Source organism: Echinops telfairi, unplaced genomic scaffold (assembly GCF_000313985.2).
Source record: "Echinops telfairi isolate 266 unplaced genomic scaffold, ASM31398v2 ScPeMD7_70;HRSCAF=299, whole genome shotgun sequence".
Classification (NCBI taxonomy): domain Eukaryota; kingdom Metazoa; phylum Chordata; class Mammalia; order Afrosoricida; family Tenrecidae; genus Echinops; species Echinops telfairi.
Window position 1 is genome coordinate 32157051 of NW_022103968.1, and position 61924 is coordinate 32218974.

Genomic DNA, 61924 nt, shown 5'->3' on the forward strand with positions numbered 1-61924 from the left:
GTGGCTTTTTATGTTTTATACTGCTATAAATAGAGAAAACTTTAAAAACAAATAAAAAACATTGGAGGTATAGAAAGACGTGAGAATACTTTGTAAACTGAAAACATAAATACCAATTTGAATGAAGTTTTGTTGACAGGCACAGTACATTTTTATGCCAAGAATTTAAAGTATTTATGAAAAGGTTTTTGTTCAATGTCAAAAGAATGTGGTATATATGGGATGGCTCCTGGACAAAAGTAATTTTGAATCCATGACATTTCATTTCATTTGTCTCTGGAAGGTCATGTAATTCCCTACCTCCCTTTCTGCCACACCCCCCTGACCCCCCCATCCCCCGCCCCGGATGTGTGAATAGTCAGTGGAGGGGGAGGGGCCAGACTTGCCAAGGGGCAGTTGCTGATTTAGCGTGTTTAATAAATACTGTGGAACTGGATTATTAATTAAAGGGGAGTTTTCCAAAGTTAAGGTTTGTCATTTGTATTAACTTTCTGTGAGAACTGTTTCCAGGTAAAATGAACATGAACCAGAATTGACTAGATGGCAGCTGTAATAACAGTTCTTGTAGCATTTATAGAAGCACTGGTGGCATAATGGGTTATATGTATAACCACGAGGTTAGCAGTTCCAAACCACCAGCCGCTCTGTGGGGGAACGATGAAGCCTTCTACTCTAATAAAGAGTTAAAGCCTCAGAAACCCACAGGGCCAGCTCTACCCTGTCCTCGGGTAGCTGTGAGTCAGAATGCGCTCAATACCATTGAGCTGGGTTTTGGTTTTGGGGGTTGCTGTGAGCTGGGATGGACTCAGTGGCCCCTAACAACAGCAGTCATATCTCCTTATATCTTAAACAATGTATAAATAACTGTTAGGTGGGTGGAATGAGGAAAATAAGGCTTTTCCTGGGGCCACCAATCAGGAGCTGTAGAGGTGGGATTTAAGTCCTGGGCTCAGCTAATGCTCTGTGTAACCCTCTATCCCAGAAGTAGGTTAAATGGAATGGTTCTCCATCTTTTTTAAAAAATCATTTTATTGGGGCTCATAAATTCATCACAATCCATACATCCATCCATTGTGTAAAGCACACTTACACATTTGTTGCCCTCACCATTCTCAAAATTCACTTTCCTTTTGGGTTCCTGGAATCAGCTCCTCACTTTCCTTTTTCCCCTCCCCCCCTCCCCGCTCCACCCTCCCTCATGAACCCTTAATAATTTGTAAATTATTATTATATCTTATCTTACACTGCCCGGCGTCTCCCTTCACCCATCCCTCCGTTGCCCATTCTTGATACCATTTTGAGTGCTTCAAGAGTGGTCTGTTCCTGGGGAGATGTGGGGTTTGCATTAAGGCTGGGTGGGGTCGCCTTCCTGACATGCCACCTTGGCAGTCACACCGCAGCCTGCTCTCAGAAGGAAGGGCCCTGTGCTTGGTTTGCTGCTCAGCTGCCACTGTCTTGACATTCTTAACCTTACGCCCCCGCCCCCTTGGGTCTTCTTTATTCATTGGCCAACTTTCACATGCATATCAAAGTGGACATACAGTAGGTTTTTAAAAAATCATTTTATTGGGGGCTCTTACAGCTCTTACAACAATCCATCCATACATCCATTGTGTCAAGCACATTTGTACATATGTTGCCATCATCATTTTCAAAACATTTTCTATTTGAGTCCTTGGTATCAGCTCCTCGTTTCCCCCCCTCCCTTCCCCACCCTCCCTCCTTCATGAGCCCTTGATAATTTATAAATTACTATTTTTTTTATGTCTTACACCAACTACTGTCTCCCTTCACCCACTTTTCTGTTGTTTGATTTGACCCCCTGGGGGGCAGTTAAACGTCCATCATTGTGATCAGTTCCCTCTTTCTCCCCCACCTTCTCCCTACCTTCCTGCTTTCGCTGCGCTCAGTGTTGGAACTGAAGGGTTTATCTGCCCTGACTTCCCTATGTTTCCACCTCTTACCTGTACCCAGGTACATGCTCTGGTCTAGTTGGCGTCATGATAGTGGGAGGGAGAAAGCATTAAGGAACTAGAGGAAAGTTGTATATTCCGTTAGTGCTAAACTGCACCCTGACTGGCTCATCTCTTCTTGTGACCCTTCTGTGAGGGGACGTCCAGTTGTCTACAGCTGGGCTTTGGCTCTCCACCACCACCCCCATTCACATAGATATGATTGTTTGTTCTGGGTCTTTGATGTCTGATACCTGATCTCATCGACACCTCATGATCATACAGGCTGGTGTGCTGCTTCCATTTGGGCTTTGTTGCTTCTCAACTAGATGGCCACTTGTTTATCTTTAAGCCTTTAAGACCCTAGGCGCTATATCTTTTGAAGCCAGACACCATCAGCTTCCTTCATCACATTTGCTTATGCACCCACTTTGTCTTGAGCCGATCGTGTCAGGAAAGTGAGTATCACCGAATGCTAGGTTATTAGAACAAAGTGTTCTTGCGTTGAGCGAGAGCTTGAGTAGAGGCCCAATGTCCCTGTCTGCTACCATAGTACTTAGTTAACCATTGTAAACAAAGGCTCCAGTATTTTCATTTTCCAGTGGGCCCTGCAAATTATTCAGCTGGTCTTGAGAAGGGGCAGGTACTTTATGTAATTTCAAAAAACTGCCTTCTCTTACTTTACCTTGTGAGTTAGCACCCAGGTGACCCATGTGATACCATTTGTTAGTGTGTTTGTTTATCCTAAACTCTTGCGCTATTTTCAGAAGAGTGATGTGGACGGATGTGAGGTTGAATTCTTGAACATATACACATGCATTGCTATCAATTTTTGTTAACCAAACAAGCACAGATGACAGGACATCATGTTTGCAAAAAATATTAAAGGGACAAGTGCACAAAGGATGGATTCATAGTAGGTGATTGAAGGGTCATGCATAGGGCTCCTTGGTGGGAAAAGGTACTTCGGGGGTGCTGAGCATATTTGGTTTTCTGAAACTAGAAGTACCCTGAAGCATCTAGCATTACGAGTACCACCTCTCCGAGAATCCCAAACTCCCTCCCAAAGTTCACTGCCACCGAGTGAATGCTGACACACAGTGAGGGACCCCTGTGAGTTTCCGAGACGTGGACTGTTTACGGAGTCGAGAGCCGTCTTTCTCCCCAGGAGCTGCTGCTTGCGGTTGCATCTCTGGGTTGCATCTCTGCCGACCATGCGGATTGGCGCAGCCCAACAGCTAACCACTACACCACCAGCGCTCCTTAAAAACCCAAAGAACTAAATTAAAAATGGCTTCAGATTGAGCCCCCATAGTTTCAGGACTGGAAAGGATTTATGAGATCCTTTAACCAAACTCTATCATTTTCCTAATGGCCAGCAAGGGCCCAGTGGTTGGACCAAGGCCACAAGACCTTGCTTTTTCTACCCATCTTGCTTGTAGAATTTCCTCAGCACTGTACGAACATGTCAGCCTCAAAAAAAGAATGCTTCCCAGGGTACAGGAATCATATAAGCATTTCTTGGCTTACACTGTCATCTTGGATTTTTATACGTTCTGCTTCTTCCACAGGATCACAGAGTCAGTTTTTCTGTTGTTGTGCATACCCAGGCTTTATGCTCAGCACGAAGTGTTATAATCAGTGCTTGTTGAGTAACCTGGGGGATTAAGGCGATAACAGGAACAGGAGTATGCAGTAGTGGGAGATGGGAAAGCTTGAAGCATAGTGGACAGACCCAGACCATCACTAATTTAAGATGCCTCCTCTTGTGACTCAGTGCTGGGAACTTCTAACTTTGAAGGCCTGACCTGTGCCTGGCCGCCTCTCAGCCTCAGCTATGAACACTTTGTATTTCAGCATTGGTACTCCAGAAATGTTTTTTGTTTGCTTTATTTTGGCAAATGAGATCCTGTCTCTGCTGAGAATGTCACTACTGCAGAATCAATTCTGACTCATAGTGACCAAATAGGACAGATTAGAAATGCTGCTTTAGGCTTCCGAGACTGTTTACAGGAGTAGAAACCTTTGAGAGTATAAGAACTTTAAAAGCTCATCTTTTGTCGTTGAAAGTTTCCAAAGAGAATAAGCTGTTTATTATAGTTTCTAGATTCTGTCATACAGATCTGGTTTTAGGAAATAAATATGGAATTCATCGCCCTATTTTTAGCCATGCTCTATGGCAGATTACAAGTTTATTTAGGCTCCAAGTTATTTTGAGATAGGCAGTAACAAAAAGAGATTGTACCCCAAAATAGACTTCTAATTTATTTGAAGTTTAGAATTCTGGGATTTTGATATATGCGGATAAGTCCAAAAGTGTTGCAACTAGCAGACAAACCTGGAACTGTCTATTGGTTTTTTTTCTTGCTGTGTTTTTCTGGTTTGTTTTTGTTTCTCCCTAAGTTTATCTATATAAGATAGGCAGGGTGAACAATGCCAAGGAGAAAACAAGGGGACTGGTTGTTTCAGGGGGACATGAGAGGGAAAGGGGAGTGGGGAGCCAACAAACTCAGGGATAAGGGAACAACAAGAGATCTAAAATTGATGGTGAGGAGGGCTTATAATGCCTGGTGGGGGTTAATCAAGTGCAGTGTATCCAAGAGGAATTATTGAGAGTCGAATGGAGGAGGGAGGATGATAGTGGGATAGGAGGAAGGATGAAAGGAAATAGAGGAAAGAAATAGGCAGAAGCTATTTATAGAGATACAGTGAACCCTCGTTTATCGCGGTTAATCGGTTGTAGACCCTACTGTGATAAATGAAATTCCGCGAAGTAGGATTCCTTATTTGTAAATCAAATAATTTCGTAGTTAGAGCATAGAGGACATGAAAAAACACCCTTTAGTCACCATTACACTCGTATTACCCAATTTATTAAACGAAAAAGGGAAAATACACGTTACAATTATCATTTAGTATTTATTATATTATTTATGGCATCTAGTTTACAGTATTACATATTTCACATACAGTATTATTATACATAGTTCTTACAAATACTGTAATCAATAGCCTATGGAAATGACTTAAGGGATGTACTCTACAGGTGGGTCGCAGTCTTTTTCCTCTGAAGGATCGGGTGTAGGCAGTGGGTGCTGTTACGCAAAAACCGCGATAGAGTGAAGCCGCGGAAGTCGAAGCGCAAAAAGTGGCGAGGGTTCACTGTATAGCTAAAGGCATGTATATATGTAAGCATATGAATTTATAAGGAAAGGGATAGAGGCCAATGTACATATATGTTAAGTATTACGATTGCAGACGGACTTTGGGCCTCTACACAAGGGCTCCCTTAACACTTTGTTCTAATAACCTGACACAATCGCTGAAGACAAAGAGGGTGCATAAGCAAATGTGAAGAGATCATATGGTGCCCGTCTATCAAAAGATGTAGCGTCTGGGGTCTTAAAGGCTTGAAGTTAAACAAGCAGCCATCCAGCAGTGAAGCAAATAAGCCCATAGGGAAGAAGCACACTAAGCCTGTGTGATCATGAGGTATGGACAGGATCAGGTATCAGGTATCTAAAGATCCAAAACAAACAACTTTTTTGATGCAAATGAGGTGGTTTGGAGTGGAGACCCAAAGCCTATCTGTAGACTATTGGACATCCCCCCACAGAAGGGTTATAAGGAAGGGATGATTCAACCAAAGTGCAGTATAGCACTGACGAAACACACATCATTCCTCTGGTTCCTGAATGCTCCTCCCCACCCCTCCACCCCCATTACCATGACCCAGTTCTACCTTACTAATCTGGCTAGGCCTGAGAACACACAGTGGTACAGATAAGAGCTCTCAATACATGGAATTCAGGACAGATAAAACCCTCAGGAACAGTAGTGGGAGTATTGATATCATGACTGTAGGGAGATGGCCGGGGAGGGGGAAGGGGGAGAAAGAGGGAACCCATCACAAGGTTTGATATATAGCCTTACCCCCAAAGGGGATGAATAACAGAAATGTGGGTGAAGGGAGACAACAGACAATGTAAGATATGAAATAATAATAACTATGTAATTGATCAAGGATTCATGAGAGTGGGAGGGATGGAAACATATGTACAAATATGCTTGACACAGTGGATGTATGGAATGTTTTAAGAGCTGTCAGAGCCCCCAATAAAGTGATTAAAAAAGAAAAGTATCCCTACTAGGGTTCCAGTCATCGATGATGGGTTTATTCCTAACAAAAGAGGTTCAAGCACGTCTCTGGCCGGTAGGTGGCAGTAGACAGGTTCTCTCAGCAACACGTGTCTCACTCTCTTTAGGGTGCCTTCCAAACAGATCCAGTCAACACAGTGGCTTCTGAGGGAATCTCCTGGGTTACCTCAGGTTATGGTGACTGTTTGGGGGATTCTAGAGGGGCATCTTGATTGATTTTCTCAAAGACACAGGGTGATCACAGAGGGTTATTACGAAAAAGTTTTAAGAAAATTGAAAACTGCATTGGTGAGAAAATTGTACCACGGAACCCCACCCCCACCCCATCATCATAGCATTGTACCTGCCTATTCTTGGGGTAGCAAAGGCTGTCCTGCAAGAATTGTGTTGGGAAACCGTGCCCCATCCACCCTGTAGCCCTGGTCTTGTCTCTAGAGTCTGTCTGTTCCCCCAACGGAACGAACATCTTGAAACCAAGATTTGGGCCCAGACTGCCGCTTGGGCCTGTTGCACACTGACGACTGCAGTCCTGGGAAGGAGAGCTGGAAACACTTCGTCAGCAGGGTGCGGATCTGCTGAAGAACGTGTCGAGAAGCAACTGCTTAGCCTTTTGATATTTTTGTTTCATGAATTTATCGTAATGCTTTCTGACCCACCCCTGTATGTTTTAAATAATTACAAGGCTTTGCATGAGGTCTTTAGAATATCTTCAGAGCTGAGTTTTGCTCTTGGATAGGCATTTTGGGTTTTGATACGTATTTGAAAGTCTGGATTTCCTCACCCCTCCCACCCATGAAAATGAAAGATGACATTTAGGCGCTTCTTCTGAGCCCAGTCTTTTGTCTGCCTGAGGAAGTTCTGGTTTTTAATACAGATGTTAGAGGAGTAGGGTCAGTAATAACATGTCTGCTAGTGTTCTCCTGAGAAAAGTTCATTCATGGCTTTGGTCCAGGAGGGGAACTGTTCTGCCCTCCTTGTCTCGGCACCACACAGAATGTGCGCGTAATGCAGGTCTAACACAGGAGATGGGTGGAGAATGCCATTCCTCTTGTCAGTGGAGTGCCAGTAGCTTCTTAGGAAGGTTCCGATTTTCGGGCAGACTAATGACTCAGATAAAAACAGAAACGTTTTCTTTTGTTTTTGTGAGCCCTAGTGGCATTATAGGCTAATGTTGGACTGCAAACCGCAAGGTGAGCAGGTCAAACCCACCGGTGGCTCCGTGGGAGAAAGATGAGGCTTTCTCCTATGAAGATTGCTGGGAGTCAGAACCGACTTGAAGGCCATGGGTTTGGGTTCTTGTTTGGTAGAGCTGTTTTTAGATACTTCACAATTGCATTGTTCCCTATTTTCCTGATTTCATTGTTGCTCTTTACTTAATGAAGCGGACTTTGTTGTTAGCTGCCTGCTATGGAGTTGACTTCTGGCACGACAACCCTGAGCACAGTGGAATGGAATGCTGCCTGGTCCCGCTGCACTGCCCTTCTCATGGTTGGCTGTGAAGTTAACCCTTGTGACCCATAGGATTTTCGCTGGCTGATTATCAAGCACATTGCCAGGCCTTTTTTCCTTGTCTGGTCTGGAAGCTGTGTTGAAACCTAATTCAGCATCATAGCATCCTTGCCTCCCATGACATGAAGCTGATTTGGTGTTAGCAAAAGTGTAGTCCTGAATTTACAAATGCAATACTGATTAGTTACATGATCTTGGGCCACTTATTTACCAGCTCTGTTCTTTCGTCTTGTACTCAATCTGTAAAATGGGGAAGTACTAGGATCCACTTCATAAGACTTTTGAGAGGATTAAATGCTCATATAGCGAGCCGGTGATTGTGCTTGTTGAACATCAGCCAAGGAGCCCTGGTCGCATAGTAGGTTACGTACTGGGCTGCCAACTTTAAGGTGAGTAGTTTGAACCCACCAGTTAAACAATTAGAACCCGCCATTGGCTCTAGGGGATTGAGATGAGGCTTTCTGTTCCTGTAAAAATGTAGTCTTGGAAACACAGGCACATCTGTACTATGTTCTGTAGGGTTTTGACAGACTGTGGGTTTGCTCTGGGTAATGTTAATATTATAAAAGATGGTAAGATCATTTCATGTTAGGAATTGGTCTAAAGAGCACACAGAAAGGACGATTTGAGGAATTTTGAAGAGTAAGAGTTTGGGAGGAGAGAAGTGGGGCATTATAGATTGGGGGAAGGATGTAACAATAGGTGAAGCTGACAAGGACAGGAAGACTATGTTCTAAGCTGGAGTGAATGGCTCAGAAGTTGAATGTTAACAAGGAAACTGTTTTGAGAGTCGGGAGAAAGATGGGGCCAATAGATGAATACGGGGAGCCTCCATTTGTCTTCTCCTATTTGGTCACTTTCTACAAGGGGGGTTGATGTGCTGATGGAAGGAATTCCTGCCACCCTTGGGGCTCTCCTGATCCCCTGCTGTGCTTTCCTGCCTTCCCCACCTGTCTTCTTGTTAAAATGTAGCTACTTCATAAAACACTTTTCTCAGGATTTGTGATTGGCCTACGCTTCCCTAAAGAGCACATTTTAAGAGAGAACTGCTTGGTGCAAATTCCTTGGTTGCTGCTTACTAGCTGGAGAGTTTGGCTGGTGAACCAGAGGCAGGCATTTCAGGAGATAAGGCATGAGTCTGAGTCTTTTGCTTTGTTTTAGGATTTCCTGCACTGTTTTGAAAGTGAGTTAGACAGCCTTTCACCTAAGGGTTTCTAAGTACTAGTAAATTGGTGGAAGGAAGACTCTTTAAAAAAAAATCATTTTATTGGGGGCTCTTACAGCTCTTATCACAATCCATGCACCCATCCATTGTGTCAAGCACTTTTGTGCATATGTTGCCATCATAATTTTCAAAACATTTTCTTTCTGCTTGAGCCCTTGGTATCAGCTCATTTCCCCGCTCCCAAACCTTTGATAATTTATTAATTTTAAAAAAACAACATTTTATTGGGGGCTTGTACAACTCATCACAATCCATACATAATTTTTTTTCATGTCTTAACACTGACCACTGTCTCCCTCGACTCACTTTTCTGTTGTCCATCCCCCTGGTAGGGGGTTATATGTAGATCATTGTGATCAGTTTTCCCTTTGTCTCCCACTTTCCCCTTACCCTCCTGGTATCGCTACTCTCATTGTTGGTCCTGAGGTGTTTATCTGTCCTGGATTCCCTGTGTTTCCAGCTCTTGTACATGCTCTGATCTAGCTGGATTTGTAAGGTATAATTGAGCTCATGATAGTGGGTGGGGAGGAAGCATTAAAGAACTACAGGAAAGTTGTATATTTCATCGGTGCTATACTGCACCCTGACTGGCTCATCTCTTCCTGTGGCTCTTCTGTAAGGGGGTGTCCGATTGTCTGCAGATAGGCTTTGGGTCTCCACTCTGCCCTCCCCCTCATTCACATGATACGATTTTTGGTTCTGGGTCTTTGATGCCTGATACCTTATCCCATTGACACCTCATGATCACACAGGCTGGTGTGCTTCTTTCATATGGGTTTATTTGCTTCTGCTAGATGGCTACTTGTTTATCTTCAAGCTTTTAAGATCTCAGATACTATAGCTTTTGATGGCTGGGCACCATCAGCTTTCTTCACTATATTTGCTTATGCACCCATTTTGCCTTCAGTTTTCATGTCGGGAAGGTGAGCATCACAGAATGCCGGGTTATTAGAACAAAGTGTTCTTGCATTGAGGGAGTACTTGAGTGGAGGCCCAATGTCCATCTGCTACCTTAATACTTAAATAAATATATGTAAATAGATCTATTTCTTTATTATTATGTACATACCTAAATTTAGACCTCTGTAAATGTCCTTTGACTCCTAGTTCTTTCCTCTAGTTCTGAAGGAAGACTTAACTGGCACGCTCTTCCCTTAGTTTCCCAGCTCTACTCAAAGGCTTTGTCAGCATTTTTAGGGAAATAGATATATTTTTATAACACTCGCTTTAAGCCATCCTTTTTGGCCTTCTCTAATTTCAAGATAATTTAAAATATATTCTCTCTCATAAGGAAGAACTCTTGTTGACCTTGTTTGGTGGGGTGACTGTTCTCAAGGATAAGCAAAGACTCTGATGAAAAGTGAACATTTTAAGTGTTGCTCTGTTTAGGGCTCAAGCCCTTATATTTGGCCTGGTCTGCATTAGAGTGATTTAAAAGAGACACTATCATTGCTTCAGTCTTCACCCTGAACTCTGTGTGTGTGTGTGTTTCGAATGATTACTTCAGTACTATTTCAGAAGATGACCCTTGTCGTCACCGTCCCGCCCTGTTGAAGAATGCTTCAAGCTACTCACTTCAGATTGTGTGACTTAGCCCACATTGTGACCCTGAACTTTTGTCTGTTTCAGCTGCTAACTGCAAGGTCAGCATTTCACAAGCATCTGACATTCCATGGGAGAAAGACAGCTTTCTCTTCCTGTAAAAGCTGGAGTCTTGGAAACCATCATTGGCAGTTGGGCCCAGACCTATAGGTTGCTATGAGTTGACATTCACTCGATGCAATGAGATGGTTTTAGCATATACAAAAGTGTCCTATTTGAATAAGCATTCTTGTTCACATTTTGGTCTGTTTTTAAAGGGATATACCGTATATACTTCGAGTATAAGTCAAGCTTTTCCAGCCCATTTTTAATGCAGTTTTTGTGGTAAAATTAGGTGCCTCGGCTGATAGTTGGGTTGGCTTATACTTGAGTATGTGCTGTATATATTAGACTTACAAAAGATAAATTTTTGTGCTCATTTTCCTGAGTTACAAATAGAGCATTTCTGTAGCCTCTGTCAACAGGATTAATGGCAAAATCTCCATTCATAGGCCCTTTTCTTCAATGTTCCAATTTTCTCTAAATGCATTTTGTTACTTCCCTGTCTGATTTTTTGCTACTAGTATGGTTGCAGTCAGCTCACAAGCTTCAAACGTCTTTTGCTAGGTGGCCAATAAACGCCATTAGTATTTATTTGTTGTGCTGTCATTGATTAAATACCTCATAGTGAGTCAGTGCATTACATTGTACAGAGAGCCTTCTGCTTAGGAAGGAATGGTGATCAGGTTTTCCTGCTGATACCAACTCCGGACTGTTCGGAGTGGCTGGTTTAGAGGACCAAGGAGCCCTGGATGTGCTGCGGGGTAGGCATTGGACTGCTACCATGAAGGTCGGCAGTTCCAATCCACTCAAGGTGAAAGATGGGGCTTTTCTGCTCCAGTGAAGATTTACAGCCTTGGAAACCCTATTTTAGGGTCACTATGAATCGGAATTTGCTCAATGGCAGTGGGCTGAGGGTTGGGTTTAGAGCACTGGTTTGAGAATTCTGAGACTGTGCATAAATTAAGCAGAAAGGAATGCTGTGATTGATGAAGCCAGCGCTCTAACTGGCCAAGAATAGTTATAAATGGGTTTATGGGGGTAGGTCCTTCAGACCTTTGATTTATACCTTCATAGAGGAAGATTGTCTGGTTGGCTTTTCTGAATAGATACATGATGATGATGCTCTTACTTGGTTGTTCATCAAGCAGAATTCACCCTGCCTTTATTTGCCATAATAGCCCTTTATCACCTTAATAGTAAGACTTCTTTCTTAATTGTTACTCATTTACCTCTCTGCTGCCATTTCTTGTTTCTTGATGTGTTGTATTTTTTTCTGCCCCCACTTAATGAGAGGGAAGGACCGCCTTTCTACTCCCGTGAAGAGTTACAGTCTCAAAACCTTCATGCCAGTGAATAGAGTAGTCGTAGATATCCTTCACACTCAGTACTGGTTTGGTACATGGTCTCTTACATATTTGAAAAATGAGATACTTTATTAATTCCTTGTTGATCTAGATAATATCTTATATAAGGGGGCTTCAAAAAGTTTGTGAAAAAATTACATTATCCTTCATTCCATTTTTCCATGAGCCTTTTGAAGCCTCTTGTATGTATGAACATTGGGGCAGTTATTATGTTTGAAGATGAAGTGACTGGGTCTAAGTCCTAGGGTGCTGGTGACATGAATCAGTAGGCAGAGGAGGGCATGTTTTAGAGAAGGCCAGACAAGTCAGCTTTTCGTCCTCTGCAACACTGTGGTGCCTTAGGGTTTGGGTCTTAGTGCCTCCAAGAATGGTAACACTATTAGAAAAGCAAAGTTGGATGGGGAGAAACATTTGAGTGGGATTGATTTGTGGTTTGGAGTTTCAATTGTAAATGTATATTGATTAGTTGAGGATGGAAAGAAGGACGTGCGTGGTAAGATAGTTTTTTCTTTGCATTCTCCACATTACCTTATGATTATCTGTTGAATGCCCATCTTCTCATGTCTGCTCAGAGCAGATTCCTCACGACAAAACTGGTTCATAGTAGGCACTCAGTAAATTCAATTAATTAACTGACTTCTGTACTCTTACTTGACTTGAACTTATACTATGCTATTTTATTTTATATTGCTAATTAGGAAAATTAGTTTACCCAGCTACTTAGTTTTCATGGAATCATTGAAACATTAAACTTAAGGGGATTTGAGAAATGCTGGCAGATCCCCCACCTGGACGGTGGAGGGGTGAAGGCACCACCCACAGCCCCTGGGTCATGTTCCAGATCCAGTTATGTAGTAGTCACCCTTGGGTAAAAACACAATTTATTCCAAAATATGCATATGATACATGCCCTTCAGTCTGATGAGGGGAAGGTAGGAGGTTGGTTTGAATGGACTGGAGGTTTTCCTACCGGCTTTTCTCTGATTTGATTACTTCTCTCTTGTTCAATTCTTTGACCAGGGCTGTCCCAGAGATCAGAAAGGAGATGAAATTTTATCATTTTCCTTTTTGTTTGGCAATATTGGCTTACTGGATGTTTAAAATGAGTTCTGGTTAATCTATTGATTTTACTTCCTTGTTTCTTGTCCATATTAGCATGATGAATCATGTTGGGTCTAGATATACTTTATTTGATAGTGTAAACATTAAATTTTAAACATCCGCTTATGGGTGTATTGCGCGTTGTTTAAACACTAACGTCTACAAATCTTTTTTATCAGTTGGGAAAGATGAATCTTCCAGAGGCTACAGTTATGGAATATAATTTTAAAATGTACCAGGTTTCATTTTTGATATGTGAACTTTGATCACTAGATTAAAGTAAGCCTCTAATATTTTATTTCATAGCTTCCCAAACAGATAGTGTATCCACTTTTGTTTAGAGCAACTAAGGAGTGTCTTCATTTGAATTAGGCTTTTGTGTGACTTATTTTTCTAACCTATCCTTATTTACTTCTTTTGTTGCAGTATCAAGATAAAGAGGAAGTTGTCTTATGGATGAATACTGTTGGGCCCTACCATAATCGACAAGAGACATACAAGTACTTTTCGCTGCCCTTCTGTGTAGGGTCAAAAAAAAGTATTAGTCATTATCATGAAACTCTGGGAGAAGCACTTCAAGGTGTTGAATTGGAGTTTAGTGGTCTGGATATTAAATTCAAAGGTAAGTAAATCTAATAGTCCTAACAATTAAATAGATTATAGGACCTGGGTTTCTCATCTTCAACCCTACTGGCATCTGGAGCTGGGTGATGTTTGGGTGTAGGGGTTGTCTGCCCGGGCTCTTCCTATGAGAAATCAGTAGTTCCCCTCCCAAGGTGTGGCACCAAAAATGTCTTCAGACACTGCTGATGGCTCACAGTGAGAAACACTGCTCTAGATGCTACCCCCAAAAACAAACACACCTTTAAGTCATGAGTTAAGTATAGTGGGGTCAGAAATGATTATTGGCAACTATCAAATTTATATTGAGTAAATGTAAAACAATAAATAATTGTTAATATAATTATACCTCTATACCACATGTTTTTTTCTAGTAAACCCTCTGCACTTGGGTATGCATGACTCAGTACAGCCCATGTGGATTCTTAGTGAAGTGATTTCTGGAAGTGCAAGGCTATAGTGGAGCCCTGGTGGTGTAATGGTTAATCTGTTGGGCTACTACCTGCAAGATCAGCAGTTCAAAACCACCAGCCACTGTGAGGGAGAAAGATGAGGCGTTCTACCCAGCGACAGTCTCATAACCCCCAGGGGCAGTTCTGTTGTCCCCTACAGGCTCACTTTGGTTGAAATGGTTAGAGTGGCAGTGGGTTTGGGTCTTCTCAGAAGGCTGTAACGGTTGTGTGGATATTAAAAAATTTTGTATTGAACCTCAATTTCAAATTATACCATTGGCCCAGCATATGTGGTGTTTTCTTAATATACCTTCCTAATACTTGTAGCATGTTGGGGTTTCAAATTTTAAGCAAAGATGTGTTAGACTGGAGAAAAAAATTCTATTTATCTTTTTATTATGCAAGTACCTGATTTATCGGGTTCTTTGAATGTGTTTGTACTTTGCTCGCCCTCTTTGAAGTTTTCCAGGGAGAGCGTTTCCTGCACAGGCATTTTCACGGCGAGCAGAAGCGAGCAGAAGCGGGAGTAGTTTGCATTTCTGGGGGATCTCTGATTAGGTATCTTGGCTTGAATAGAGCCTAGATTTCATAATCAGGAGCTTTGAATTTTAATCTTTACTGTATTGACTTTAGTAAAATCATTTACTACATTTTTTACTTGATTGTCTCCATGAATAAGGTGACTAGTGAGTGACTCCTGGTATTTTTAGCACGTTGGGGGAGGGAGTATGACACAAGATATTTAAAAGGTAAAGTAGCTTTAACTTTGATTTAGTTCAGTGTTTTTCTTATTTTTAGAATTTTTGTTGATGAGAATAGCTGTAAACATTTGTAATCTACCCTTCTCTATATTTCTTGGAGATTAATTATAAAATTAATTTCTAAATCTAAACCACAGAGGCCTGGCCTATAATTTTATGAATCATTATAAATATGCCGGGAGGTTATATTTTATGCAATCAAGTAATTGAAATACTTGATCACAAATAAGGAAAATACTTTAGAATATGTGTTGTTTGAGAACCTCAGTACTGCTTTTGTTCACTTAATTTACTCTTCTCCTTATCTGGTACCTATTCTCAGTTTTTGAATTTTAGAGACAGAGAGAGAGAGAAGAGGCAAGGACCCAGAGTCCTTTGCTATTAGGGACCCTGCCATCAGTGTTTGAAATCCTCACTCTGATTTCCTCAACAGGTGACTCCTGCTTTCTTAACCCTTTGTTCTTCAGCAATTCTTGCAGAAGTTGGAAACACAGATGCTGCTAAATCTAATAGTCCAGAAGAAATTTAAGTGAAGTTCACGTTCTCTTCCCCCTCCACTGTAGTCCCTCTTATTCACCAGGGTCAACCATCAAACTGGTCATGCTTTGAAAAAAGTCTTTGAGGAGGTGTCCTGGTTGTTACTTATAGGAACATAGAATTTCTAAGGTTAAATTCAGCTGAGGGCCAGAGATGCAGTGAGATACCCAAGGTTTAAACAGTATAGGAATGTAATAATGAGAGTAAACGCAAGAGCATTCTGCCTCCACGTGAACTGTGGACGTTTAGAAATGTGTATATTGTTGGTCCTTCATTCCTTAAGTGTTTACTTTTGCAAGTTTTTCTGAAGGCATATTTGGCTAAGAAACATTTTAGAAATACTGTGAAATAATAAAAATAACTGTATACACTTGTACATATACTTTTTTTAATCTAGTAAATTCTGTCAGGTTAATGGGATTGTGATTGTCTTGTTACATGAGAGTCATAAGTAGACTGTTTTAGGGAACTAATGATCATCGGGTGGCACAGTGGGTTATACTGTGGGGGACTGGCAACCACAGGTCCGTGTTCAAAGCCAATAAAGATTTACAGCCTCAGAAACCCACAGGGACAGTTTCAGTCCAGCTGGTAGGGTTGCTATGGGTCAAAGTCAACTCAGTGGCAGTGAGATTGTTGTTGTTTTTTAAGAATAATCATCTGAATTTAATGTAGGATGCCTCTCACTTAACATTTTACGTACAGCTTTCTTTTTTCGCTCAAATAGCAAAATGCTAAATTGACACCATTTAGAGGAAATACATTAAAGAGGGCAGAACAACCGAAGTCCTCATCAGATGAGTAAATACATAACATAGAATAGTACTCATCCCTAAAGAGAAATGACATTCTGATAGAGGTTTCCTCTGATGTGAATGAGCCCTGACAGTATTATAGTGTGAACGTTGAAACATACAACTTTCCTCTAGTTCTTAAATGCTTCCTCCCCCCCACTATCATGATCCCAGTTCTACCTTACAAATCTGACTAGACCAGAGGATGTACACTGGTCAGATAGGAACTGGAAACATAGGGAATCCAGGACAGATGATCCCTTCAGGACCAGTGGTGAGAGGTGAATACCAGGAGGGTGGAGGGAAGGTGGGGTAGAAAGGGGGAACTGATTACAAGGATCTACATATCACTCCCTCCTCCCTGGGGGACGGACAACAGAAAAGTGGGTGGAAGGGAGATATGGCAGATGGTGTAAGACATGGCAAAAATAATAATTTATAAATTATCAAGAGTTCGTGAGGGAGGGGGCAGGGAGAGAGGGCAAAAAAATGAGCTTATACCAAGGGCTCAAGTAGAAAGCAAATGTCTTGAGAATGATAATGACTACAAATGTGCTTGACACAGTGGATGGTTGTATGGATTGTGATAAGAGTTGTACGAGCCCCCAATAAGATGATTAAAAATATAACACTGGGAAAGAAGTCAGGCACAAAAGGACAAGCAGTGTACGATGTCACTGTGTGCAGTGTCTGGACTGGGCAATGCAGGGACGAAAGTTGTCAGCAGTTCCGGGCTGAGGGAGGGACGAGGGGAGTCGCTGCTCAGAGTGCTGTATGTCTGCTTGGGGTCATGGAAACCTTTTGGAAATAGAAAGGGGCTTCGGAAAGTTTGTGGAAAACCGAATGAAAAGGCCAGCGAATCTTCCCACACATTTTGCAAAGCCCCATAGTTCGTGGTGATGTTTGTACTGCATGGGGATGTAATTCCTGTCATTGAATTGTACACGTAGAAATGGTCCACATGGTAATGTTTCTTACATGTATACTTTACCACAGTGAATTTAAAAGGAAAGGTGGGCATGGGTTGGGGTAGAGGGGAAGAACTGATACCAAAGGCTCAATAGAACGTAAATGTCTAGAAAAGAATGAAGGCAACATATGTACAGACATGCCTGATTCCATTGATGTCTGGATTGTGATAAGAGTTGTACGAGCCCCTAATAAAATGATTTAAAAACAAATAAAAGGAAAGGTCAGCAAAACAGGAGCAGATTTAAATGAAGTGCCTTTTTACCCGGCCTGAGTCACTGTCGAATAGAGGCCGTCTCCCGGAACCTTGCCCAGCCCAGCGAGAAGAGCACTGTGCTTTCGGGGCCGAGAGAATTGCTGCCCCAGCTCTGGCTTGGCCTACCTGCGTTTCGAGGGCAAATTAGTTAGCTTTTCTGAGTTTCAGTTCCCTCACCTGTGAAGTGTAGCAGATAATAGCCACGTGCCAAACTCCTCATTAGGTAAAAGGAGAACATGTACCAAATACATGGTTTTCATTCCCGAAGCCGTCATTGTTATGAATACCGGTAGCATACTGTAGGCTTGTACTTCCAACTTGATTTTGTGTTAGCAATTTGGAAATGTTAGATTAGTTTATTGAGTATAGGCTTTGGTTTATCCCCAACCTGTTATACTAGCCTGTTGGTTCTCTGGGGCGTAACTTTCTAGCTCTCGGCCTCTGGCTGTTGCAACTGTGGTGGTGGAGTGGGGCTAGCTGCTGTTAAGTTGGCCCCTGACTCAGGGCAGCCCCTCATACAGTAGCGCCAAGTGCTGTCGGTCCTGTGCCATTGTCTGATTGCTTGTAGATTGTCCTGTTGTGATCCATAGAGATGTCATCGGCTGAGATTTTAGGGCTGTATCACCAGGTCTTTCTCTTCCTGTTTTCATTTTTTTTATATTATTTTTGGCCACTTTTCAACCAGATTGTTTTAGACCAAATAATTTGAATCCTAAATTTGTCAATCTTAAATTTGCCTCACTTAAGTTTGACAGCTCTGCTTAAACCTGTTAAGCATCATAGCAATACTCAAGTTTCCAGCGACAGCCAGTGTACTGGGCGGGAATTGAACCTAGCTCTGCATGGAAGGTGGTGAGGCTTTTACCATTAAACCACCAATGCCCCAGTTAAGACATGTTGCTAGATGCCGTCAGCTTGGTTCTGACTCATACTGACCCTGGATAGAATAGAACCAAGCACGCCTGGTCCTTGCCATCCTCGTAATCTGCCCTATATTTGAACGCATCGGTGCAGCTTCTGTTATTCCATCTAGTTGAAGGGCTTCCACCTTTTTTTTACTGACCGTCTGCTTTACCCTGCAGGATGTTTTTCTCCAGGGACTGGTCCTTCCTGCTCCTATTAAACGGTCTAGCCCTCCTTGTTCTTGTGATAGTTGGTTGTCTGGGTGATCATTGTATATGATCTGGAGTAGTAATTCTCGGCCAGAGTTGGACACCACTTGCTCATTGCCTTCATTTACGAATTTCGGTGCAGTTTATTCAAGAACCCCCTGCTGGAAAGTGACAGCATGAGAATTCTAACCTAGGCAGTTGAGCTCCCGGGTTGAACCATTAGGCAAAATTTCCCTCCAGGTATGTGTCTCAGTAGTGTAGGTCCAAATGTCAAAGGGTGGGGAGGTGACACAATGCTGTTCACATCCTTGACTTTGAGCCTCTCTGGTATACGTTCTCTAGCAGAAAATACCTCTGGCCTACTGCAGGGGAGGGGTCTGAGGGTATTCATCTGGCTGTGGGATGGAATGAGGAGGTACCAGAGCACCTAACCTCCATGTACAGATTTTCATCATCCTTGAATCTACCCTCCGCCTTTCTAGGCCCTTGATGCTTTCAGTCCTCTTTGTCTTTTGGGAAATCCTTCCTCTTCCTACAGCTATTCCGCCTCTGTGTTTGCGCTGCTCTTGTACTCGTTGGCCATCGTCCATTTCTTTTCCATTTTCCAAAATTGTGTTGGAATCTTTGGTCCACTCTCTCTTTTGTCCTTGTAAGTTTACAGTCGTGTTATTCTGTACTGACATTGTAGTGGGGTTTCAGGAGATGGAAGAGGCGTGCTTGTATTGCTGATCTGCTTTGTCTAATATAGCAAGCTTGGGAACTTGATATATTTTGTCTGGCTTCCACTAAATTGTTTTAGGCAGACCAGATAATTTGAATCCTAAATTTGCCAATTGTTGGCATTAGCCATTCCTTAAACCTGTGCTAATTGCCAATAAAATTCGTTAAGCATAGGCTTTTCATGAGCCCTGTTCAAACCATTATAATGCTGTCCTCTAAATTATATATTTTCTCTCCAAATTGTATGCAAGTACTTTTTAAGTTTTAATAGTACTTAGTGTTCACTGCGTAAACTTTAATTGTACTTTTTTCCTTTACATTTTTTGAGCTTATCCTCAATATCAATTATTCTTTAAAACTACAACTATATTGTAATCTATAACTGTGTACTATAGTTTCTCTAATTTGTATACTGTAATTTCCTCTCGTTTCCTGGGGATGAAATGATCTGATTCTCTTGTCTTTTGTTTGTGCCACCAGAAAGACAGTGCATTTGACCATCCTCGCACACAAGGTGATACATTTCTGAATCTTTCATCAGGATAGATTCCAGGTGTAGGCTTATTAAATCACAGGCTATAAACATTTTAATGGCAGTTTTTGATATATGCTGTCAAATAAACATCTAAAACAACCTGTGAAGCTATATTGCCAGTCTGATTGGTCAGTTAATCAGTAACTCTGTATCTGTAATTGTTCAATTAAATGAGTGCCTGTCTTTTTTCCTAGTGTATGTTTTAATTCATTTGGCAGTGACTGAGTGCCTTCCTGTACAGCAAAGCTGTGATAGGCTCCGGTTCTACAGAATTCCACTGGAAACTCTGGATTTAGGGGTCACGAACCCTCTTGAACCAGACACTTCATTTTATGTGTATGTGCATTTTGTGGGGGAACAGAGACATCGTTCTCCTCAGACCCTTAAAGGGATACGTGGACCAAGGAGACATAAGAACACTGCATGTAGGGGCACATCTGTCCTTACGACAGCTCTGGGGAGGAGGTAGCATGGATGTTATCTCTGGTGGGCAGATGAGCTTCAATGGCTTGATTTGATTCCCCTGGCTGGCATCAGATAGAGTCAGGGCTTCTGTTTGATTCGGTGTGAATTTGCCCACGGTGATTTCATGCGAGACTTTGCCAAGGATTGCGAGTGTGAGGTGGAGTAGATTGCCGAGTCTGCTCTGCTCTGTCCGGAGAGCAGTGCTGCTGCATGCAGTCGGACACCCAGGCTCCCGGATTGTCTGTGATGTCTGTATTCCACTCTCACGCCTAGCAAAGGAAGTCCGCTAGAATGTGACCCTCCACGCCCATTTTCCAGCCTGCCAGTGATGACAGGCTTTTGCTTTGAGTATAGCAATTCTTTTCTAGATTTCCCATCACCGAATGCTAATCTTTAAGGCAGTGGTTCTCAACCTTCCTAAGGCTGCGGCCCTTTCATACAGTTCCTCATGCTGTGGTGACCACCCCCCTCCACCGTAAAGTTATTTTCATTGCTACTTCATAACTGTAATGCTACTGTTATGAATTGGGCGACCCTGAGATAGTGTCGTTCCACCCCCAAAAGGGTCACGGTCCACAGGTTGAGAACCATTGCTTTAAGGCCTCTGTCAATCCCCCAAGATTCTGTGCTTAAAAGTTTAATTTGTTTATATTGACATTTTCTCCTGTAGGTTGTGCGCGCACACAGCAAACGCAGAGCTCACACACTGATAAATAGAGGTGTGCATTTGCTAAATAACCTAGTGACTGCCACTGCTAAGTAAACCCTGCTCTTAGAAATTTGTGTTGTGCCTGCTTTGTGCAGGCATGGCTCACAGTCAAAAGGAGGCAATTAGTTAAGGACAGCTCTCAAGACCTGGGGGTCTTTTCTGAAGGACTAAAGGTAAAAGAAGGAGCCCTGGGGGTGCTGTTGGGTAATTGTTGGACTGCTAACTGCCAGGTTGGCAGTTCACACCCACCAGTGGCTCCTCTGGAGAAGGATGAAGCACTCTACTCCCACAGAATGGTTTGCAGCCTCAGAAATTCTGCATAAGAGTCAGGATTGAAGAAGCCCTGTGAGAGCATGAGGTGTATGGGGGCAGGGCCGGCTCTGTGGAGAGGAGGGAGTCTTAGGCGGAGGGGCAGAGGAGCTGTTAGGATGGACACTTCAGGTAGAGGTGACCGCCTGGGCAGAGAAGTCTCGGGAAGGCCAAGTGAATGGGAATGGCAGACGGTTGAGTTTGGCTGGAGGGTTGGGTGGTCAGAGAGAGGGTTGAAGTAAAGTCAGACTTAGAGGCATCACTAACCCTTTATAAGCTTTAAATGTCTGAATGTCTACAGCTGAACCCCATACATAAGACCGCTGAATTGTCATGGCCATTATCAGTGAATTTCAGTTTATGCTCTCCCGTAATAGTGAGAAATGCAGTGGCTGTGTGGAGGTAGCAGTGAGATCTCCCCAGCGGCCGTTTCTTGCCTGCAAGCAGCGACCTTCCTTTGGTGCCACGTCCTCTGTAGCTGTCTGCTGCCCCTCTGCTCAGACTCCTTAGGCCCACGGGGGTCTCCTGCTGCCAGTTTGCCCAACCTCTGCTGAGTTGCCACCCGTCTCATCCCTAACCACCCTCCTCCCTCCAATGCTCAGCCTCAGTTTTCACCAAAATCCTTAATGCCTTGCTGCCTTGAAGGGCCTTGGTGGAAAGAAATAGACCTGGGAGCCATTATTGGAGGCCTAGTAATTGTCTTCTTCCACTTTGTGGGGGACAGTGAGTTATTCCTTAGCCCTGTTCCTTGGAATTTCATTGTTTCCAGCCATCATTGCTAGTGTAGTTTTGGGATATTCACTCTAGGCTGAGTATTAATAAAGAGAAATCAGTTCTGTTGAGGGCAGGAGATAATCTTTTTGTAAACAGTTTTGTTGGCTTGTAATTCACATCCCATATTCACATAACAGTTCAATCTGCTGGTGATATTTTGAATTAGAACTCAGATGACCATTTCTTGTAGAAATGGTCATACAGGTACCAATAAAATTCATACTGTATGGATTCAGCTTATGAATTCAGAATTTTCACGAACATTTAAGGGGGTGAACATTAGTTTAATATAGTGCAGGAGAACTTGAAAACACACAGCTGTGCTTGCTTTTTTTGGTTGTGTTAGTTCGATGTGTTTGCAGGTTTGGCTCTGTTTGTGGTAGAAATGAATGAGCACAGGCACGTTTTGGAAACACTAAGTATGCTCGTTGGAGATCGTCTGCGCTGTCCTGTGGTAGCAGTAGTTTTGCAAGCAGTCAAGAATGGGAGTGACTCATCTCTAGGGGACTTCTGAATAATTTGTAAACACTGATCCCGCTGGGTAGAGTTACTTTTTAAGCTTACTTAATGGTGAATATTCTCTGGTCTCTTTTTAGACTCTGTGGCCTACAGAAACTGGGTTTACCAAGAATGTTAAGATGAAGCTTTGTCCCAGCAACCTTACATCTAGAGACTGTTATCTCCAGGGCAGGATATGACAAAATAAACAATTTATAAATTATCAAGGGCTCATGGAGGGGGGAGTGGGGAGGGAGGGGAAAAATGAGGACCTAATGTCAGGGGTTTAAATGGAGAGAAAATGTTTTGAGAAACGATGTACAAATACGCTTTACACAATTGATGTGTGTATGGATTGGGATAACAGTTGTATGAGCCCCTAATAAAATGGTTAAAACAAAAAAAAAAAAGAAAGAAGCTGTTATCTCCATTAGAATCACCTTTTGGTGCTTCTGTATATTTTAAATGGCAATTTTATGTGTTTTCAGTTTTCTAATTTTAGTTTAAAAATAAAATTACCTTTTAAAGGTACTTCGTAAACCTGTGTAATTTTCTGGATGTAAGAGATTTCTTCAAAGTTGATAATAAAAATGATTTAAATGATTTTATTATGAAAAACTTAAAAACCAAAACCAAAAATTAAAAAAATGTATGCTGAAGCTTTGCGTATCTCTTCCAACCCAGGTTCTACTATCACGAATAGAAATTTTAACTTCAGGAAACACTGGCTTCTTGTGTTATTTTACCTGCATTGATTTTGTAAGTGGGCTAATTTGCAGTTTTCCTTTTATGCAGATGATGTGATGCCAGCCACTTACTGTGAAATTGACTTAGATAAAGAAAAGAGAGATGCATTTGTATATGCGATAAAAAATCACTACTGGTACCAGATGTATATAGATGACTTACCAATATGGGGTAAGTATTGTGTACCACACTTGAAGTTTGGGAACATTTGAATAATAAGATTTATGTGATGACTCTGCTCAGGTTTTGGTGCACTGGGTCAGTAAATGTGTTTTACTGTGTTCCACAGAATGAGTACAATAACAATTGTATGGCCTCTGCCCTGTTTCTTAGGTCACTAAATTTCACATGAAAGTGCCCACCCCCCCAAAAAAAAACATTCCCCAATATAATGGGCATATATAATATACATAAATTTCCTGATTGAAGGGCTCTACAGTGCTTGGAATGATTTGAAACTTCCTCTCCAACATGTTTCTGTGATAGAATGTCTTTTATAAAGATAATAAATATTTGAGTGACTTGTTTTGCCTCATTCCTGTTATTTTCCAAAATTGTGTATATTTTAATTTTTTTATGTTTTAGTTCTTATCTGTTTTAAGATATAGATTAGGGTACAGTTACTACAAGTTCATACATACATAGTCCAAAAAGCATGTTGTGTTGGACTTGATTAGATTATTTTAAACGCAAAGCACCCCAGTGACAGAGTCACCCTACTTGATGACATTTTCTCATAAGCGTCCTTACCACCACCACTGTGGGGAGGTGGGGGCTGTGGACATTCCCTCGCATTATTTTATAAGAGAGCATTTATTAAAGTCTTAATTGGGATAAGAATAAGACAGACATTATCCAGTTGAGGAAGGCCATTAGTATGAGGTGATAATGGTGACCAAGAGTTTGCTGATAATACAGAGCTTTAAAAAGGCCATGAGAGTCAAGGAAAACGGTCACAAATGCACAATTGGTATTAGATCAGTACATCATAGTTAGTGGTAGAGTTGCCAGATCAAGAGTGGGACCCTGATTGGGATATGCATGTTGTGATAGACAGAGGAGCTTACAAGATCTGTCTAGGGGCCACCCCCAAGGCAGTGAGGGCATGATTCATGACTTTGCCAACCTTGTATGGTGATCTCCATCAAGGACACACCCAGGCAGCCCCGTAAGGGACACTGCCCTCCCTCAGCTGGTTAGGTGGATGAAGGTAATGGCTTTTCAGTGCACTCTGTTTAAGGGCAACACTGCTCAATCTCTGATCAATCTTCAGAGGGAATTCAGCGGAGGCTTAATCCACATGGAGACTCCGCAAATGGATTTTGGGCTTTTACTGCCATTCATAGCCTTCTGCACACCTAGTGCTCAGAATTTAAGCTCTAATACTGTTCCCTCCTACAGTCTTGGATTTTATTATTTACAGTCCTTGGATCACCCAGGCTGGTGTACTCCTTTTCTGTGTGGATTTAGGTGTCACTTCACTTAGATGGCTGCTTGTTTTAAGATACTCCTTTAAGTCCCCTGACACTGTTCTTTCTGATAGCTGGGCACCATCTAATTTCTTCACCATATGTTGCTGTAGCACCCATATCTTAAGTGATCACTTCATGAGGGCAAGTATGGAGCAGGGCCATATCATAAGAACGAATTATTCCTAGATTAAAGCTTACTATTAAGTTCAAGCTCAAAACCTGTTCATCTGTGGACAGTTTATTCATGCCCCTGGGCCACTTTAGTGGCATTATTAACAGCTTCTTGAGAGATAGTGTAAGTAGCTTTCATGGGACTTTTGGTCATTCTAGTAATAGTATCAATATAGCCAATAGTATATTTTAAAATACTATTGAGATAAAAATACATATATAGGAAAAATTTTTAGACTAAAATGTATAGAATGTTCATTTACATAGATTAAAAAACATGACTGAGCCCTGTTTAGAAAAAATCATGAGGGTTAGGCCCAAGGTATAAGTTCAATAGTGGTCATTAATTATGGCAAAACTATGAACATTTCCTCTTATATGAAATTTATATTTCTTTTAGTTTTTAAAATGGTTAGCTGATATTGTTAATGAGTTGCACATTATGAAAGACTAAACCTGTAAGATATGAGTTCAGTGTTATTCTAAGATGAAATTCACAAGAAAGTTCATTTCAAGAGATAATTGTATGCATCGCTGCTTTTGTGTGTCATGTTAATGAGGTATAAATAGTGAGCCTTTCATAGAAATGACCCCAATTAGTATTATGTTAACAGAGACATTGCTATGATCAGCTATGAGAATAGCAGGGAAATGTAGACTAAATGTTCCCTGTCGACTTCTGAGCTGTATTTCAGGAGACCCCAGTAATGTGCACTTGCTCCTTTCTAAGTAAGAAACAGGTGGAGGCCTTTGAGGAGCGAGACGTCCTCTCTCTTCTTTTCCATTGTTAAGGCATCACTGTCGCAGCAGTGCTAGGTTTTTTTTTTAAGGCATCACTGTAGCAGCAGTGCTTAACTGTGTTTCCTGTCATAAAGCAAATCTTTTCAGGCACTTGATTCTAGGACCCTGCCATCATTTGGGAGCCTTCCTGGGTATTGTCAAATGTCGGCATCACGAGGGATTTCCTGCCAGGAAAAAATTGTCTTAAGTTTTCTTGGGGTAAAGTTTTCAGATCTTAAAGGGCCCTAAAAGATAGCTTCCTATTAGATATAATAGTATCCCCATCCCCAAAGTCTGGTTTCCAGAGAGGTAGGTAAATAAACCTTAAGGAAATTATTAGAAGGATTTAATTATTCCTGTATAATCCCCAACAAGACAAACTGCTTCTTTAATTTCTGCCACTTAAAAAAATCTTTTGGTTAAAAAGCACGTATCCTTAATACGAAGTAATACATTTCCCGTAACACTTTAGTGAGATTCATTAACCCTCAAATGAAGGCCCTGCTGAGTAACTTTCAGAGCCTGTTGGGAAGCGCAGAGGCTTCAGTGAGGACATCGGGCAAAGACTGATGGTGTTGGGGGCAGAAGATGTGCGTCCTTTCCTACCACCTAATGCCCTCTCAGTTTTACTTCGGATATTTTCCTGCCAATTTCACAAATCATGATCAAATAAGAATTTAAAAAAAATCATTTTATTAGGTGCTCTTACAACTCTTATCACAATCCATACACACATCAATTGTGTAAAGTGCATTTGTACATTCATTGCCCTCATCATTCTGAAAACATTTCCTCTCCACTTAAGCCCCCGGCATTAGGTCCTCATTTTTTCCTTCCCTCCTCACTCCCCCCTCCCTCATGAGCCCTTGATAATTTATAAATTATTATTTTGTCATATCTTGCCCTGTCCGACGTCTCCCTTCACCCACTTTTCTGTTGTCCATCCCCCAGGGAGGAGGTCACATATAGTTCCTTGTAATCGGTTCCCTCTTTCCTACCCATTCTCCCTCTACCCTCCCAGTATTGGCACTCACACCACCGGTCCTATAGGGATCATCCGCCCTGGATTCCCTGTATTTCTAGTTCCTATGTGTACCAGTGTACATCCCCTGGTCTAGCCAGACCTGCAAGGTAGAATTCGTGTCATGATAGTGGGAGCGGGGAGGAAACATTTAGGAACTAGAGGAAAGTTGTATTTTTCATCATTGCTACATCGCACCCTGACTGGCTCGTCTCCTCCCCGAGACCCCTCTGCAAGGGGATCTCCAGTGGCCTACTAATGGGCTTTGGGTCTCCACTCCGCACTCCCCCCATCATTCACTATAGTAAGATTTTTTTGTTCTGATGATGCCTTATACCTGATCCCTTCGACACCTCGTGATTGCATAGGCTGGTGTGCTTCTTCCATGTGGGCTTTGTTGCTTCTTAGCTTGATGGCCGTTTGATTACCTTCAAGCCTTTAAGACCCCAGACGCTATACTTTTGGATGGACACCATCAGCTTTCTTCGCCACATTTGCTTATGCACCCATTTGCCTTCAGTGATCCGTTCGTTCGCCACCTCATGATCACACAGACTGATATGTTCTTCCATGTGGGCTTTGTTGCTTCTGAGCTAGATGGCCGCTTGTTTACCTTCAAGCTCAAAATAAGAATTAAAATTTTTTTTCTTGTTACTTTTTCTTTTCATCTCTTCTTTCATGCAGGTGACTTTCCAGGGACCGATCTAAGATTTGAGGTACAAGACGGAAGCATTTTAAGTTTTGGTAGCATTGTATATGTCTATGTGGAGTTTAGCCGCAAAGGGTATATCATAAGAGATGACTCTGGGGAGCTTGGTTTTTATTTTAGTTTGACATTATTTGCTGAGTTACCCAACTAGATGGAGATCTAGCACTTCCCCGAGACTTTAAGATATTAAAGCGTATGCACATGTAAGGTGACAACTGTTCCAATGAAGGGGATTCTGTTGCAAGAGCATAAGCTCTGAGGACCAAATTAGGGATCGAGGATGCTGAGCCTCTAATCACTTTTTCATCATGGTCTGGACGTGGTGTGTGCGCTTGCCGAGTAGTGTAGTTGGGAGCAGCACACGCCTCAGCTCATGACTTGTTCTCACCATGAAGAATAATGGTACTATTGAGCTCTTTATTTTTAAAAAAATGGAAAACTTGGAGCATCCAGGCTATTTTAAGTATTAAATGGTACTACCTTGTATGAAGTGTCATTTCTTTTATAGGTATTGTTGGTGAAGCAGATGAAAATGGAGAAGATTACTATCTTTGGACCTACAAAAAACTTGAAATAGGTTTTAATGGAAATCGAATTGTTGATGTCAATCTGACGAGTGAAGGAAAGGTGAAACTGGTTCCAAATACCAAAATCCAGATGTCATATTCAGTAAGTGACAAAGTAATTTGTAAAGGGCACCTCTGGATCTTATTATCAACACTTAAATGTGTATGTTAGATAGTAAATGAAAGTGTAGACTGAAAAGGGATCTAACAGAGTATTATTAAAACTATTTCCTCAGTATATTTAAGTGAGCCTCCTAAGATCCGGGAGATTTACTGAAGCCTGTAGTACTAGATACCAATTATATATTTGCGGAAGCTACTATTTGCTATAGCAGAATTCGTCATGAAAACTGGCCTGTTAGCTAACCAAGCCTTCTGTTGTAAGGGTCACATTTTCAGATTGTAGTATTTTCTGTGTACTTTCTACTGTGACAGGTAAAGCAGATGCTATGTCAAACCTCTCCAGGTGGGTATAGTTTACCATGTTTTGCTCTATATTTTTTTGAAATAATATATTACCGCAGTGTGAGAGTTTGTCAGAGGCCTCCGGCCCAACACCGTTAATTCTGTACCACTTGGATTAGTAGGTATAGAAAGGAAAGAGACAGCCAATGTGGGTAGCCTCTCTCGTTGTCAGCTTTCTTGAGAATTGAAATCTATTGTAGGAGTTGATTTTAATGATCTTTTAAGCTTTGTGCATTCCATACCCCATTCAAATAACATGTATAAATGAACTTACAAAAAATTGTAATAAAGTTAATACAGCCAAAAGGTAGAGATGAAAAGATTCTTCGTTGCATTGTCTTGAGTACCTGTGACATAAGCACACGTTGACTTAATTCTTATGTTTATCAGGTCAGTGTGGAAGTCAGCACTAGTTTAAACAGAAATTAAGTAAAGTCGTGTGAGGGAGCTGCTGAAGGTTCATGATAAAATGGAATGAAAATGGAATTTTCCCACTCTTTTGAAGCCCTGTTAGAAGTTTGATAAATAATAAAATTGGTTAGTTTTAAATATTTCTAAATGTTGGGGTTTTAAGAAAATGAAATATGTGAATTAAATGAAGGTCTGCAGAGCAGATCATAACTTTTAAAGATCTGTCTAAATTTTGTTGGAAGTTTGGTCATCAGATTATGAATTTGAAGCATTTTTGTTTTTCCTAGGTCAAATGGAAAAGGTCAGATGTTAAATTTGAAGATCGATTTGACAAATACCTTGATCCATCTTTTTTTCAACACAGGGTAGGTAAATAGTTTGTGTATCTTAAGATATTCAATATGTGCGCCAGTCCGTTCACCACCTGCCATATGCTAATGGACACATATTTCAAATATGTAGCTAATGGTGACTTCAGACATGCGCTCAGGGTCATAAATGTACTAGGGACATATGTAGGAGCAGTCAAACGCTCTCTCCTTCACACGTGTGGCTTAGACTAGTTAAGGGCTGATGCAAGGAGAAATACAGCACACTGGAAGCTGGAGTTCTGTTAAAACTGATGAGAAGGGTAGGAAAATGTGGCTTGCCTCTTTGGTCAAGTGGCTTCTTGAAACTGAAACTCGATAGACTTAAGCCCCTCAGACAGTGTGGGATGACTGCAGTGTCCCTACATGGACACCGTCCCTTGTACACTCGATGGTGTGGTGAACCAGAGCAGGGAGAATGCGTCCTTTGGGAAGCAGCGAGTAAAGGGAGAGAGTTTTGCTAGTGGAGCCCCTTCCACTCAGAAAGGGACATCAAGAGCAGAAAGAAGTGCTCCCGTCCTTTAACCAATAGATGGAAGAGCCGCAGCAGGGACATTGCTGCTGCTCTTAGACAGGTAACTTTGCTTCTTTGCGACAAAAAGCAAACTTTGTTTTGGTGAGTCTCCAAGAATGGAGCTCCAAAGCATGTAGGCCATAAAGGGATGTGAATATATTCTGCTGAATCTGATTCTCCTTTGCCTCTTCTATGATTCGATCCTTTTCTGCTGGATTTCTAAAGCTTGCTTAGCACATAATTTTGAGATGGCCCATACATTTTAGTGGTCTCAGATGTGTATCTTTGCTGGTGGGTTCTCCTTAGATTACATCACTACTTCTAGTCTTCCCTAGGGTCCTAGGATTGCAATAAACAACCTTCAAAATCAGTCTACTTGGGTTTCAGCCCCTAGCACTGGACCCAGAGTTCTCAAGCAGGCAGCTCTCGGATGAGCGGCACTAGGGGGTGCTGAAGTGTAGCAGACAGTAGAAGGAGTTACCCTGGGTGACATTTGGTTCTGTATCATTTTTAAGAACAGCTTCTCCTGGTATTTCAAAATCATGTAGCATTTTTGAATAAGTGAATATTGTAAAATACCAAATTATTAGTAGTTCACCATGATACTATTGATTTAAAGTTTAAATTTTGGATAGTTGTTTGTCTTTAATTAGAAAAAAAAATCATATAACTTTGAGCATTTTAGGACTGCCTTTCTCCTTCCTAATTAATACTGTATTAAATGTGCGTTCTCTCTAAAAATTTGATAAAGGACTAAACGAAGATATGAACCCACTGCTAACTAACTGATTCCAGTTCATATATAGGAAATCCCTCTGTGGGATTTTCAAGATTGTAAATCTTTATGGGCATGAACAGCTTAATTTTGCTTCTGCAGAGCTGCTGGTGGGTTTAAATCATGAAACTTGCAATTACTACCTATTTATCCCACATGCCACCACGGTTCCTTAAAAGATAGGAACATATTAGTCATAGTTCTTTTTTTCTTTTTTTTCTCCAGTGACCTTTTCTGGGTTATTAATTTTCAAGGGCAGGTGCAAAATCTAATCCTTGAGAAAGCTTACTTGTATATACTGCTTTTATAAATCTTGACTGATACTTTTAGGATCGCCTTAAATTTCTATAATGTATTTGCAAAAACTTCAAAATTTAATACATTCTCTGTTTCCTTTATAATTTCAGTAAATGCTCAATTAAAAAATTGTTAGGTGAAGGAAGGAACGATCGTATAAAGAGGCAGAGGCAGGTGGCTGTCTCCTGGTTTTTAGTAAGAGCTATGTAGTGTTTGCCCCTTGCTCGACAGATCTGGGACTGCGCTCCACTTTAGTGCATAGACACAGCACATGAGCCCATGTTAAAATTTGTCCAAGCCGAACAGGGCAGCATAGCCTTATGTTGAGCAGAGGGACATTTAAGACTTGGAATTGTAGACGAGGGGTTTGCTAGAAGAGAGGCTGTTTTAAAAAGTGGGTAGAATTTACAGAAGTGAGCCAGAGTAGAGCTTTTAAAGAAGCAGCTAGGACAAAGGGACAGAGGTAGAGTAAATAACCAAGGGCGATAGGCACGATTGGAATGTAGGAGACACTAGAAAAAATGCTGGCAAGTAGGATGAGGTGGTAGATTTCGGGGATCCAGGCGAGTGGAGAGAGCAGATTTGATGTAAGAGGACCAGTGAGTTTTCACGGCAAGTATTAGGTCCTGATTGAGCATGCTGCTTCAGCAATGTTTGTTTGAGAACATTACGGCTAGAGCGGCAGGAAAGGGCGAGAGGCCATCAGTGCCTTCTAGGTGTGCGGTGTCAGCATGGGAACAGAAAGAGAGGCAGAGAGAGGTACAAGAGATGTTTTGAAGAAAAATAAAGGCTTAGTAATTATTACCTATAAAAGATTAAAGAGCAGGAATCACCAGAGAAAATGCTAATTAAAGCCGAATGTAAGTATCTTTAGAAGAAATAAGAGAATTAGGAGTGTGTGTTGTACATGGCAGGGAAGATAGGATTTACGGTAGGGCAGGCAGAGTTTGAAATTCCAGAAAGACATTTGAGTGGAAATTATAGTAAGCAAAAGTCTGAAACATGAGAGAAAAAGAGGGTGGGGGTGGAGGCACCTCATACCATCATTGGAATGCTGGTTAAAAGTTCAAAGAACTAAAAGAAATCACAGCAGCTTACCAAGACTGAAGCTTTTGGAAAAGCCCGTGAGGGGGTGGGGAGAGCAGAGGTGGAAGATGACGAAAGAGATGCAGCCCAGCCAGTAAAGCCAATGATGTCCTGTCGGGAGGGGCAGTCAAATGTCGCAGAGTACTGAATTAGTTTAGGAGTTCATGGCAGGCTTCTGAGAGAAATTACATGGGGCAAGAGTGATACTGCACTGAACTTAGATGTAAGTGAGAGGGGACAGGTGGAATATGAGTTCTCCCTTGATATGAAAAGTATTGGGACTGAAAGAGGGGAGGGGAGAAGATGGGGAAAATGAAGCGTCAGTAGATGAAACACCAACTTTAAAAGATAGTGGTAATGATGGCAGTAACTTCTAAATTTTATTTAGAGTTTATGATGTACCAGGTACTGTGCTGTATATGCACTTCCTTTATCTTCAAAACAACCCCAGGAAGTAGGACCATTATAGATAGGACCTTTGGAAGTTCCTGATGCTGAGAAAGGTAGAGATTTGGGGGTATAAGAACGAGAGGAAAAGAAGTAACTTGAGGATTTAATGAGAAATAGAAAGATTGATTTCAAAGGGGAAGCCACTTGTTTACCAGGACGAGAGAGGCTGATGGGAGAAATGGGAAAGGTGTGGCTGGCTAGGAGCAGACAGACAGGATCATCTGCAAGTGCAGGCGAGTGAAAGGATAGGACCCAGATCTTGAAGAGCCTCTAGACCAGTGGTTTTCAACCTGTGGGTCACGCCCCCTTTCACAGGTATCGCCCAATTCATAGCAGTAGTAAACTGACAGTGATGAAGAAGCAACGAAGATAATTTTTTGGCTGGGGGGTTATCCCAACATGAGGAGCTGTATTAAAGGGTCGCAGCGTGAGGAAGGTGGAGCACCACGTCTGGAGGGGGCATTTTGGAGTTATCTTTAAGGAGCTTTTGGGAATGAAAAATGAACAAAGACATTAGTGGGCAGTGTCACAGACCTAGTTCAAGTCAGGAAGATGCACTGAGTTCAAGACTTGGGAGATTCAATATTACGTTGTGATTATGAACTAGAATCGACATACTTTTACAGCTGGTGTGTGGACAAGTGAGAGCTGGAGCTTCAGAAGCACTGCAGAGCTGGGGAGGGCCCTGGGAGTCACATGGACCACGAGTAGCTAATACGGAAAGGAGTGAATAGTGATGGTGGCAGGATGATGGAAAGGAGGCGCTGAAAGCACGTGCAGCAAGTCATTCAGGGAGGTGGCGTAGGTCTGTCCATGGCAGCAGCCCGCTATGATAGGATGGCCCTGATATTTGAAAGAGGTGTACAGGTTGTTGTGGATTGTCTGCTGCTCTGTGCCAGGCACCATGCCATGCTTTGTGTGCATTTGACCTCACAAACAATGGAGTAAGTAGTTCCTCCATTTTCCAGGGAGAACACTGAGACCCGATAGCTGCAAGTTGAGATCAGGTAGCAGAGCCGAAGTAAAACCCAGGCCTCCCTGGCTCCAAAGCTCACGCTGAGTCGTATATGCCTCAGGGCCAACCTGTGTTTTGAGAATATATGTAGTAAACGCGATTCTGTTCTCAGTGAATCCGAAGCTTACTGTAGAGTAAGGCAGCCCCTCTGCCTGGGGACTGTTCACCCTGTTAGTCTTTTGGTTTGGATTTTTTTAGTAAAACATCATAAAAGACTTTCTTGTACATTAGCCTTGCAGTTGCCATCCTAAATCCGCTTAATTTTGTGACTCTTGCTTTAGCTTGCTAACATTTTATTATTTGTTATTTTAGATTCATTGGTTTTCAATTTTCAACTCCTTCATGATGGTGATCTTCTTGGTGGGCTTAGTTTCAATGATTTTAATGAGAACGTTACGAAAAGATTATGCCCGGTACAGTAAAGAAGAAGAAATGGATGACATGGTGAGCAATTATTTACATTCTATTTATATTTTTAAAAATTGTCATTCTGTTGGGAAACAGAATGGACCAATCTTGACATACCAATGTGGATTGTAAAGCATCAGAACGATGGGTAAAACATGTGGTGTTTCGCAACATAGCGGAGCAGGAGTCTCCCTGAAAGAGAGCCCTGAAGGGACAGTGTTGGTGATACTTAGCTAGGGTGCGAAGTAAATATTGAGTCCTTTTTTCAAACGCCATCAACAGTTAAATGTAAACATTCAATTTGGATTATTTCCCCCATGTTTCTTAGATTCTGAGATAGGGTATTTCTGCATTATGAAAGGCATCTAGTACTGGTATCACTACTTTTCTGGTCAGAGGAGTTACAATCATGATGTAAGTGGTGAGAAGCAGTGATGCCTGAAAGTGGGGTTAGGAAGCCCCCACCCCTCAAAAATTTTTTTTTTAAGAGAAAATTCTCCCGCTCTATTTCTTCTTGCTCTCGGCCCTGTTTTCTTTCCGGTCTCTGAAATTCTTAGGCACTGTAAACCAGGAGCCACCTTCCCGATCCTTAGTAAATATCACGATGCATATTTTAAATTTGAAATGTTTCTTGTTAATTGAAATACAGGAAAAAATCAAGGGGAGGGAACTTATAATTGTTGTTGTAATTTTTCGGCTGTCTACATTTTATTCTGAATTTGGTTCTGACTGATTGTCTTCTTTGTTGCCTGCCTCTGTAGGATAGAGACCTGGGAGATGAGTATGGATGGAAGCAGGTGCATGGCGATGTATTTAGACCATCAAGTCACCCGCTGATCTTTTCCTCTCTCATTGGTTCTGGGTGCCAGATTTTTGCGGTGTCTCTCATTGTTATTATTGTTGCAATGATAGAAGATTTGTACACAGAGTAAGTGCTTGTTTTAAATTTATTACTTTTTTCCTTTGCTTATTTTTGAAGACCTTTGCTCTTCAATCATAATTAAGTTTGTGTTGATTTCAATTACCTTAGAATTTAAATAGCATGGATATCATTACGTCTCATAAATAATGGACAATAATTCTTGGCTATAATTATGTTGATCTGTTATATGCTACAGGTTACTGGTGGTTTGGGTTGATTAGGAAGGTTGCATTCCATTTGAGGAATGGCAGAGGTTACCCGCATTCCGGAGCTATTCAACAGTGAATGGGCACTGCTTTGTTTGTTTTGGAAAGCTTCAAGTTGAATTAGGTGTCCATACGAAGTACAAGGGTTGAACAGTTCCTGAACCAGTACTTCACATTAACCTCCCAAAGTAGGAGACTGTCCAGAGTCGAAGGAAAACAAAAAATCCAAGACATCGTTTTTTAAAAGTGAAAGTGGCAGAAAGTCACAGGAAGTTCGAAAATTAACTGGATGATTACGGGGAAACATCCTGAGCTAATGAACTTCTCTACGTGGTTTCGGGGTGCATTTTGTTTTTCCTTTGCAGGCAAACTCATTTTCCAGAAATCCTTCATGTGAAGTGTCTGTGATGATAAGAAAACGTAATGCATTTTTTAAGGCCCCACCCAGCTGAGTGGTCCTTCTAGGCACAGAGCTGTGACCTCTGGGAGAGCAGAGACATTGAACCCAGGTGACACCGGCACTGTAGATGCCACCTCATGAATCCTCAATTCAAAAGACACGCTTTTCTTCCAGTCATTTTAGTTCATAGTGCATTCTTCCCTAAATATGCACGGCATTTGGTAGATAAACAGTAAACTCTTGTTGGAAAAAATGCCTCTTTAATTTTATATTAAATAACCAGCTGTCCACAAAATTGCCTTCCACCACTAGACAATTGATTCCTTGAGAGCACAGACTATGTTTTATGTATTTAGAATTCGCTAAGTTTTGCACAGGAAAGATACTCGACCAGCGCTTGGTGGACCACACGGAGTATATATCGGAGGACAAAGCTAGTTCTCTGTCGTGTGTATTCTGTTCATTTGTTTTTCACATATAATCATTATCACTGTGTATACCGCCCAAGTATTAAAATGCCAGTCCAAATTGATAACCATCACAGTTCTGGTGAATAATTTCTTGTAAGGTATATTTAGGATTAACTAGATCCGCAATATAAGAAAAACCTTTCAAGTCTGCCAAGAAATAGTGTTTTACATTAAATAGTGGCTTAAATTCACCCCGACCAAAATCACTGACAGTACTGTCAGAGGCTTAGGAGAGTGTAACCGCTCCTCGAATCCACGTTTTGCCTTGTTCCATCCCAACATGCTAGTGTCACAGTGTAGGCAGCTCTTTTTTAAATGCAGAAGCGCCTCTACTTAACAAGTGTTCAGTTTATAAACTCGGTTAAAAAACTCGGTTCTCTAATAGGTGGAATTCACAGGAAGAGTCATGCATTGTTTCATTTTAGTCTGTCAGTACTATAGATTGTTGTTCTGTGCTGTGCTTTCTTGAAGTCAGTTACCTATTTGATTAGGGACTAATTTAGTCTATATTATCATTATAGTACAAACATGGCTAGCTTTATTAAGGTCCCAAGTAAGGGTTTCTTACTTGCGCGTTCTGCTGGTTGAATCCTCGTATCAACCTGTGTAGATGAGGAGAGTCACGATCAGATGTTAAGTGGCTGGATTGAGACCACACAGCTTAGTAAGGGGTAGAACTGAGACGTGAACCTAGCCACTCACTCCCGAACGCCTCGCTGGCTTTGTTGTGCTATGGGAACGAAAATAAAAATACTAAAGATATCTTTATGCAGAGTGGTAAGGAAATGAAAGCATTTGCACATAAAATTGGGTTGACTCACTCCAGAGAAAGAATGATTCCAAAGGATAAAGAGCAGATAATCTAGCTGCGGTTTCTTTTTTCTTTGCCTCCCATGATCACCATAGCAATCAGTGAAGAAAAAACCCAACAACACATTGCAGCTATCAGGTGGAGAGGGTTGGCATTAAGCTGGAGTCTTATTCTAATAGCTCTGAAACTTCCCGTGGAAGGGGGAGAGGGCAAGTGGAGGGGAAGTAGCTCTCAGGTGCTCCTCTCCCCAGTCTGGTGGACAGCCCCCGGCCTCAGCAGATTTTTCAGGGTAGATGCAAGTGGTCTATTTGGGGGAACCAATTCTCATAGGATATCTATGAACCAAGAAGTGAAGGGCATGCCTGACATTTAAAGTTTTGATAGTTTCACTCTTCCGTTGAATGGCAGTGTCTCTGGGATGGCAAACGGAGTCAATTCAGATTCTCAATTCAGATTCTTAGTCTCAAGAGCAGCCCCTTCAAACCCTATTTGCGAGTATTGAGGAACTTCTGAATAGCGTGTGACTGGCCTCATGGCCTTACTGAAAGTAGCCTCTCTGTTTTCAGCATGCTTCAGACTCTGCCAGCCTTCACCCACACACTTAGAAACAGATATGGGTCCAATTTGTTAGTTAGTGATAGTCTAGAAGAATAAATTCCTGTTTGCGGTGTTTAATTGGGTTCTTAAAAAAAAAACAATGTTGGTTTTGTAAATATGATTAACTTGGATACCTGCAGTCTTTTTAAAATGTGGGAATGACAAATTCTAATATAACTACCACATTTGTGCTTCCTTGTATAGTAATGGGAGTGAAATATTGCTTCTTTTTTTTTTTACAATTATAAATCCACTTGAAGAAAGCGAGTGTAGGTGTTTGGACAGAGGAGGGCTACATCCCACAAGAGTGGACTTTAATAATCATTAGCCAGAAGATTGTTCATTTTTTAACATAGTCTGGCCTACTTGTGCACATAGTAGTGCTGAATTTTAAATACAGTTTCTCTAACAGGGTGTTCTTAAGTTCAAACTGACGGGTTGTATGAGGATAAGTCAAAAAGTACTGCTGCTGGGTTTCCAGTTCACACATGCATGGGTTTATTCCAAACCAGGTGTGTTTAAACCTGTGTCTGCAATCCCGGGGCAATTCCAGACCAGTTTTCTCAGTAATACACTTGGTTTAGGCCCGTTTAGGGTGCCTCAAAAAAAAAAAAAAATCGAAACAGTGGCTTTTCCTGGCCCTGGAAAAGCCTGTTCAATCACAAGACTGACTCAATAGAGATTGTTTTAACGATCTACCCAAACCCCAGAGGGTTAAGAAATACACATCGGCAGCACTCTGAATACGTCTTGGAGACTTGGGCGTTTGCTGGTAGTTATGACTTGAATGGACAGGATCTAAGTGAGCCCGTTTTCGTTCTCAGTCATCTCATTCGAAGGAAGTAAGTGCACGTATCAGCTAAAAGGTAAAACCCAGCAGCTTTAGCTACCAAAAGGGGCTGCACATGGCTGTAGCAACACTGTATCTATTCAGGGAATGGACGCCAGCACACAGGTTTCTCAGAAGACCCAAACAGAACCAGAATTTTCATGTTTTATTAAATAAGATGCAAAACCCAACTAAAGCAAACTGTTTTATATCATAAATAAATAATTGAAGGCAGATTGGTCAGCTCAGAAGGTTGTGTGACTAATTTAGGGGAGGACTTTGAAGGGGCGATCGTGGATGACCATGGAGGCTCACCAAGAAGTTTTACAAAACCCGAAAGCGGCAGCCCATCAGTGAGAAGAGTAGTACTCAGGACTTTTTATTCCCCATCAGAACACTATACCTGCTCTTTCTTTGAGGACTGCAAGAGCTGTCTTACGGGCATTTCACTGGGAAACCTAACCCCCATCCACCCTGTAGCCCTGGTCTTGCCTCTTCAGACTTCTTTTGTTCTCCAAACGCAAAGAACATTTAAAAGAAACATGATCTGAGTCCCTTGAGGATGTCTGTTTTGACGTGGTGTAAATTGAAGAGAGGAGAATTCTTTAGGGAAGGGTTTGAGGGGTGGAACACCACTTTCAGAAGGTTGTGCGACTAGATAGACGAGGTGGAAAGTATGCTGAGAAACAACAGTGTATGATTTGCTTAATAAAGGTTGGTATAATTTTTAGCTATGCTTTTGGACTTACCCTTACATAGCCCATCTACAGACTGTATTTTACCTTCCTACTTGCGGTGAGTTGCACAAAGCCTTCATGCGTAGTGGGCTGTGCATGTTCTGTATCAGTAAATCAGTCTTTCTTTTTGTAGTAGGGTTTTTTGGTTTGTTTCTTTGAGGGGATTGTGTCTGTTTTATTCAACAGGCGGAAGGAGGGTTGATCTGAATTACTAGAAGGAGGCATTCGGAATTGCCGATCTGTGTCAATGTTGCCTTGTCATTCTTTTTAACAGTATAAGGGAAACTTAGTAGGGGAAATCTCAGTGTCCTAACATTTGAAATAATGGTAATGAATGTAAATGACAGTAATTCCATTTTATTCCTGTCAACAGACAAGAGTCTAGAGCAGGGGAATCAAGTTTTGAAGTGGAATAATCCCGTTATTTTTCTTAACAGTTGACTGTCCTGTACCATATGATGTGATTGGCTTGTGGGGAGGGTGGCAAACCAGGCTTAGTGTCAGCTTCTAAGACTTTTGCCCAAAAAATATGAAATAAATTTTTAAAAATTAAAATACTGGCATAGACTAGATTAGGAAATTTAACTTCAGATTAAAAAAAAAATTAGACTCTGCATGGTTTCATTCAAGTGGGGTTTTGACTGGAAGATAATCAGTAGGCAATCTTTTTAGATCCTTTGTGGTCTGGGAGATAATAATTTTGTCTTTCTGTTAAATTTATCTTTGGAATTAAGTTATTGCTAATGCAGTTGAATACATGATTTGTTCTTTGGTCTGCTGGTTTTAATTACTGCTGTGTGGTGTTTTGCCTTTCAGGAGGGGATCCATGCTCAGTACAGCCATATTTGTTTATGCTGCTACATCTCCAGTGAATGGCTATTTTGGAGGAAGTCTTTATGCTAGACAAGGAGGTAATTTATGAGTTATCAGTTTGTGTGTGTAATTATAGATGCTAACATTTTACACTAAAATGGTTGCAATCTATAGGGGACAGTACAACGATGATAAAATTCCTTGTTAGCCCATTTTTGTATTACAACCAAATCTATGTATTCCGTGTTCTATCTTGTTCTTACGGAACCCTTGAATTTTTTATGATTATCTCCACTATCTATTGTGAAGTTAGCCCTAAGGAACATGTAAGAAAGTACATTTTAAGTTACTGATTTATTTTGCCTGGGCTACCTACATCTGGAGATAAGCTCCACGTGGGCAATGATCCTGAATTTAAAGGCATGTTTAATGAACCAAACCGCAGAGCAAGCTCACTGCCGTCGAGTGGATTCCAACCCCTAACCGCCGACCGTATCGCACAGAGGAGAGCTGCTGCTTCTGGTTTCTGGCTCTGAATTTTCATGGGAGTAAGCTACCTTGTTTTTCTCCCCCTGAGCACTGGGTGGCTTCAAACTGCTGACATTGTGATTAGCAGCCCAACTCTGGGCTCCTAATTTCTGTCACTCTGTGTTACAATCTCTTTCTCTGAGTGCTGCATCTTAGATACCCCCTTGTTCCTTTTCTACTGTGACCTAGAAGTGATGGGAGACATGGATGACGAGCACTCCCAGTGGCGGTGCCCAGGAGTCTTGGGCCAGTGAAGGAGTGCTGGTGGCGTAGCGGCTTGCATGGGGGTTGCTAACCACAAGGCCAGCCACTTGAGCCAGCAGCCGCTCCCCAAGAGAAAGATGAGACCTTCTGCTCCCATTGTCACAGACTCGGGAACCCCGAGGGGCAGTTCTACCCTGTCTAGAGCAGTGTTTCTCAACCTTCCTAATGCCGCGACCCTCTGATACAGTTCCTCATGTTGTAATCCGCCAACCATAAAATTATTTTCGTTGCTACTTCATAGCTGTCAGTTTGTTACTGTTATGAATCGGGTGACCCTTGTGAAAGGGTCGTTCGACCCCCAGAGGGGAAGGGACACCCAGGTTGAGAACTGACCGCTGGTCCAGAGGGTCTTTGCAGGTCAGAATGGACTCCGTGGCAGTGAGTGAGAGCCCTGGTGACATCTGGTAATGTGCCCCTGTTTTATCTGGAATTCCTAAATAGCCAGGTTAATATTGTGCCCAAAGTATAGAATTAAGAATTTTTCAAAGTTGAGGATTGAATTATACTAAAACTCATTGGCCTCGGTGCACTAGATAATGCCCCACCCCTATTTTGAACCCAAGGGTAGCTTGGATCAGCGCCTCCTGGGTATGGGGAGAGATGGGGATCTGGAGCCTGCAGGTGCCGGGGCTACTGGCTGTGCCCTATGGAATGTGCATAGGGCGCTTTTTGACTGTTAGAGGTAAAAGGAGTTATAAAGAGTATTGGGTGTTGAGTTTTATAAATTGAGTCTGAGAAGATAATGGAAAGTTCCAGAAAAGAGAATACTTAGAATCGATTAAGAATAGATAGAAATAATAATTTAGTTAATTGTCTATCCTTTAAGACAAAGCAAAAAAACCCCACACTTGGTGCCCTCAGGTTGATTCACCGTGGTTCTTGGGACAGGCTAGAACGTGCTCCGTGTCTTTCTGAGGCGCAGCTCTTTAGGGAGCAGAACGCCTCTCTCTTCCTCAGAGTCACTGGTGGCTGCACATGGCTGACCTTGAGCTTCGCAGCCGGACGTGCCGCCCAGTATGCCACCAGAGCGCAAAAGGGCATCTGCCTGCCCTTGGGCAGTCAGACCCAGGATCTCTCCGTGACGGGGGATATGCACCTGCACTAATGAGAATGTTGCCAACCCTTCAGAGCTGTTCAATGCTAGCAGATTGTTGGCAAGAAGAGGTTCTTAAAACTCGACCCGTAAAGGAAATGAAATAGAGGAGAGTTCATTCTGGGGGATTGGGGTAGAATTCTGTGAGATAAAGAACTTTCTGTGGAAGAAAATGTAAGTTAAGGGACTCTTGTTTTTCCTGAGATTTTCTGTTGGGATCTCTTATTATTGCTTCTGTTTGATTCGGTGTCAAACCCTTACACACTTCAAGGTTGGTGGTTCAGATGCTCCTTGAGAGAAGCGGAGGCTGTCTTCTCCTTTAAAGGTTTATAGCCCAGCCCTGGAAGCCTGATCGGGGTGGGTACGAGTTGAGCTCAGCTCAGTGGCAGAGTTTGGTTTGGTTACGCTGCAGGTTGATATGTATAATATTTAAACTCTTTATTATAAAGTTAAAATATTTTTCTCTTGATTATTAAGTAATAGATCCTCACCTTACAGAGTTTTGGCAATATTAAGAATGAATTCTGTGACCATCTAACTCAGAGATTTTAAGCTTTTAAAAAAAAGCAATATAATACTTCCTTTTTCAGTTTTTTCGTGCAAGCTGTCATGGAACTGATGTGTAAGCAGTTGAGAGTGGGATTGCCCTGGCTGAAACAGGTGTGGGGCTGGGCTCGTACCCGTGCTTCAGAGACGCCTCCAAGGGCCCCAGAGCTCCAGGCTGGGGTTTGAAAGCCCGTGAGCTAGGCCAATTTGGAGTCCAGAAAGGTGGATTGACTCACTAGCATTCGCAGGTTTTACTCTGCTGTTTTGAAACACTTCTCATTTAGATTGCACTGACTTTGTTGTTGAGAATATGTACAGAAAAGCATATGTCAAACAACAGCTGTGTTGATAACATTTCCTCTCCTTTTCAGGGTTTTTCTTCCCTCATTAGCATAAACCCATTGCCCCAAAGCTCCGCTCTAATCTTTCAATTTTCTGTTATCAATTTGACCAGATAATTCTTTAAAAAGAGCATTATGTTCATGATAAACCTTTTCTGTAGTTAAACTGGTGTGTGGTTTTTAAAAGACTTCAAGGGATATTTCTCATATAAGGCTTACAAATTATCCTGGGCAATACTTTTAGGGGTTCATCTACCCTCCATGACTCCAGAAAATCTCGAGCTCGTGAGAATGTATATATCTGTTTTGCATTTCTCCCCTTTTGATGAAGAAAAATGAGGCCATCTGTGCCTAGAAAGGTCCGCAGCCTCAGGAAAACCTGCATAGGTTCACTCGGAGTTGGAATCGACTCCACAGCAGTTCAGTGGGGAGGTCTGTCCTTTTGATTTTCATAGTTTCCCTTCTTTCAGGAAGGAGATGGATAAAGCAGATGTTTATTGGGGCATTCCTAATTCCAGCTATGGTGTGTGGGACTGCCTTCTTCATCAATTTTATAGCCATTTACTACCATGCCTCAAGAGCCATTCCTTTTGGAACAATGGTAAGTTTCTTGGATTTCACTCTAAAGCTAAAAAGTGTGAGCTCTCTAGTAAAAGTCCTGGCATTGCCTCTGGGATTGGAGCGTCCAGCCTGTCCCCACTCAGCCCTGGGAAGTTGATGAGGAAAAAACCGTGTTCTCCTTCGTGTAATTTTGGTTAAACTGAAGCTTCACGGTTGCTCTTTGGCCTTTGATTCTCTGCGCCGGTACAGGCAGCCTTTAAGTCTGACCTAAGTGCACTGTAGCTTTTTCCTTAGGAGAGAAGCTGGTAAGTATATTTCAGAGAAAGAAAAACGACAGGTCAAGAAATGTGTGTGATTCAGGGCAAAGCTGGGCACACTGGTGGGAAAGCTGTTTCCAGTAACAAAATGCTATATTTAGAACTTCACTAAGCGTTTATATTAACATCGGTACTATAAGGAGCCCTACTGGCGCTGCCCCCGAAACATTGAACTGCCAACTACCAGGTTGGTGGTTAAACCCACCAGCTGCTGCACAGGAGCTGCTGACGAAGCTGTCTGCTCCTGTACAGATCTGCAGCCTCAGAAAAACTCTGTGGGGTAGCTGGGAGCCGTATCAGCTCCGTGGCAGGGTTGGTTTATGTTACCACATTCAGATCTCTTAACTGTCAGTGCAGTTTAAACTGTTGTGTTGGTGCCTTACTCACTGTCTCCAAATTACTTATTCTACGCTAGCCACAGAGGTTGAGAGCCTGTGTAGATTGTCGTCTTAAGGTTCACTTGTGCTCACATGCACTCATTTGGACGTATCCATGGCTGCGAGGTGCAGAGTGCTTACTGCTTCTCAGAGAAGCAAAAGAACCGGTCCCACCATTCCGTTAGTTAATGGCAGTGCTGCATCCAGACCTTACATCACTTCCGGAATTTTAATCTTGTTTTGGTTTGAATTGTACTTCAGGGTGAGGTCTGCGTTTCAGTGGTATCACTCACCGCTTTCTTAATTACCGATTTGCTGTCATTAAGCATTTTAGTGTAATGCATTGGAACAGAGACACATTTTCTACTTCATTTAGCAGAACTCTGGTTTTCAATATGAATTTAAGAAAAGGAAATAGCCATGTGGAATCACAGAGTCTACTACGATGGGTTCAAACTGTCCCCCAGACATGTAGGGCCATCCAGCTGAAGAGCTTCAGCAGTTCACCAGTTTCATAGGCATTTTTTAATACTGATTGGTTTATAGATGGTCAGTTCTATACGTAGACTGAACAATACAGCCCTTTGCCAAAATAAGTATAGCATTGCTTAACCCTTGTGTATTAACACTAATTCTTTGTAATTGGGGTCAATGGTGCATTTTGCACTGCCTGGGTGTTACAGTTTTTAATCTGTTAGTCAATTACAAAATGTCCTTTAACTAAAAAAACAACCAAAAGGAACCAGTAATATGGAAGACAGACGTTCTAGCTTCACTGCAGCGTGAAAAGCAAGACTCCAGTTGAACAAACTGATGCAGTGTTGTGAACACTCATTCCTCTCTGCCAAGAAATGTGGAAGGCAAAGGTTACCCAGCCATTGACTGGGTAATGAGAGATCCGTATGTGTGCCCGTGCCAGTGAAAGGTGACCCGGCGGAAGGTTAGCTGTAAGCTTGTTGGAGCTGTCTTTTATCAGATGGGGGACTTCTTTGTTCTTATTGGCTGGACGCTTTCAGTATGAATCAGTGTTGGATCTGGCATCTGGGGCCCCTTTCCTCCTTGCATCTGCTGAGATGATCTATGATTTTACTTTCTTAGTTTGACAGTATGGTGAATTGGATTGATTGTATTTTGTTTGTTTTGCATCTTTATTCATGAGAGATGCTGGTCTGTAATGTTCTTATAAGGTCTTTTTTTCTTCTTCTGATTTTGGTATCAGTTAGGCTTTATAGAAAGTTTTCAACTTTATATTCAGTGTTTCATCCACTGTCGTACTGAAGTGACCCCAAAAATGAAATAGGGCACTGTGTATTCGCAAGGTGAAAATACGTGGATAAAACTCCTTAAGAGCATTTGTGTTTGAAATGGAATGGTCCTACTTAGTAGGTTCAATTGTTGGAATGCTTGTGTTGAGGAGGAATAATTTTTCCATAGACATTTGTTGTTGTTGTTGTGAGGTGCACTGATCGGTTCTGAGTCCCAGCAACCCTGTGCTCAGCAGAATGAAACATGCCCGGCCCTGGGCCAGCCCTGCGCTAGAAAAGGGATGGTGGGAATCACCTACTCTGAGAGATGTGAGAGAAATGCTTAAACATAATGACTGGCAAGCGAAGCTACCTATAAGCAATTACTATTACCTTAAAATAATCTCTGTCCCATGCCAGTATGGTCCAGCCTCGCCTGTACAGATGTCCTACAAGGCCAGGCTGGAAGGCAGAGATGGAACAAGCAGTGGCCACATTCTTGGCTCGTAACGAGATTGAAAAGAGACGTCACTCGTGTAGTAGTGTCCTTGGAGTGTGAAGTGTACCTATCGGTTGCTTCTCATTTGCCTTTCTTGGGGCCAACGGGGAAGCCCTTGGCTCAGTGTAGGTCTTTCTTCTTCCCACCACCTGCTCTCACGCTCTTATGGTCCCTGGTCAGGAGCTAGGAGGCTGGGAAAGGGCTTTTACTGCTAATAGTTACAGTGTTTTTTGCCAGTGTAGTGTATTAGTGTTTTTGTGTTTTTAAACTCTTAGCTGGTTTATTTCACCGTACACTGCAACTTTAACGTAGAACACCAATATTGGAAACAGACGCATGATTCTCTTAGTGAAAAAAGTATATTTTGCAAATTCAAAATTTTAACCCTATTTATAATGATCCAGTAAAATTGTGATAAATTCTAATCTAATATCAAGGGGTATGAGTAACAATTCAGTCATTATTTTCCTCAGCAACCACCAATTTATTGGATTGAATCTCAGATGGCAAATTCCCAACGACCCGGTTGAGTTAATTCCATGTGACTTTTCTTTCTATTTTGAACAGCTTGTCTTGCATTATAAGGGTAGTCTTTAAATGCTTCCAGAACTCGACCATAAAGGAGTTCAGAGATTGGTTTCACAATTTAATCACAGTTTCTAACAAACTACGTACATTTAAAAAATTACACACTTAAAAGATCAGATGAAATTTTTTAAAAAATGCTGAACCGTTTGCTATTATCTTGATGAGGCCGCTTATAGGTTTGTTTACTGTTGTCAAGCTTGGAATGAGCACACACGGCGTGTCCCAGCTTTACTCAGTTGCCTGTGACACCCATGGGCTGTGGCGTGCATTTCCTTGTAGAACTGACTCCTGGTGGAGAAGTGGGGAGGCGGGAGCAAAAGACAAGTGTTGCATTATGACCCTTCCTAATCAGTGACGCCTGGACTTGAGCTCCAAATACATACACAGCGACAGCAGGAGAAACGCTGTTCTGAGATTTACAGGGAAATCAGTATTAATGTCTGGCTTAGAATTCCCTTGAGTGTTTGGTTTTATTTTATTTACAGTTTAAAATATTTCTAAACTGCTTTCAAAAGAATATTGAAATCAAACGCTTATGAACTAGCACACCAGGTGATCGATGGAATCAGGTATCAGGCATCAGAGGACCCAAAACAATCATATTGATGCAAAGGAGGAGGCTCCGAGTGGAGACCCAAAGCCCATCTGTAGACCATGGGCCATCCCCTCACAGAAAGGTCATAAGGAAGAGACGAGCCAGTCGTGGTACAGTATAGCATCAATGAAACATACAACATTCCTCTAGTTCTTTAAGGCGTCCTCCCCCCACTATCATGACCCCAGTTCTACCTTATAAATCCAGCTAGACGGGAGCATGTACACTGGTACAGATAAGCGCCCTCGACACACGGAATTCAGGACAGATAACCCCCTCAGGAGCAATAATGGGAGTAAGGGGAAAGTGGGGAGAAAGGAGGAACTGATCACAATGATCGACGTATAAGCACCCCCACACCTCGGGGGGACAAACAACAGAAATGTAGAAACGTGGGTGAAGGTAGACTGCGGATGGTATAAGATGTGAAGATAATAATTTATAATTTGTCAAGGGGTCACAAGCATGGGGGGGGGGGTATGAAAAAAGAGGAGCTGATACCAAGGGCTTAAGTAGAAAGAAAATGTTTTGAAAATTTTGATGGCAACATATGTACAAATGTGCTTGATACCATGTATGACTTGTTATAAGAGCTGTAAGAGTCCCCAATAAAATGATTTCTATATTTTAAAAAGTGCTTGTGAATAGTGGAAGCTCTTCTACTGGATGGACCCACATGCCTGGGGGACGGTTTAAAATTCCCCAGCGTAGACGGTGTCATCCCACATAGGGCCGTTTCATTTCTCTTCAGTTCCTATGCATACCTGCTTGAAGGAGAAAAGGTGTAGTTCTCTTTTGCAGTGCATTGTACTTCCATGACAATGGCAGTGATCAGTAATTATGAAAGCAGTTAGTGATAAACACTGAGAGACAGAATTCACCCTCAAAATACGTATGAGACAGAGGTATAATTCACAACCAGGTTTAAAATGTCTAAAAGCCATCTGCTTGATTTGTTTTTTACCTGAATATTATCCTTGCTATAATAGACGAGTATACATTTTTATTATTAATACTTACGAATTGAGACAGCAATAAATTAAGTCCTAAGCCAAGTCTTTATGATGGGTTTACAGAGCTCTGTTACCGCTCACATTTCTGCAAGTTTTATCTGAAAGGAGGCCGATGACACCTTTGCAAAGGCTGTGGGAAGAACACAAAGGGAAGTAATGAAGATGGAGCGTTTTCACTCCGCGTGGCTCCCACATCGATTCTTCTCTCCTCACACAATCCTGTGGATTTTCTGCACCAGCCTCTCAGTTCTCTCCATCAATTCTTCACAGTTTTATTCTGCTCTTCTGTCACTTTCGCTTTCCATTTATTAGGACCACAAAATGTGTGATTTGAAAGCAATCCGAATTGGGTCTTCAGCCCTGCTTTGTTATGTGGTAGAGTGACGTGGGCATCGTCAGATGCTGGCTGAGGAAGAACTTGAGTGGGTATCTTCAGTTACACAGGTTTTCATAAAGGGGAAAAATTCCCAATCTAAATATGTTCCAGGCTGACTCTAAACTTCGAACTACGAAGGGGCAGAAAAGTACTTGTTGATTTCAGTAATGGCCCATGTGTGCATAGCTAGAGGTAGGCTTCGATTATGAGGCCCCAATGCCGTGTAGACTAGATGAATAAGAGAAGCCTGGCTCGTGAGGCTAGCAGATCTGAGTTGAATTTTCCGTCTTGCTACTATTAGCTGTATGATCATGGGAAGTTGCTTACCCGCTGAGTCTGTAAATAGGAGATAGAATGCAAACCCTGGTGAGTAGTAGGAACTTAACAACGTGGAGTCAAATAAGTCAGTTACTGTGATGGAAGACAAGGGTAGATCTGTTTAAAGCATGGCAACTGAAAGTGAAAGAAGAGAAAAAAGGACTATCGCAGAGACTGCTTGGAAGAATGGGATGAATAGGGACAGGAAACAGATAGGAAAGGCCGTATATACTCGGGTATAAGCTGAGTTTTTCAGCACATTTTTAATGCAGGTTTTGTGGTAAACTTAGGTGCCTTGACTGATACTCGGGTTGGCTTATACTTGAGTATTTACAGTAGTTCCATTTGTAGTTAGCTAACTAACAAACCAATGTACAATGAGCATAGCCAGAGTTTTCTGCTTGTGAGGAACAAAGATGGAGAGCCTTCTTCTCGTGCATTTTGGAAGAACCACGCCCCGGAGAAGGACTTCGTGCTTGCTACAGTAGAGGGTCAGGGCAAAGAAGACCCTCGAGGCGATGGATTGGCAGTGGCTGCAGCAATGGTCTGAGAGGAGGCTTGTGCAGTGTTTTGTTCTGGTGGACAGAGGTGGGCTCCCAGTGAGTGGGAAGTGACTCGGCAGCACTTCACAGCAACAACAGCTGTAATTTAAAGCATTTCCTACTCCTTCCTATTTGGGTGTATGGTACAATTTTAGCCCATACTGAACTTAAACACATTCTTCTACGATTTAATTGCATAAACAATATCTGTATACATTTTGTTTTTGCTAATACGATTGTTTCCTGAGTGATCACACCATTTTTCTTTAATTTACAGGTGGCTGTTTGTTGCATCTGCTTTTTTGTTATTCTCCCTCTGAATCTTGTTGGCACAATACTTGGCCGAAACCTGTCAGGCCAGCCCAACTTTCCCTGTCGTGTCAACGCGGTGCCTCGTCCTATCCCGGAGAAAAAATGGTAAAGAGAGCGCTGAATTTTACCCCGCTGCTTTCTCACCCTATTTAAGTTCTTAAGGCTATTACGTGTATATGCATGTAACTCTGTTTAGCTCTAGAATTGGCATGACTATCCGAGGCTATTCTTAGAATTTGTTTTCATTTTTTCCTTCAACCTGCACTGCTAGTCATTGTAATAAATGATAGCGTTACTTCACTTTCTGAATTGAAGTAGACTAGAATGCAGGGATGGTGGAAACTAAAGCTGCGAGTTCATGAGTATGATGCACAGGCCAAATCTGACCCCCTGCCTGTTAGGGGAGCATTTGCTTACATATCGTCCATGTCTGCTCTTGCACGGCAGTGTCCAAGTTGAGTCGTTATGGCAGACTCATCACCGGCGAGCCTGAAATGTCTACTATCTGAATCCTTACCCCAAACGTCGGCCAACGCGGCTCTTAGGATTGCATTTTCTTTTCCAGTATTTTATTATTCTAAACCATACTGACATACATTTATAGTTTTATCCACCCTGAAAATTGAGAGCCGAGTTAGGATTGAGTCCAGTCATAATGAACAGGCTTAGCTTTTTTATCTCCATCCTGAGTTCGCATGAACGGCTTGTCATCAGGCTGAGTGTTGGACAGACTGTGCTCCTAAGGCTCCCCGACACGGGGTTTCTCAGGAGTCTGTTATTTTCCATATAACAAACACAGCCACATAAAAACGTGTACATGCACATACAGAGTCTATGCTGGAAGTATAATGATTATGTTGTTTGTGTAAAAATATGGATACCAAATGATTCTGAATTTTCATTTTACTGGTTTGTTTTTATCCATCAGGACAATTTTAAGTATCAAGCATTTGTTTCTGCTATCAGGATTTATATCCTGTGAAAATCATATTAGAAATTTTTACCACTCATTTTCATATTTTCCAGGTTCATGGAGCCTGCAGTTATTGTTTGCCTAGGAGGAATTTTACCATTTGGTTCAATCTTTATTGAAATGTAAGTTTGGGTAATATACTTCCTTTTAGAGGGGTTTGATTTTAATAAGAGAATTTAGGGTAGGTATAGAATTATAAGATGGAAAGACAGCTAATGGAGTTAGTTGTAATTCCACAGTTTCCAGAAAGAACTTGTAGGATCTATAGTCTCAATATTCAGTTGCTCTGTTATCAAATATTCAGGTGAAGTTAATACTCATTTTTGGGTGGTGGGGTGGTGGTATAGCATTCTAGACCTAACAGGAGATCTTAGAAATGAAAGCAAGCATCCTGGAGAGTGGTAGACCGGCCTTCCGCCATGTGCGTGATTAAAAAGTACTTGCCTTTGGGAGGAGGGAGCGGGGAGGGAGGGCGAAAAATGAGCTGATGCCAGGGGCTTAAGTGGAGAGCAAATGTTTTGAGAATGATGAGGGCAACGAATGTACAAATGTGCTTTACACAATTGATGTATATATGGATTGTGATAAGAGTTGTATGAGCCCCCAATAAAAAGATTTTTTTTTAATGGAGAAAAAAAAAAGAAGTAATTGCCTTTGTTGCGTTTAAAAAATGTATTTTTGAGCGTCAGGGAAACTGGGTAAACTAGGCAGTCTCAAGGAGGACATCTTCTGACACGTAGTTACTCCCGCTCTCCTTCCCTCGTGGCCAGCAGAAGTGCTGGCAAGGGTGGACTTTCTTGAGGGGTGAGAGACAGGCACCGCGTGCCCAGTTTATCAGAGCGCATCGGCTCCGCCTCCTTGGTCATCATGCGGTCACTGCCCGTTTTCCCTCAGACGCTGTCCTGCTGTTCCTCTGCGAGCATTTACACTAGACAGTCCTCCAGAAAAGGCAGTTAGGGCTCCTGCCCACGAAACGCCAGCCATGTGACAACGCTCCACGGCTGATCCTCCTCGTACAGGGAAAGCGCTCAGGACAGACACGATTAGATCTGCAGCTGCTCAGTTGAAAGCGTTAGCCCATACGCTAACGAATGCATGTTTCTTAACACTTCAACCTAAAGCTACTAAATGTATATCCTTCACCAGTCCTTTCTTTTACCGTCACGTCAGAGTCTGCGTGTCTGGAACAGCTGTCTGCTGATTGGAATTGCCATCAGCTTTCCTTTCTCACTCATAATCCGTCCTCTGTTTCCAGTCTTTGTCAGCGGAACAAGAGCTTAGAGCTTTCTCAAGTGTTCAAAGTGCAAAATTCTTCTGAATGTGTTCCTTGATCCCTAGTCTTTAGTAATTGTCCTACCTATAACTAATTTTAGATTTTTTTTAAGCAACTCACCTGGTGAAACCTTTCTAAAATATCCAACGTAATTTTCATTTAAACTACAGCTCCTTGGCTTGTATATTGTCTGATATATGTGGTGTTGATTAAATTATTTCATTACACTAAGAAGTACAACCGACATAAGTAGGTTTGGCAATAACTCGTGATGCTCATCTGCCAGCTCATGTGGACACTGGGCATTAGTCAGGTGTCACTTTAGCTCCTGGTTTAATAAAACTGGTTCAGGAACATCTTCTGTAAATCGAGGCTGGTCTTTCTTTGTTTCCTCACTCTGACGTGAGCCCTGACTGATTTCTCTCTCTTCCGTTCCCAGTCCCTTGTGAGTCACGTTTCTTCCTGCTGTCTCAGGTATTCCGTTCCATTAGCCCGTCCCTCAGCTGTATCATTGACTTGCTGTTTCTTGGCATCTCCACCTTCAAGTCCCTCTCCTCTTGGTAGGTAAAGTGATCTTTCTAAGGTACCTGTTGGATCAGGTCACTTCTTTGCTTAAAGACCTCTCACTTTCATCTGGCTCACGCCCAAACCTCCTAACACGGTGAATAAAGGCCTCCCCTCCGGGCCCCGTTCACCTCTCCCAGCTAATTGCTCAGCTCCCGCTCCTTCATGTCAAGTTCCAGCACCCTGAATTGTCTTGTTTCTCAAATTATAGTAAACTCCCTTCACTGGGAACTTTTGCCTTTGTTCTTGTGTCTGGAATGCTCTTCCAGTTTCTGCCTCCTGTATGCCTCATCAAGGAACCCTGGTGGTATAGTGGGCTACATGTTGGGCTGCAGGGCCAGCCGTTCGACACCACTAGCGCCTCTGAGGGAGAAAGATGAGGCTTTCTGCTTCTATGAAGTTTTACAGCCTTGGAAATACACAGGGGCAGGTCTACTCTGTCTTTGGAGTTGCTGTGAATCAGAATCAACTCTTTGGCATTGATGAGGGGGTTTTGATGTTGTTGTTTTAAATATGACTTACTGATTCGTCCCATTACCCTGCAAGCTGGTAAGATGCCCTTTCAGTGTGCGCATATCACAGAGTACCCCCTTGGTTCCTTTCCTGGTGTTGCCGCACTAGACAGCACTCTTCTTGGGGTAGAGACACTGTCAGTATCTGTAGAGAGAATGAATAACGAGTCAATAAAAAAGCAAAGAGACGAGAATAAGAAAAAGAAGAGAAACAAGGGTAAGAGGCCACATTCTAATTTAATGATGAGCTAGGATTTAGCGTGCCGAGTATTTTCTTGATGAAAAAGGTTCTTTTTAAAAAAAATATTGGGAGCTCTTAACAGATATCATAACATTCCATAGTTCAATTACATCAAGCAGTATTATACAATTGCTACCACGATCCGTTTCAAAACATTTTCTGTCTTCCTGAACTCCTTGATATCAGCTCCCCTATCCCCTCCTCTCCCCACCCTGCCCCCCAGGAACCCTATTCCTTTTTTTTTTCCTGGAATAGTTTTTGGGTGGCCATATCTTACACAATCCACTCTCTCCATTCACATACAGTTCTTTTGTTCGGCCCCATCGAGTGGGGTTATACAGTCACCGTGCTTTCAGTGTCCCGTCCTCCCTGCCCTCCCTGCCCTCCCTGCCTATACCCTCAGGGCCCCGCTGCTCCTGCTGCTGTCTGTAATTGGGTATCTATCTTGACTTTCATGTGCCAAACGATCTCAAATATACAAATGAACACACATAGAAATCTACAAGTCTAACATGATTAATGAGGTAAAAACCGTAATAGTCAGGGGAGGAAATATTAAAGAACTAAAGGATAGTTATGTGGGTCATCAGTGCTCTACCACACCCTTGATTTTTCATCCCTTCTGTGTGGCCCCTCTGAGGGGGACTGCCCAGTTATCTTTCAGGTGGGTTTTGGGTCTTCACCTTGATATGATTGCTTGTTTTTGAACTTCTGATACCTCTTCCCGTTGACACCTCATGATCACACAGGCTGGTGTGCTTTTTCCATATGGGCTTTGTTGCTTCCCTGCTAGATGGCTATTTTAGCTGCAAGCTTAATGTAAAGGCTTCTTAATGCCCTTTCCCTTACTGTTTTCTCACAGTATGGTTTTTCTTGGGCTTTCTTTTTATATTAGTTTCCTCTCCTAATCTTATGTGTTTATTACTTGTATCAAAATTATTTTATATTTAATAGGGTACTTTTTGAATGTGAAATATGAGGGGGCTTCTTCATGGGAAAAGTCCATTTTAATTCCATTTTTTCATGAACTTCCTTTGAAGCTCTCTCTCCTTTTTGGAAGCCCTCGTGAACTTTGCTTGGATAGTGTTGAGTCTAGAGAAAATGAGTGAAGGAATCGAATTTCTTTTCAAAACAGGAACCTTAGCTGTTTAGATGCATGCATTCTTTTCCACATTTCCACATTCTTCTAAACTTCTAATTTATTCAGTGTATTCAGATTGCATTTTTTCCTACGAGAGCCCTATTGAAGGACCTGTCTCTGAAAGATTCTCTCAGGCAATGTTCTCGAGAGAGTTTGCGAGCCTGTCATAAAGGAGGCAGTGGTCAGGGAGACTGGTGGGAAGAAAGACTGGGAGGCGAGGGCCAAGGGGGAGGGTGCTGGCAGGAAGATGCCACAAGAGTACAGTGAGTGGCAGCGTAAGCTTTGTGTTTGTCGCACTTTATCTAGGTACTTTATCTTCACATCTTTCTGGGCATATAAGATCTACTATGTGTATGGCTTCATGATGCTGGTGCTGGTCATCCTGTGCATTGTGACCGTATGCGTGACCATCGTGTGCACCTACTTCCTGCTCAACGCAGAGGACTACCGGTGGTAAGTGCTCGTCGGCACCGCAGAGACCGTGTTTTAAGCAGAGTGAACAGTCTGTGTAGAAGTCTTGCTACTTCAGATGGGCATGATTTATTCTCCTCCCTCAATTATAGAAATGATCCCATTTGGGAGGCAAATAAACCAGGCAGGTTTTTTGTGTGTTTCTTTCTATTTTGACTAAAGAGGAATTCTGGTTAGAAATCTGTTTTTGACGCTGGAGCCTCGGTGAAGAGTGAGTGCCAGTAGAGGTGCGAGGAGAGCCGCTCTGCAAGGGGAAGTGGTTACGGAAAAGGTCCCCTGTCTCAGGAAGTTGGGGGGAATTCCCTTTCTCCTTCCAGGCCTTATGCGCACTCCTTACCTGTATATGTCAGTGCACCTGTTTGTAAATGTGCGGCCTTCCAAAGGCTGTTTTCATCAAATACTTTTTGTTGGACCTTTGTCTCGGTAGCATTCATTCTAAGAGCCCTCTGTTTCCCTTCCCAGGCAGTGGACAAGCTTTCTCTCTGCTGCATCGACTGCAATCTATGTTTACATGTACTCCTTTTACTACTATTTTTTCAAAACAAAGTAAGTTGCGGCACTTTTCCAATCGTACGTTTATTAAACGGAATTTGCTCCTTTAAAATGCTACATTGTAAGGCCCACGTGGAAGCAAAACTGGACATGCTATGACTGTTGGTTTTGTTTCAGGATGTACGGCTTGTTTCAGACGTCATTTTACTTTGGATACATGGCGGTATTTAGCACAGCTTTGGGGATCATGTGCGGTAAGTTCTGGGGCTCCTAGAATCCCGAGTAAATCTCGAGCGTCTCAGACTCTAGCTGGAATTGAAGCGCTTGCAGCCTGCGCTGTGGCCTGGAACACCGAGACAATCTTGAGAGCCAAATTCCTTCCTTTGGGCTGTTCCCAAACCCTCATCTCAGACTTTTACTTTCTGTTCCAAAAACTTTGGATTACACCATTTTCAGTACCACAATTCATACTCTCATTCATACTGAGAATTACGTTTTTTTTCAAGTGTAGGGTCCTCTGCACAGAGTGTGATGTAGTCAGGTTAAGGTGTTAGCTGAATAGTTTATGTGAGGAAATTTCTCCAAATATCCAGGGAGGCAGCACCGCTCGCTGGTGTATGCTCTCTGCCTTGGGCCAGCATTCCCCAGCTCCCCGGGCTGTGAGGAGGACTTGGTGGCTGGTGAGAAGCTCAGTGAGTGGCGGGGCCGTGGCTGCGGCCACCTTGACAAGGGCTAGCAGGCCTTGGGTTTCCTTCCGTCCCAGCCAGGCTTGTGTGTCTGTTTCTGCAGAATCCGGATTTTCACCTCAGAGCACTTGCATGACACTAATTCCGTGTATAATAGCTTACTTTGGGGGGGGGGGGGAGCTGTTTTTCACTCAAATTGGGCTTATTTCCTAGTTAGCTCATTAGAATGATATAAAAGTAAAGGGTTGCCCATTGTGGAAACAAATTTTCTAACACTGAATAATTCAAACCCTGCTACTTTTTCTGTTATTTTCTGGGGGCTTTATTAAAGGTGGGCAGGGGAAGCAGGGATGGAATAATCTTGTGAAAAGCTAGGAGGCCCTAAGGGTGGTGTAGTAGTTAGGAGTTGAGCTGCTGAATGCAAGGTGAGCAGTTTGAAATCCCCAGCCACTCTGGGGAGGAAAATGGGGCTTTCTACTCCCTCATGATTATACCTTCCAGAACATGGGAAACCCACCTTGAGTCAGAATTGGCTCAATGCAATGAGTTTGGGATGAGACAGGTGTGGCAAAAGGAACATTGATGGTGTTATCTTGCTAACCACAAGGTTAGCAGTTCAAATCCACCAGTCACTCTGCAAGAGGAAGATGAGGCTACCTGCTCCTGGACAGATTTGTAGTCTTGGGAAACCAGTGGGGCCAGTTCTACTCTGCCTTCCAGGGTTGCTGTGAGTCTGAATTGACTCAAGTCCAGTGGGTTGGGTTTTGTTAAAGGTTCATTTTTATTTCCATGTTACTGATATGTGAAAAAAAGTACATCAGATCACACTTGTTATATGATTTAACAGGTGACTTAGCACACAAAAAAGAAAAAGCAAGCAAGCTCGCAGTTCATTCGAATAGCTTCTGTGAGAATATTAACATAAATCTGCTATCTTGAAACTTTCCCGAGCAGAGATCACTTGGTGTTGTAAAAGGAACCATCCCACGCTGTATGTATTTGTTTCAAAATCCCTTATTTTTGTCTTTGCAGGAGCGATTGGTTACATGGGAACAAGTGCCTTTGTCCGAAAAATCTATACTAACGTGAAAATTGACTAGAGACCCAAGGAAAACCTGGAGCTTCGGATCGATGTTTCTTTTGCAGGTGGAACATGCACAGCAAAAAAAAAAAAAAAGCGCAAGAAGAGATGTGGGCTGTAACAGTGGTGCGTTGTGGGTCTTTTTCGCGGATGGCTTAGAGTGACGTCTATTCCCATTGATCCTAGGGTCTTACTGACTGCTTTCTTCCACTGTTCACAGCAAATGCTTGGATTTTATGCAGTAGGCATTACTACAGTTCATGGCTAATCTTCCCAAAAACTAGATCATAAAAGATGAAATAGACCAGCTCTCTTCAGTGAAGAGGACAAATAGTTTATTTAAAGCATTTGTTCCAATAAAATAGAGGGAAAGTTGGATGCTAAGATTACATGGCTAGCAATCTTCCTGGCACTCAGTGTCACTACGTTATTGAAAAATAATGTTCCAGAAAGATTACCTTTGTCTCTTCTTTTTACTGCCATCATCAACCTCTTGTGGGACATTTTTATATATTGAATCTGGGTTCTTTTTTGACTTTTTTTCCCCTGTCCATTCAACTGCATCCTTTTTTAAAAGAGAGAATTAAAACATATTAATTCCTGCATGTAACATATCTGCTGTCATCTTAGTTGGACCAACTCCCCATTTATTTATCTTAAAACTATCCAGTTGCATCTTAATTCCATCCAAAGAAGATACAGTCTGAAGACAAGAGGTGTACTCTCTGCAATGCAGTTTACTGTACAGTTAGAAAGCAAAGTGTTAATGGAGAAGATACTTGTTTTTATTAAACATTTTCAGATTTAGATTGAACAACATTTTACTGAATGTCTAAAGCGATTATCTTTTTTCTCCCTCAACGTAGTCTACATCTTTTTTGGCTTTGAATGAAGGCTTTACATTTTTAAAAAATATATTAAAAACGTGAGGGGTGGGTAATAATGTGTAAATAACATTAAATAATGTAACGTAGGTGTAGATTCCCAAATGCATTTGGTTGTACAGATCGACTACAGAGTACTTTTTTCTGATGATGATTGGTGTAGAAATGTGTGAATTTCGGTGGCTTTTGACACCTTGCCTACCATTGCATGAAACATTGGGGCTTCTTCAAAATTTGTGTGTCATACTTATTTTGGGATGGGAGGTTGTTTTTTTCTTTTCTTTCTTCTTCCTTTTTTTCCTCCCCCGAGACTCCTCCAGGAGTTAAATTTGTAATTTAGAAAGATTTGATTTTGTTAATCCTGTCTGGGACACTTAAGTAAGTCTGAAGCATTACTGCTCTAGACTGTTAAAATAAAATTTCCTGACCAAATTGTTTTGTGAGAAGAGATGTGTTTGCAATTTGAAAATACCTGTTTGAAAGGCAATACTACCGAATGCCATTTTTACAAAGATAAATTGTGCTTTTCTAATACAGGGGGCCCACACTTTACAGTCCCCAAGCTTGCTTACTTGTGCTTACATCTAGATGCTATCTAGGAAGTCAATGCCAAGCCCTTCTTGAATTAAACTGTGGCACAAAAGTCTGTTCAGGTTGGTGTACTGTGTGGATGGGCTAAAAGTGGTCAACAACTAAAGGTTTCAGTTTTCTAAGGAGAAGTATTTTAATTTTGAATACATCTTTCTAGAACTATTCATAATGTGAAGCTTTCCTAGGAACGTTGAGCTTCTAGTTTAATAGTTTGCTATGCAAATGACCACCTGAAACAATGCTGTATATTGGTATTTTTAGAAAGACTCCAAACAGCTGTATTTAAACCTTAATGTGCAACTCATGCCATTTAATAGTTAAAACAGTATTTATAAAATATGTTTCTATAAATTGATGGGCTCCATCTCCTGTGTGGCATGTGAGACTGGAAAGCTGCTTTCTTAACTACCCAAGTGTGGTTGAAGAGAAGAAACAGCAATTGGACCAGAAGCTGGAGGTAAATCCTCCTCTTAAGCCAGATGGTCTATGAAATGTAACGTTCCAGTTCTTCCATTTTTTTCCTTCCGTCTCACCTGCCCTTAAGATCTTATAAGAAACCAAAATCAACATTTAATTGCTTATATAACTTTTTACTTCATGTAAGGTACTTTTAACATAAAACACATTGTCTGATGGATTGTAAATTGGACAGCCAGCTTTTGTCTTAATAAAATGAAATTTGTTTCTCACGGTAGGAATCTTGCAGGTAAGATGTAGGGTTATTAATGAATGTGCGGTGTAGCTGCTTTCAGGCGCACCAGTTCTTTCTACGAACGTGAGCACTGAAATTCTTTGAAATCTGTAGTGAAAAAAAATGTTGATTTTTAAATACATTCATAGAATTCCATTAATTTCCAGGACATCCTGGAAAGTCCTTTAAAAATAACATTTTGGCTAGGGGTCGGGTGAATGTGTATGTGTGCATGTGTGCCTGCACGTGTGTGTTATGAAGAAAGCAATTCACAAATGGTTTGGCTTCATAGCACTGAGCTGCTGAGTGAACTAGAATATGATTTAGAGTTATTAAAAGGTGGGATTTTTCCACCCCAGTCATTCTGTGTATGCCTTTTATTTGCTAACATCATTTACTCAGTGTACCAACTGATGTTATGAACACTGTCCACAACTAACTAAAGGGTGAACCTCCCTCGTGTGTCTAAGCACGTTTCCCCAGAAATGCAACTGCACTGGTAGTTAACGACATTATCCATTATCCTGGTACCAGAGGAGGTTGAAATGGAACTGAGCCTGGACAGATGGTAAAGCAATCTTTAGTATACCATGTTGGGTGCCTCGATTGTACTGGGTTTTGCCCGTAAATCATGTGCCTGCCCCTGCCCCTGCCCCTGCCCCTGCCCCTGCAGTCATAGAATTCATTCTATTGTGTTAACACCTGAACCTAGTGGTGTGCCGGGGTGTTTTCCATTGCGAGCAGATGGACCTCTTTTTAAAGGTGGTTGCTGCAAATAACATTTCTTCCCATAGCCACTTTATTTAAGGTTTGTCCACACATTGTATTCATTTTGATAAAGCTTTCCTTTTCTAAATGTTCATTAACCACCGTATGCCAAATGTCATTGCAAATAAATGTTATTAAAATAACGTTTTGAATGCTTAACAAATGTAAAAAAAAGAGACAGAAGTGTATTCATGTAATTTGTTCAGGAAAATAAGTACCGAATGGCTTTGGTATATTAATTCCAGGGAGATGAAAGCCTATTTGTAATCCATCAGGGTTTAAATTTCGGTTGCAGTGTGGCTTAGCACTTCATCCTTTTGATTTACTGCAATGTGTAATTAAATAGGCATAGTGACATGAAAACATTCTCTGATGTTTTTTATATTCTATAGTTTTTAAACTATATTTTAGCAACCAAGGTGTTAAAAGGCCAGAGATATGAAAATTTATTAAAACTGCTCAGTTTGGACATGTGTACATATAGATTAGACTAGTTAGAAGTAGGCTAGAGCAGAAAGTGAGCCACCAAAACTTTCTATCAGGTTTTCAGTTGGTATGAGGAATAGCTCTAGAACCATACAAGCATGTCCTAAGCCATTTGATTTGACTGTTTTATTGGAACTGTAGACAAAATCAAAGTGAAGTTCTTTCACTGGTGCAAAAATTGCCTGTGTTGAAGCATTGGTGAAGTAAGGTTGCTGAAAATAAAATTACAGCAGCCTGCTGCTTGATACAAGCCCCTTGTTGCGTGTGTACCCTAATGATCAGTTTAGGTCCTTTGAAAGAAAGACATTTAGGCAAGGAAGAAACAGGAGTTTTGTTTGAAAGACAACATTGCATCCTGGGAAAAGCGCTAGCACTGTCTCACATGGGCTTTTCAGTCGTGTCAGACTTGCCTCCGCCCCCACCGAGCACGGACAGTCGTTGGCAGGAAGGAATTGGAAGTCATTGGAAGGAAACAGTTACTGCTCAGTGGTGACTTCCGTTGTGCACTCACCCTGGTTTGAGCAGGCCATCTTCCACCTGCCTTCAGTCATAGGAATTCATTGAATACTGTATCACATACCATCAAGGTTCTAATCTAGTCTGTTACCTAACTGAAATTGGATTTTTGAAAAGTAATAAAAAATTCAATGTACTTCCCTTGGGTGCTCGCTTTCTTTCATTTTTGAGACAGGTGTACGAAGCCTAAGAGACATCCCATTATCACAGGCATGTATGTGACAAGATGGCTAACCACGTTCCACAATTGTCTAAGACGGGACCAGCAAACTGTCAAGAGCCGATGGGAAATGGTCTTTCTTGGCCGAGTGAATCCCGTTGCCACAACTCAGCTCACCTGTAGGAGCTCACCTAACAGCCAGAGTGACTCAGGCATAACGTGCACAGGACCGGCTTCCCCTACAGTTGTAGTCACTAGAATGGCAGTGGGTTGCACTTGGGAATCCCTGCAATGAACTTTAAAATTGAGGTCTGGTTTCTCTCGACAATTATTTTGAAGGAAAAAAAAAAACCCTCAAATGGGCAAAAAGTTGAAACCACGTACAATGGTTTGTCTATTTAAAACATGATTTGTATTTATTTTTATTACTACACTCAGAACCCTACTGCCTCTAGTGCCTATGGGTACATGGCCTTTGCCTGGCACGGAGTTCTTTCTAAGCAGTTGCAAGGATGTCCTCAGCAGTAAGCCAGGGAAGCCGGCAGGCTGCAGCGCTGCGTTTTAGAGGTGAGCACCCACCTAGGGCTGAGTCAGGGCCTCCTTATTTTAGCCTGAAGTCTTCAAGATAGGGCCCTGTTGCCCCCCAGGGACAGGTAATACATGTGGAAAGACATTGGAAATCAGTGTGACAGAGAAGGGTAAGGAACTGTTCTTACTGTGTTGTGCCAAAATCAATGGTTATTTTTTCCAGTTCAATTTATACTTTGGATCGCGCGCTCGAAACCCTTGCCAGCTTCCTTGGTTCTTTTCTGGCCTCGCTTTTATCATCTGCCTCATCCGACACCTGTACTTGTTCATTTCTCTCAGTCAAATAATCTGATGTTGGCATCAATGCAGATTACTTCCGGACCCAGCAGTGAACACAACCTGTGTGGAAAGCGACGGCATAAAGGGAATCTTAAATTAGCCAACTTCTCGGCTTCAACGTGATAATGTCATTAAATTATTAACTGACAATATTGGAAGAGAAGTAGACCTACATTGGGACATATGATGTAGTCTACAGATTTTATATATATATATATATATATAAATTTTTTTTCAGATACATAATATCCTTATGAATTTCATAGTTGAGTAGGAACAGAAGGACACTTGAGGTTGATATATTTTATTTCAGGGAAAAAAATGTCTGCACGCAAATTTGAAAATAATCCATCAGAAAGGAGCATAATATTACAACACAGAAAATATAATCACCTTAAATATTTTATATATTTTATTTGGAAGAAAAATTTGAGCTTTATGAAACACTAGACAGGCAATTTTGGATTAAAATGGCTTTCAACAGCTCTGGCTCCTGGTAAGTATTGTT

General features: G+C 41.8%; 1 protein-coding gene across 1 annotated transcript; it reads left to right on the forward strand.

Annotated features, from left to right (window-relative positions):
• The first annotated feature begins 13384 nt into the window (after window positions 1-13384).
• TM9SF3 (transmembrane 9 superfamily member 3) lies at window positions 13385-60525 on the forward strand. Its single transcript, XM_004701037.3, has 14 exons — window positions 13385-13575; window positions 23261-23383; window positions 27874-28034; window positions 29095-29172; window positions 33625-33756; window positions 34482-34648; window positions 39509-39603; window positions 42748-42878; window positions 48985-49124; window positions 50046-50114; window positions 54030-54176; window positions 54657-54740; window positions 54864-54940; window positions 56405-60525. Exons 1-14 carry the CDS (start codon window positions 13410-13412, stop codon window positions 56470-56472), a joined length of 1638 nt encoding a protein of 545 aa, XP_004701094.1. The 5' UTR covers window positions 13385-13409; the 3' UTR covers window positions 56473-60525.
• The last annotated feature ends 1399 nt before the right edge of the window (window positions 60526-61924 follow it).

Coding starts and splice junctions, on each gene's coding strand:
- TM9SF3 (XM_004701037.3), top strand. CDS start 13,410: ATGAATACTGTTGGGCCCTACCATAATCGACAAGAGACATACAAGTAC. Junction 13,576..23,260: donor TCTGGATATTAAATTCAAAG/GTAAGTAAATCT, acceptor CCTTTTATGCAG/ATGATGTGATGCCAGCCACT. Junction 42,879..48,984: donor CCATTCCTTTTGGAACAATG/GTAAGTTTCTTG, acceptor TTTAATTTACAG/GTGGCTGTTTGTTGCATCTG.